We start from the raw sequence: 54377 nt of genomic DNA, 5'->3' as shown, positions 1-54377 counted from the left end.
AAATAAGGGCTTGGGGTTTTTTCGTGATAGCAATTATGCAATCATCAAAAGGTCTAACATATGTCTCCTTTTCCGAAACAAATGCACGTCAAATCAATAATTTTATTCATCATTTAGTAATAAACTATGCAAAATATAGTTTTGCATGTGTAAGACATATTTTAGATCCCAGACCAATTGATACAAGGGTATTGTACTAAGATAATCGTTTTTTTAAACAAAACATATACAAAATGGTGTTATTTTGGTTTTCTTAAAAGTTATTCCAAACTCTTATAGCTTATAGCTTAATGAAACTTGGGAAATCTTAATTATATACACTTTGAGAATAATTGTGTGCAATTTTTTTAATTGTCCTTTTTAAAAAAAAATGTCCATCTCTTAAAACATAACACACTTTCAAGGGGAAACTACAAGATATATAGATATGGTATGCAGTATATTGTAACCTAACAACAAAACTAAATAAACTAAATAATTGTTAAGAATGTAATTTTTCCCTCGTCAACCTCCCTAACGTATAGAGCAATATACCATCATCACCTGCTTATGGGTTTATGTATCTCAGCTTATTAGTTATGCAAAATCATGCTTTATATATGAACAATTTCGTAAAGAAGGCAAGCGTCTTAAAAAAAGTTGTTGGAACAAGAATATCAAGAACGTTTTTTAAACTTGTTAGACCATTATTTTTACACCAGAATGATCACGGTTTCTTCTGTTTTACATTATCTTAACAATAAGCACACGGCTGGTGCGACCGATCCGCAGGGGATGCTTACTCCTCCTAGACACCTGATCCCACCTCAGTCTTTTTAGAGGTCCGTGTTGCTCTGCTTTGAATTTCTATTTGAACTAAGAATAAATGAAATAACCTTTTAATACCATTGAATAAAGAAAAATTCTAAATAGTTTAACTCTAAAATGTCATTATTTATCCTAAATCTTCATACAGAGCTATTGAAATAGAAAGATTAAAATAGTATACAAATGGCAACGAACATTGATCCTTTATGAAACAGTATGCTTTTTGCATTAGGCAGTGGTTCTAAAGTCGCGTAATTTAATTATAAAATGCAAAATGCATATAATGCACTATAGATGCAGTATATAGGAGAAGCGTGATCTAGATGTCATTTCCAAGCTTGTTCAAAAATTTTTTTAAACAGAATCCTGTCAAGGTCATTTCCTTTTAGGGACCAGACAAAATTATCACTTTGATGGGACCGGTACAAAAAAAATATTCATTAAAAAAATTGATATGTCCCATGGCTTTCACATTAAAAAAAATATGTGACCCATGCCTGTAGGCTTAAAAAAGATTACTGTCCCCATGGATATGCATCTTCATATTCATGAGATTGTAGCAACAAAAAGTACAATGTAAACACTATTAGTACAGTGAATGTACATGTCCCTGTTAAATGCATATAGAATGGCCACCACTTGAGTAAACTGACATAGAAAGTAGGAATTTCCTATCCTGATGACAATTAATAGGCATAAGTTAATTACTGAGATAAGAATAAATACTTTGAAACAGTTAAAGTTCTTAATCAATTTAATCATTAAATCTATAAATTTGCCGCAATTTTGCTGTCTGATTTTATGAAATGATATAAAGCAATCTGACTTGCATAACCCGATTTTTTGGAAAAGAATATTCTCTTTCAAATGTAGTTTACAATATATAGACAAATGCAGTTACGATAGTATAAAAAATCTCTAAATATCCAAGTTTATGCCCCCTCCTGTCTTAAAGTTATATTTTAGATGTATTTACATACATGTAGTTGAAAAATATCCCCTTTCCAATTGTCTTCATTAACACTAATTACATGTAGGATATGTAAATGTACATTTGACCTTTAAATAACATCTGCTATGATTACTAATTTTGAAATGAACAAGAATGTTTATTGTATGCTAGAATATACATTAAAAATTTAGAAACACATGTAAATTTCTCATGGAATTCTCATCCATCCAGCTACCCGGGTGTGTTTGAAAATTATTTTATGTTAAGGTACATGTAGGCATCACAGCATAGTTTGATAAAAGGAGACTAGAAACCAGAATACTGGTAGATAAGATATTCACTAAACATGATTGTTATTTTCCTTTTTCATGGAAACAACAAACCACATGCAGGACAGCGTGTCTATTTAATGTTAATTACAAAATGCTACAAATCATCTACATGAAATTGCCACAAGTTTCATAATAAAAATTTTCATATAAAATATTTCAAACTAATGCTTTTTATGAAAATCTGAAGATCGTGGGAGGGTATAAATGTAAGGGTATTTCTAAGTGATGTGATGCTTTTATCGTGTAGATGGACGTATGTAGTACTGAATAAGGTTTCCTATCAAAGGAGGTTGAACAACAATTGATATCAAAAAGATTTATTAGTGAATTTGTTTTACTGAAGGAGAGCCCTATGAATCTATGTTAAGGTCTTTCGATTGCCGTATGACGTCATAGGGAGCATTCCGGAATATTTTACCGTTATCGGTTATAATATTAGTGTTATGTGATGCATGGTTTTGCCAGTATTTCTTAACTTAACTCTGAAAAGTGAAATAACACCAATGTTATAGAGGGTAGTATGAGTTGAAATCGCTGAATTAAATGAAAAACTGATAAACCCGTATATATGAAAAGTTGACAGAGACTACAATTCATTATTTTTCACCTGGCAAGGTAAACATTTCTTTGCAGAATTCGATTGGGTAGGATATAGAAAGAGTTACAAATGTACTAATTTTAAGTGAGTTTGCGCCATTGGGTTAAAAGTTATAGACGTTTTATGTTGCTTAACTGTACTTATTCATGGTTGAAAAATTGTATCAAAATTACCTCTAAATGTGATGGCTTTCATACTGGCAAGTTTAGATGGCCTTTAATACATAAAATAAAGGATAGCAATTAATTTCTTTAAAAATTGCTTTATTATATAGAAATCAGTAAAAAAAAGTGTGAGGTTTGATTTGAGATCAGTCGTCACTATAATTGCCTTGATAGTGTTCCTGTGTTAGGTCCTACAGCATGAACAGAATATTTGCGACATACCAATATGTAAGTTCAATTTGAATGTTTACATATTTATCTTCAAATTTAAACAAATATAAAAACATCAAGGATGGAGAAACCTTAAATAGAGAAAATTGCAAATGGTGGGTTCACTTAAATGGCCATATTTTTCCCAAACCTCAATGGAATTGGCAATATGAGGTATACTTTTTCTCGGAATTGCATAAGCTTTCTAATTATAAGACAAGATATCGCTTTAGAGAATGTGAGTGTGAGTTAAAGGTAAGTTATAGGTAACAAGTGACAGTTTCGGATAACAAGGGGAGTAAATACCTCTTGAATAAGTTTTTAAAAAGATGTGTTGTCTTAAAAAAATAAATATGTTTAAATTAATATTTTTTTCTTTAGTTGAGAACTGCAACTCAATTTAAAAAAGTGTTTGTCCCATGGGTACTTAATGCTAAAAAAGGTTATGTCCCATGCTTTTCCTTTATCAAAAAAACCCCATTGTCTCATTCCAGTTTGTACCTGTTTGTACCGGTCCCATCATACTGGTCCGTTATACAATATTCATGATAACTGCGCCCTATGCACCATTTGGAATTTATAGGAAAAGCGTGCTCTAGATGGCATTTCCATCTATATTTTTCCTTTATAAAAAGGATAGTCAACGATTTTTAAAACGATTTTTGAATACATGTAAATATTGTAAAATGAGAAAATTCTAAACCGGTGAAAGAATTTTAATTATAATGTACTTTAATTCATATCAAAATCGACAGATGTCGCAGACCACCTTAAGGTGAAATTCCCGTATCATAATTAAAGAACTCTACAAATTTATGTAATGAGATTATCATTCTTTCCTTGATGCTTAATAACCATTGATAACCGTTGAAAAATGTGAATCCTAGCTTCTATTCTAAGTAAACAAGGTAAAACAAGTTTGTTTATCCAGAATGCAAATTATTTCTGTCAAGAGTATAGCGTATTTAAGTACAGTATCAGCACAGGAGTAAGTAACATGTTGTCATTTCATGTCTCGTGTTGAATTATTTATAGGTCACAACGTAATAGTTTCATTCATTTGTAAGACTGAAGACTACGTGAAAAGGCTTAGAGCTATTATCAAGTAAATTGTAACCATTATAAGGTATCATGTAATAATATTCAACAAAGTTTCCATCTATTATATTCTGTGTAGGTATGAAATTTATTTAAATTAGCTAGGACAGTTTCACATTATTCTAAATAAGGGATTAGTATATAACAGTCAATTAATCTTTTTAGTACGTCCAATACATTGCATTTGCAAAGATCACTATCGGGCGAATTCGATAAAACCACATCGAAAAAGTATCTAAGTTTACATCCAACGATTGTTGAAAATGTATTCAAAGAATCGTTAATTTCCTTCATAAAATTGGTCCGTGAAATTCAAGCTTCTCTTTTTATTCAAGCTACTAATTATGGCAGTATCAAATCAAAAGACGAGAACTAATAAAATGTTCTTTTACATTTGTTTGTCTTCCTTTTATTTAGACATGATAAAACTAGGCTGAACAACGTGTGTCATTCATTCGGTTGAGATGTTACTTAATCGACCTCGAAACAATTCACGTGTATCCGGCGCACGCGGGTCTGGTTTGTGTCGAATACAAAAACAAACAAATTGGCAGAAGAAACTATAAATATATATCAACAACCTTAATAATACAGTTTTTCTTTCTTGTATAAAAATTGCTGTATTGATGTTTTAAATATACTTTCATTTTGAAAAAAACAAAACTTCATTTATAAACTGTTTTGTAATATGACCGAATTACTGTGTTTCGTAACTTTTTTCAGAGATATTTCTGTTATAGTAATGTAAATCTGCAATGTCAGGTCTTTCTATTTGATGAAATGTTCTTTCCATATCATTTGGTATTCAATTTCTCAAAATTAATTCAAAGACGTGCAATTATGTCAGTATTCAGAAATAAAATGGATTATTAATTCTTTCTTACAGGTACATTTACTAGCTACTCAAGATCAATATTTAAAATTAAAAACTTTGAGCATTATTAAAATTAAGTTATTAACAGTGTGTAACAGTTACGTTTACTTGCTGACAAGACCCATTTTTTTTTTAAAGTGAAGCAACTGATGGTCTATATTAAAAAATCATTTTCAAGGAGATTTTGAATCACCAGGTGAGAACCCTTATGACCTTAATTTTTACGCCACGTACTGAAGCTTTTATCATCATTCTACATTGTACTCCTAGTTTGAACAGTTTTTAAAAATATTTTCATAGAGAGAAATTTTCAAGGTCAAAAAAGTCTAATGGATAAGTTTCCATGACCAACCAATCTTTCTGGTTATATATATATATATATATATATATATATATATATATATATATATATATATATATATATATATATATATATATAACAAGCACAAACATTGCAATAACTCTCATATTGTTGACAATGTTTGTTATTGCAATGTTTCTGCTTGTTATATATGTTTGTATCTATGCAATGTGTATCGTTCCGATCCTCTCAGATTGTCGTTTAACTGTATTTCACCTGTATCTCAAGCGACTGTGTAGTGCGCGGCCAGCGCGCTAGGTTCCGTTCGTTATCGAAAGCAAGTTTTTTTGTCTTGCCTAGATAGCCGAGTGGGGAGCGCGGTGGCCGCTCACTGCTAGGAGAATGGTGGAGCTCCAACAAAAGTGAATTTCTCTGTGCTTTATATATATATATATATATATATATATATATATATATATATATATATATTATATATATATATATATATATATATATATATATATATATATATATATATATATTATATATATATATATATATATATATCAGCACCCTCGAGGACGTTAAATGGTCAACAAATTAGCTGTCAGATTTGCCTTAAAATATTAAAACTTTCATTCAGAGAAAAAATCCTAAATTTCAGTTTAATTTCAAATTTGAATATTTTCCTATATCCCTACAGAAAGCTCTTTGTCTTAAGTAGTTCAATATAGTTGAAAAATAGCTACGACCATCATCAATAAAACATAAGTGTCCCATACAAACTGACAGGTCTCTTAGATGATAGCTTGGATGGCGTTAATATTAATCTAATTTAATATTTATATCATTTTCAAGAATAGAAACAAAAATGTTTTTAATTCTTTTTGTAGCAGTGTTCTTTTGTTATTTAATGAATCCGAATTTAGTGAATAAAAAATCATTTTTAAAAGAAAAACAAGTGAAAAGCTGTCAATGTGACAGCAAACCGGGTTTTCATATATGTGAACTGTATCCATAATCCATGTCAACCCGTATCCAGTGAAATGGAGTACCCTATATGCAATATTTTGCCAAAAAATGACGAAGTTCAAAAGCTGTGTTTATTTCATAAATTATCGGAAATCAAAATCCTAGCAATATGCACACCTCTTATATAAGTACAATTGATTTGCAAAAGAACAACTTCTTATCTTGAAAACTGTAGGAGGAGTTATCCGTACAATGAGGGTACCTAAATGTAATATTTTGCCAATAAATGACTATTAAGTTCAAAAGCTGGTATTTTTTTCATAAATTAACAGAAATCAAAATCCTAGCAATATGCACACCTCTGACATATGTTCAATTGATCTGAAAAAGAACAACTGCCTTTCTTGAGAACTGTTGGAGGAATTATCCGTACAATGAGGGTACCCTATATGATTGTAATATTTTGCCAAAAATGACTAAGTTCAAAAGGTAGTATTTTTTTCATAAATTATCGGAAATCAAAATCCTAGCAATATGCACACCTCTGATATATGTACAATTGATCTGCAAAAGAACAACTTCACTATCTTGAAAACTGTAGGAGGAGTTATCCGTACAATGAGGGTACCATTTTGACAGCCACCCGCCCGCCATTTTCATCATTTTAATAACCGGATTTTTCCGTTGGAAAACCCGGTTAAAAACCGTTCGTCACAACCACTATTTTGTATATAACTGCGTTCTTAAAATGATGATTCATAATCGATAAATAATTTTTGGGGACAAAAATAAACCAAATGCGAAATATAACTGGCCTTACATGCTAATCCCAGATAAATTATGGCGTTTGAATTAGTGACAAAACGGATAACAAGATATTTTATCCGAAAAAAAGAGATGTATGATTGTATAAAATTTGTAGGGACGCAAACTGATTAAAATAGCCCAGCCGGGCGGGAATTGCTCACGACCAACCAGTAGGAGGAGGCCTGGAAACTCACGTGGCGGTTAACCTCACGTGTAGGGATCATTACACATTTACATGTGTTGGTATCTCTTTTAAAACACCCAGAGAGAAAATTTTCATCGCACTTTCTTTTTTTCAAATCCCAGCTAAAATGAAAATAAAAAATAAAATGGTTTCATTTTTAGCTCACTTGAACCAAAGAGTCTCTCTGTAAACTTTTTGAATCACTTTCTTTACTTCTTAATCTTTTGAACCACTGGGCTTAATTTAAAACAAGGTACAAAAAAATCCTTATGGCACGAAGATTCTTAATCGTTAAAATAAAGGACAATACCTTTTTTTTTTTACAAACGGAGACTAATGAAACAAAGAAAATATGTAACGTGTCTTAAAAACCACTTCTTTTCAAGAACCACTACACCAGAAATGACAATATTTACATTAAGGTTTGTATCCATATAAAGATTCTAAATTGTTAAAACCGTGACCCCAGAACCAATATTGGGGCCCCAAGAGGGGCTCAAATCTTCTAAAATACTACAATGGCGATTCTAAATTGTTAAAATTGTGAACCACGCATCAGAACTTTGTCCCTAAGAAGATTCAAATAAATTTTAACATATAAATTTCTTTTCAATAATTTAAGAATGCTGCAATTTCTGGGTTACAATGCAAGTAACCTCAATTACAGTGGAAATTCTAAATTATACAAACCGTGACCCCCAGACCAGGTACTGGGACCTGAGAGGTGTTCAAAGTTTATCATAGAGGTATATAGGTAAAATGATTAAAAATCCTATTCTCAAGAACTACAATGCTTTATTTAGTTATTTTGCTAGGTATTAAAGCATCCTTTTAACTTCATATCCTCATATTAAGATCACAGCGACCTACCTCTATTTTGATAATTATTGATAGCTCATTTTACAATTTTGTTATATCTTATACGTTGAAGCATAGAATAATAAGTTTGGTTAGTTGATATATCTTAGATAATAGGATATGGAGTCATGAAAGTAGGCTTCTTTTTATGTAGTGTTTAATGTATTGAAAAATCTTGGAAATATGATGGGAGTTTTATAATGATTATAGAATGTAATATTTAAAATAGAAAGATACATGAATTGTCCTTCAAGTCAACGATGTGGCCCATGGGCCTCTTGTTCACGATATGATATACTCTAATAAGTCCAATTTTGACCAAAAATCATATGTGATAATAATCATAATATCACATCAAATGGGAGTCCAAGGGATAATTATGGTTTTTTTTTTTTGGGGGGGGGGGGGGGGGTAAGAGGTTCTGTGGCTATTTTCATTAAATTCACTATCAATGTGAATTCAATGAGTTTAAACTTTCCAAGTGGGGGAGGGGATCCAGATCTCCCTTTCTAGATCCGGGTTTAGGCAGAGATCTATGCGATCAAGTGATTAAAGGATGGGCACCTATCATATCACTTGACACCCAAACAGACTATCACGACAGAGCCAATACAAGCTCATTAAGTAGATAACTCTTTTTCATGTTGAATAAAGCTATATCAAAAAATTATGTTTATCTTTTTCATATATAAATTAATAGTTAACAGATTTTTTCCTATTGTAAGTTTAGTGAAGGTAGTTATAACTTTGATATGGTAATCAAAGGACATCTGCTAAAAAATCTTTTAACTGGTCAAACAACATTAACCTCCTCCTGCATCTAAAAATCTATGGCTAAAATTCAGAAGCCAAGCATGTCAAGCACATAAGTATCTTAAATAACCTCATCCATGCAATTTTAGTGAAGTTAGGATAAAAAAATAACTTAGATAATGCCATCAAAGGGCACCTGAGGCACCTGCTCTAAAAATTTTAACCTACTCCAAAAACCTAACTCTCCCTCAACAACTGAAATTTATGACACATATTCGAAATTTATGGCATCATATTCAGCATCCAAGTCTGTTAAGTATACCAAGATGCATCATCCATGCAGGTTTAGTAAAGATAGGACCAGTAATAATTTAGATACAGCAACTGCATGAAAACTTTAACAAGGTTTGAACATTGACAGTCTATATAGCCTAAGCTCTCCCCAGCTTCCTCTTGGTAAGCCAATTATGTAGTTGCTGTCAGCTAGTAAACTTGTCAAAAGTTTACTGTTAACCTCTGTCTCATTAATTAGACCAAAAGTGTTGGCACAACACCAATAAATATCCAAGACTGAAGTCGTTAATGTCATTTCTGAGAGTTAGTATGCATTACCAAGAATGTTGGCTGAACCCCTTTAATTATCCCAAATTAAGTCTCATTTCTTAGGCTAAATTATGCATCGCCAAGCAATTTTTTTTCCCCATTTTCCAGGACTGTCTGTCATTTACCGGAGGTACATGTACTACTAATATTAATTGCATTTTTGTGAGAAAAAAAATCATTCAGTTGTTAATACTCAGTTTTATTTAGAAATATTTGCGTTTTGCCCATGATCAAGGGAGCAGACTCATGCACAGTCAATTTGATCATTTATCTACTAATCAGCTTCCTTAGGATGTTGTACAGAAAACACGCTTTTTTGAACATGTTAGGACCATAAAAACTTCAACAATCTAATGATTCAAGATGGAGACAGTAAAACGAAATTAAAAAATCACTAGTTGGGACTTCAAACTTACATCAACATCACAATATAAGTGCTTGAAACAAAAAACATTCTAGTGTAACAGCTGTAACAAAATGAATGTAGCAGTATACATAATACAATTGCCAAAAGCAAGATCTTGTGAAATGAAAGTTATTTACATTGTCAGTAATACCTGTGTTAGAATCTGCATATAATATGTAATCAAAGAATAGGCCTTAAACCTAAACACTGCATTAACTGTATACCAAGTGATGTCTTTCATTGCATCATTTCAAAATCCTATGAAGCTGAGACTGAAACTCCACAACTTTCTTATCAACTTCTGTTTCTAGCTGTGCAATCTTTTCTGCAGTCAGAAGCTCTTTCTCCATACAGGTGTGCTCGAAATCTTGAACCTTCTGGAGAAGGTCCTCCAAATGATTTTGTACTTCCTCAGATATTGTCATTTGGTCTCCCCTGTTAATGTGGTTCAAGGCAAGATAAGCACTGAAAATAAGTAAATCAATATCAATTTTGTATTCAACAATATGCAAGAAAATCAAGCTTTCATATTCAGTCATGCATATCATTTTATGAGAAAATATATGAAAGTTGCAACATATTTATACATTGTAGTTGGAATACATTTATCATAGGGTGCAATAGATTTATGTCTTCAGATAACTTGCAAGCTACAGTGCATACATTTAATCCTACATACATGTATATTGCATTTCAACACATCAGAATCATTTGAACTCATTTTTTTTATCTGTTTGTCTGACTTTGCTGTAAATATATGACTTCATATGTTATAGGAAACATTTTCAGTTTTCTTGTCGTTTAACAGATTGGACAAAGGACAAAGTCTTGAACAAGTAGGATATTTTATGGAATAATAAGTAAGGAAAGTTTAAAATTATAATATGTAATAAATTATTTAGAGGCTGCAATCCATGATTATGAAATATGCTAGAATATTAAGAATTTTTGCAACATTGGAATGTACAAGCTATTTTAATGCATTTGTTCCCCATCATTATCAAATTGTAAACCACAAATGACGTTTGTAATTACAAGTATTTCTGTACACGTTAAAATTAAAATTTTCAATTGAGTAATATGCCATTTTAAAACATTATCTCATCGGCATTTTGACCTAAGAAACGTGTCTCAAATTGTAATCGCATATCTGTTTTTTACACAGTTTAATTTTAACGAAAAACTTTTTTTTACTGGGACAAACACGATTGATTGCAAAAAACTTGTGCATCTGAGATTTCGTTCCTCATATTTGTTAATCATACTTTAAAACAATAAACAGTTAGCTTAGGTTCGTGCAGTATCCATAGCAACTGATCAATACTAGCAGAGATTCAAATTTTCCAAAGGTTTATGAATAACTCTTTACTATAGTATTGTAATAAAATGTCACAATCACTGTATCAAACTGATTATAATTTTTTCAATTTTTTTAAGACAATTTGAAGTCAGCAAATGAAAGAACAGTAATTCTTTGCTTTTCTTCTTTGTACGTGGTACGAAATATCAATCACATAAATTTCAGGAATTCTATAGTTATTTAATTGTAATCTTAGAAATCTTCATTCATGAATTCCAAAAAATACATTAACTGAAATTCATATAATGTTTTTTGGGAATGGTTATCATGAACCTTTTCTTTTTCCAAAAAAGATCTCACAATGACACAATCTGGGATTTATATGCTGGGGCATTGTCATGAAGAAGTTGAATGTTGCGAATCCCCCACTTTGGTCTCTTCCTTTCATAATGTTTCTTAACTTTCTTCAGCATATTATTTTTGTATACACATCCAGTGATTGATCAGCCTTTTGGAATAGCAACTTGAACTACAGGACCTTTACTATTACAGAAAGTATTTGTACTTTGGCTTCGTTTAGCTATAAGAGGGCATTTTGCCTCTTTAGCAAACCACATTTCCTCTGAGGTTCAAAACAATGTATCCATGTTTCATAACCTGTATCATTATCCAATAAACTGCTGTTCATTGCAATTTTTGTAGATTTTTTAAAGTAGTTTTCTATACATCTCAGCCCGCAATGGATTTTGTTTTTCTGTTAAGATATGATGTATCCATTTTGCACTAACCTTTCGGACGCAAAAGTGTTTCTTTAAAATTGTAATACTGTCCCCGATGAAATGTCACTAAATTTGCTATTTGTTAAATAGCTAATCAACCATCATTAGTAATGATTTCGGTTATTTGTGCAAGATTTGCATCCTTTGAAGCTGTATGAGGTGCTCCAGGACGTTGCTTATCCTTACGGTCTGTTTGGCCAATTTTGTAATTTGCTAACCCACCTGCAAACTTGTCTCAATGACTTGTTTCCATACACATCACACAGTTCTTTTAAAAACTTTACCTATTCTGACACATGTTTTTATGTAGTCTTTAATTTCAGCCTTATTGGATGGCGACTTACAAGTCATATTTTCATACAGCGTGTAGAGTAGGTTTTATCAGCTTCTCAAAAGAGTATTCGATGACGAAATGTGATTAGACATATGACCATAAATAGAATATAAACGAAATCCTGCATGAAAAGAAATTAAAAGTCAATTGAACCCTGCATTTTATGGAATCTGATTAGTGACATTATTTATTGAATGCCCCTTATAGATATGTGTACTCCTTCTTGTGTTCAACAGTTTGTGAATACCAGACTTTGAGAAGATCTATGTTTGTTTTATTCACAAGACATATATTAAACAATAGAAGTTTGTAAAACACTTCTGCCCCCCTCGCTTGGAAACATCTGCGAAGAAAATGAACCAAAACTGCAAATAATTGGAAACTGCAAGTATTTGAAATTTTTCTAAGTCAAAGGCACATAACTCTGTCAAAAAATGCTTGATTATACCCAAAATTATTCTTGACCTAGATATTATTACTAATAATTTGTATATTAAATTTCATTTCAATAAGTACAACCTCTGCGAAGAAAATGAATGGAAACTGCCAATAACTGGAATTTTTCCAAGTCCAAAGGGCATAACTTTGTCAAAAATTTCTCAATAGTACCCAAATCAAACTTAACCAAAACATTATTGTGATAAGCCTGTATACCAAATTTCATTTCAATATGTGCATCCCCTGCGATGAAAATGAACGGAAACTGTTGGTGGACCAACCGACAGACAGCAGCAAATATGTCCTCCCTTCTTCGAATGGGGGTATAAATATATACTGTCATAAATTAAAACAGTTGACAACAAAGAAAAAAGCATTGAAAAACACTAAAGTCTCCAATTTTTTCCAATTAAAAAAAAATTTGATGACCGAACAAAAATGTTTGAAGAGGGTGATATAAAAAAATATAAATAAAAAAATTGAAAAAATTACTTTTAGTCTGAGGTATGCTGGTCCATTTAACTTGAAAAATAAGCCACTTTTCCTATCTTTGTCACTCCACTAATACCATGTAATGGCCAGATAATGGCCACAGAGCACCTTAAGCATGTACATTAACATATACCATATCTGTCCTCTGACTATGGAGACTTTCTTCAGCAAGGCGACGGAACCACTGAATGCTTCATTGAACCCGGTCTGTAGCTCCCTCTCCTGTCCAACAGAGAGACCTGTCCGGAAACCCTCCTGTAATGTAAATACCAGATACACATATACTAAAGGAGGCTGGACGGTCATCAAACTATCCATCAGATATGTCTGTAACATTTTTATTCATAATTCTGCTAAGACCTTAACCTTAGACCTAGAAACATGGTTCAAGGTCATTGCATACCCTTTACCCAAAGGCACTCTGTGAGACGATATCAGAAGTAAATTACATGAAAAATTTAATGGTACTATTTGTTTTCACAGAATTTGTGTATAAAAAAGGTTAATCTGTCGAAAGTAGCTCACATTATTGTGAGCAATAAATACACAATTTTTTCAATGGGTGGCACTGTAGGCAAAGTTGCTCCCATGTCATCCATCCAAATATTTTCAGAGTGGGAGCTACAGACCTGCAGCTAGGAAAAGCATGCTCTCAATTAAAAAATTCACGATCAATGCAAGACTACTTACAATTTCGACGAGTTCATAACAATCCTATTTTCGTTTGCAGCAGTGGAGGACTGTTTAATGTTTTGAGTCACGAAAGTCAGTTTTGTAAAGTACTTTTGCACCACACTGCATGTTTTATTATACATGTACAGTGAAGTCACCAATTCCGGGTCGTCTCTAATTCCGGGTCACTCGTGTGCATTTCATGTCACCTTGTTTAAATTGAAGCATAAAAAACTTAATAAATACATTGATCACAAACTGTAGGCCATTCTGTCTTTGATCATTAAACGATATATCTAAAAATTAACATTTACAGACCCTCCGAGAAACGAATTAAGAAATCAAACGCTTTCGAGATGGAGATTTTCACACATCTTTTACTTGCTATTTTCATTATTTACGCTGCAGCGTCATTGATGTGGAAATTGTGGGAGGGCGTTAATGGATGAAAAATATTGCACATGCATTCAGTTATATGTCAACAATTATTCAGAATATATAAATTAACACCAATTAATTAATCAATCTGAAGGAATTTCCCCAATTGCGGGTCACTATACCTGAAACATATTTTTCTACGGATTTACAATAACGTGAAAGAGAGAAAAAAGAGATTCAGGTGAATAAAATGATCCATCCAGCTCAGGTGTCATTTTATTCACCTTGTTTGTCATTTTTCTTATGGTTTATTTTTCTTTTTGTCACAATGATGATATAATGATGATCATTTCATTCTGAATCACGACTGTCATTTACATTTAGAAATTGATCTCTGTTACTTGAGTATCAGTAGTTGGAAATAAATTTTCTGATCGGCATTATTTTTTATATGCTGCAAATTTATAAAAATTGCGTTTTGAGATGATTACATGACATTATTGACACTTTGAAGTCACATGACCCGAAAATGGAGAAAATGATTTGAAAGTGGGGAAACCATGCCTTGTTGAAATGCCTCTGTAAATATTGTTTCCGGGAATTTATTTTCAAAAACAAAATAAATGCTTAATAACTCACAAAATGTACTTTCAATATACATATAGTATAAAATCTAAATAGAACAGCTTTGCAAAATATCAAAGAAACAGTCCGACGTGACCCGGAATTGGCGACTTCACTGTAGTGGTATTTTTTATTTATTAGGCATTCATCTAGAAAATTCCGCATTTGCAGGAGTATTTTGCTCCTGAAAAGAGGGATACTTCCCGTTTAGTGTAATCATTCCTCTATAAATTAACTTGCCCAACCTGGACATTGCATGTATCTATCAGTGCCCATACAATCAGCTGACAATATATATATCAAACAACTGTTAAATACGAGCAGGCCAACAGAGATAAATCGGAACTAATGGCTCTGTGTAAAATTACTTTTCTGACCTTTTGTAAGTTTGTTTTCAATTTCTCCAATTCTTTTGAACCGACACCAATATCAGAGACACTTTCGTCAAATACATCCTCAACTTTACTCGTGGCCATGGGACAACATGTTTTGCAATCGGAACACCTCGGACGTCTCCGTGATACTTTCACTTTCACGAGACCTTGATAATATACGCAATAGCGAACCCGACTATGAATGTCACATGACGTCTTGAAATAATTATGTGTAACGTTTTGAGTTTAAGTGTTCGAGATTTGTTTAAATCAAAATTATATTAAAATATCAATTTGCCAATTTATTTTTCTGACTAGATCATGTTATTTATGTCTCTGGTAGGTCCATTCATTATTTCATGTTCGAAAATAGCCTACAGAATTCTTATATTTATACTGTTAATGTAGCATGATATTGCAAATGCTTTAAAAATATCTCAAAATAGCAAGTACTTTTCCACATGCAAACAAAAATGAGAAATTTGAAAAAAATAATTAAAAACCAATGTGAAGTTTATACTAGTCAGAGTATCAATGCATCGTTCACCTTTACGCACGTGTATATCTGCTTAGAATGGCCTTGGGAAGGAAACGAGTCTTGTGATTTCCTTTCAAGATATAAGATATCATTTGATGAACACGACCTTTGTGCAGTAGTCAAAATGTAAGAAGAAAAACTACATGGCACCCAGACCGCCTTGCTTATATAACCGAGTCTGAAACAGAGTAGGATTTTTGACATAATTCTGTTGAAGCCCATAGACTCGGTCAAAAATTTTCGTCAACAACTGTGAAGTAAAAAAAAAGAAGTGAAATGACGAAATTGACGCGGTTCTGTAGTGTAGTGGTTGTTTTATTGGGCCTTTGCAGCCCAACTTTTGGTGGGTTCAATCACCGAGTGATCCCAGCTTGCGATGAGAGCGAGGATGTATGTAAGTTCGAGTTTGACATTAGATACAAGTTTTCTATGGTGTATTACTTCAATGGATACTCGACGCCCATCGTGATTCGCAATGGGACGATGATGAAGAGATCCGTGTACAATAGCGAAGAATTTACTCCCGTTACCCCACGAGGTGAGTCAATCTGGCTTTTCTCTCTCTCTCTCTCTCTCTCTCTCTTTCTCTCTCTCTCTCTCAAGAAACCATCTTTGACAGCAAGTACAATGTTTCATTAGGACACATGCTGACAGACGTTTTCAAACTTGTAAGACCATTACTTATACTTATACACTGGACTGACTTCGGTTTCTTCCGTTTTTCATGATCTTGACAATGAGCAAACGGCGGCTGTGACCGGTCAGCAGAGGATGCTCACTCCTCCTAGGCACCTGATCCCACCTCTATCTTTTTAGAGGTCCGTGTTGCTCTGTTTAAAATTCGTATTTCGCTTTATGGATTTTCGAGATAGTTGACAGTTTGTTACAGTCTTTTTTCATCAACCTAAAGAAACATATTTACCACTTTTCTGTATTCATTTTAATAGCTGTGATCTACCAATCATTAAGATATCGATTACGATCGATTCGACGACGAACTGACTGTTTGGTTTTTGGAAGAGAGCTCCTGTTGATAAGCAAGTCTTTATTAGCGATTAAAAACCACAAATATCCATTGACATAAAAGCGACGATCCATATAACAAATGTAGAACGAATTTTCATTTGAATTTAAAAAAAAGAATTGCCAATCGAAAACGTTTCTTGTTTGTATTTTTATATATTTATTCATAAGAGTGGTTATCATGCAATTAGACGCATCTTATTAATTATGTCGCGTTCATAATCAAATAATACCAGAAAAATATTTTTGAAATGAAACCGAAAATCACAGGGAGCAATTTTTTATTTTTACCGTGTTCCAAGTATTGTATTCATGAATCAATATGAACATTTTCAATGTTTTTTGATGTAAATTTCTTAGTTTGCTTTTTGAAGTCCGTGAGAGCAGTGTCCATGTAGATCTTTCCACAGCTCTCGAACTAGACAGAAACATTCTTACACCAAAAATCAATATTTTACATTTTTTTTTTTGGGGGGGGGGGGGGGTCAAACCACTGATCTGAACCTATTAAGTATTTGGTTTTGTGGTCATGTCCTATATATACAGGTCTTTCAATGCATGGGGTATTAAAAATGCACTAGGTAAATTGCACACGTCTTGAACTCCTTTATAGGGCTGGCATTGTAATTGTTAAATTGTTAATACCTATTAATAAGGCAACATTAACCACAATTGTATGTTTAAGCTTGGTCATGCGATCGAAACCAGCCGAGTTTTACGTTGCATGGCACCAACAGGCTATATGTATTCTTATGTATTCTACCCCCCCCCCCCCGTTCCGAAGCCTATGAGACAAAATGCACAGAGACTGTCAGATGGTCAACAAATTAACCATCATATCTGTCTAAAATTTTTAGATATGACATTTTCAGCTGTAAACTATTATCTAGTAAAGAAAATATCCATATATCTCTCCTTTTGAATTTGGGTACTTTCCTATATTTTTATTTAGATGCCCCCTTCTAAAGGAGATCTATACGGTCTGAAAAAAAAAATTGCCACGACCATTGAGTTCTCTAAAATACAGTCGTGTAATCTCTCAATTACTCAATTACACTTTAACGAACTAAACACCATTGACACGTGACCGTCTTTAATAACTGCGCACTTTTCTTGCAGCTAGATCCCATGACAACAAATGTGCAGTAGTTCAGGTTTTTTGTAGAATTTTCTAGATGTAATTTATAAATTTGAATAAAATTGAATTAATAAGAAAGTCTTTCTTCGAAAAAGACATTCTGTCCTAGTTATTTAAGTCTCTGGAGTTGATCATAATCTAAGTACTGCGCCAATCAAATACATGCATTATCTCTCTTTTGTTCACGGTTCTGGAAGGTGTCAATCGAAAACGTGACGTTGCTGTAACTTATAGAACTTCTTCAGGTCAAGATCTAGTAATTGACAGGTGCTTACAGGTTTATAAAATTCAAGATAAACATTCTAAATGATGCTTTTTAACAATAGCTTTGCTTGATAGGATGTACCGGGGCTATAATTTTTGATAAAAATGAAATAATACCGTTTTAAACTGCATTTTCTATGAAATATGAAGGAAATCAGTAACAAGTCTCAGAGTTTTGTCCATTTTTAACGAATGAAATATATTTAGAATGCCTCCAGTATCTCCAAAAACGACATTAAACAAATTTTTTACTTCCTCTTTAAAATGATGTCAAATTGAATATACATGTACATGTAGGTATCGGGAGTGCTTTTCCCATGATTTGATATAGAATGTCAAGAAACTGTTTTATTTTCTACATAATTTCTTAACATCCTACATCACCCAATAGAATATCTAGCGACTGCTGATTAGATGAAAAAGTCGGTTATGTTCTAATCTTAAGATGGTATATACAATAGGATCGGGCACAAGTTCCGTGAACTTAAAACGCTCTCTCATGTGAAATTGCTGATACAAAATTTACATTGGTTCGAAAAAATGACAATATCAAATGTCATAGTAGAAGATAGACATCGACAAAAAGAAAAAAAAAAACATATGATAAGTTTATAAAATTTTGACAATATTAAAACCATTCAGATATCTTTTTGAAATAGCAGAACTTTGAAGAATAAATTTTCATTTTTCTGTTATATTGATGGAGCTACATGTATCTCCCTGTAACAAATAGTGCCGATACTGTGTACATTTTCTACACTGAATATATATTTTACATTGAATAAATCATTTTGTAGAATATTATATTTTACACAAGAAAAAAAGTAATGATATGCATCTTCTACTTTTCCACATGGACATAAAGGACTATCAATAATTTTATATCTACTACATACAGCTCTCTTAATCGTTTTTTTTAATGTACTATCGTGTTGAAGCCCAGTGATAAATACATTCCAGTAACGTTTTCCGTATGAAAAATAGGAGGTTGGGATATAAAATGTAGAAAACTATTCTTAAAAGATTTTAACTGACATGTGTGTGGATTTTGTTTTATTCCTCTCTTACACTCCATTCTACTAGATGTAAAGAAAATAATAATCATGTTTGAATTATTTTTATTGTGATTTTTTAAGCTACACGTACACTTTTTAACTTTAAAATTTTCTATTATGCAGAGCTAAGCGAGATTTTGACAGTTGACGGGGTCTACAAACTTCTATTTGCCATTAATGGAGAACTTCCAGGCCCGCCAATTGTAGTTTACGAAGGACAGACGGTAAGTTCCCGTAAATTACAAAAGCATCAATCTACATATCAAAGAGTTATTTTATTCTATTTTTTTTTTAGTAAATTTCATATTTTTTTTCTACCAGTATTGTTTTTTTTTTATTTTTTGAGTTAAATATCCATATTGGTGGATGAGTTGGTGATGAGGGGTGATAGGGGCAGCAAGTAATACTCTTTGATTAAACTGAATATATATTTTAAAACAATTTTGTATTTGACATATATATAAAGAAATTAAGATAAATTTTTGGCTATGTGTGTTTTATACCAACAAACGTTTTTTTTTTGTTTCACGTTTATTTTGGTACGAGGGAGGGAGCGTTAGGGGATGGGAGTGGCAGATTTAAAATTTCTTTTGCATTTGCACCAACAGCAAACCGTGGAATCATCATTGTCCGTGGGGTACCAATGTTCTTGGCTTTCGTGGGTAACCCTTGCCCACATATACATCCCCATGATCCTAGACACGATCATTTGTTTAATATTTATCAAAATTATCCTGATTACACTGCCAATGCAATAACGTCCCCACGAACCAAGAAAACTTTGGCTAATCAGTACTCACGAACATTGACCCCACGAATAAAAATGATTTCACAGCATTTTTTACGCAGATTGAAGTCAGTGTGAAGAACGGGCTATCGAACGAAGCCTTCACCATTCACTGGCATGGCATGATACAGAAAAATACCCCATGGATGGATGGAGCCTCCATGGTCACTCAATGTCCCATAAACCCTGGTGATACCTTTTTATACAGGTAATTAAGAGGGCTCCATTGTTGTGGACATTTTTTGACTGTATTGATCTCTTTTAGAAGAGATCTGTATAAAAATACACAAATATGTAAAAATGCGCAAATTTTAAAGGCAAAAAAAGTTCTCCCATCTTGATTATGAATATTTTTTGGATAATATTTCTATAAAGATCAGAAAAAAAGGTTCCACTGTAGAAAAAAAAAAAATAATTTTGTTCTTCCCTCTTGATTTCGTCAACCGACAGGTATAAAGCTGAACCCCGCGGAACCCATTGGTACCACTCCCACCAAGGAACCATGCGGACGGACGGGGTGGCGGGGCCGATCATCGTCCTCCCCCGGAACAAGAGGACCGACATACCAGAAGTTGAAGAGGAATTCATTCTGATGATCCAAGACTGGAACCGGAACTCTTCGTCACTCGAGAGTCACGTGATTCAACACTTCAACATGCACCTGTAAATATCTTTTTTATTAAATCAATCAAATAGACATTAAATTTTTATTACAAACGAAAGCGGAGGGAAAATTTTAATTTTACGCAATGAAAAAACCCCCCAGATAATTATAGAATCTTTTGATCTTTGATATTTATAGTTTAGAAATTAACAATTAATGGTCAAGGTGTCATATGGAAACATTTTAATTTATTTTTACTGATAATTCATTATCACCTCTATTAAGTCAAAACGCAGTGCCATCAATGAGTCGAACACGTTAAAGTCAAATCATTCAAGCATTTTTTGCATCTACTTTATTGCATACATGTACATATGCTAATATAATTTTATAAAACCGATACAAGTCTATGATGTTTTTTGCCTGCATGATATAATAATTTCCTAGAAACAATTAAGAAATTCGTACTTTAAGTGCACTAATATTTCCCTAAAATTATAAAATTGATTCATGGCTAATCCTTTAAACTGTGATATTTTACAGCTATTCTAATAACTTCAACTGTACGACCGACTGTTACAAACCAACTCATTCTGTAGACGGTACCAATATGGGAGTAGTACCATTTCACTCTGGGCTGATCAACGGAAAAGGTATAATTAAAACTCCTCTTTTCATATATCTACTATCATGCATTATAAATATTGCATTTTCAGGACCCTACATTCAATGTTCACTCATAGCAGTTTACTTTTTTGTGTTGCTTAGAGTGATGCGTCATCTGATATGAAATACACCCCCTCCCCGTAAAAAATGATAATCAGTTACAGCCTATGTCAAAAATTGTAATCAATCCAAATATTCTGAGTTACGTTAAACCACGAAAAGTGTTAAATAAAACACGTGCATGCATTTTCTCCAATCAGGTAAGTACAGGCAAATTGATATTAAAAAAAAAAAAGTTCTTGGAATTTCATCATGCTTTCATTCATCATATCATTCGTCGAGCATTAGTTTATTCTTAAATCAAATTGAAATATCAAAATAATTTTTTCGTTGCAATTTTTGTAATAATACATTATATGCAATTAGTAATATTTCGAAACGAAAATTTTCAGCTCATAATGCGTTTAATATATAAACTAGCATAGACACTGAACTGTATTGTACAGCTTGCTATTATATACGGTTCCCTCTATGCATCGTTGTATACACTGTGTATTATAATTCTGCTTTTGGCTATAATTCCTGCTTATCGTTCAGGAAAATATTTTCTGTTTTTCTTCTTCGTCTATTTTTTGCACAGATTACGTGTAAATATCTCCTTTGAAGTGGTTTTTATAAAATTAATGCTTACATGAGGTTATTTTTATGAAAATAAACTACATATATATTATCAACTTGTCTTGCTTCAAGTCTATAGTTTTGGCATACTACATTTTGGCATCACATTACGTAAACACTCATGTGCCAAAAGTGTGTCAACATTTTCTATTTTCCCTATATATATTTTATTGATAACAAGGCTTACGTTTAGACGGTTTTCTGTCGTTATTCTTTGCCTGATTTTGCAGAAAATTATAGTAACTAAAAGAAGATTTAATTTGCCTTGTTTAACATGCATTGAAATTATTTTCTGACAACTCATTTGAAAAATTTGTATTTCAAGCACAACAGGAAGATTTTTTTAAGAGTTCTGCTATTTTATATATCCTTTGCAAAACGTGAGTCGAAAAATCTTACTTTAAGTTGTTAATATCAAATTTCCGGAACTAAAGGTTGGAAAAATATCTAAATGTCTAAGAATGTAATTTTCAATTTCACGTGTGTATGACTTGGTTCATGTTACATTTCATAAGCATGAACATTACACATGTTACATTTCATAAGCATGAACATTACACATGTTATATTTCATAAGCATGAACATTACACATGTTACATTTCATAAGCATGAACATTACCCTAAAAGCTATTCGTCCTCACATCAAAATCGTGATTGGTAGTTTAAGTTCAAGGTAATGAGGTTCATAGTCCTCCAACGCCTGAGCGACATGAACAGACTAGCGCCATTTTTTTTAGTGGACTTATAAATCTTTCTGGCATTCATTTAAGTGTATGAGGTCGCGGCCTTTTGCAAGTACGCATGTACTCATCCGGGTTTTTACAGGTGAACTGTCGTCAAACGAGGTTCAATGACATTAATTTTTTTTGCTGAGCCTATAAAAAAACCAAAAAAAAAACAAAACAATTGTAGACAAGCTTGTAACAGGTGTAGAGATAGGACGTTGCCCTTTATAATCCCTATGTAAACACCCGTAATGTTGGTTTTCATTTGTGTCATGAATCTATGAATGGATGTCGCCAGACATTAATTTTTCTTGCTGACACTATCATGCTATAAAAAAAACCAAACAATTGAGACAAGGTTGTAATAGGAGTAGAGATAGGACGTTGTCCTTTAAAATCTCTATGTAAAAAACCTTAAAGTTGATTTTCATTTATGTCATGAATCAATTAAAATAGGATTAGTCTATCGTTTGCTTTTTGCATTGGGAGACCTATTAAATGCTTGATATAAAAAAGATACGAATAACTTGAATTTTAAAAAGGACGATTCATTTACTCTATCATTAAATACATCTGTTCATTCACTGTTACCGTTCGTTTTGCTTCCGGTAAATAGCAAATGATGAATAATAAGTTCATCTGATGTTTGTACACATGTGGTGTTGGTTTTTTGTTAAATTGTTTTGAGTGCGATTGGACGGTTTCTCATTATTTAAAAAACAAAGAAATTGTAACTAGCTGATATCAAAAACGTTCATAATACATGTATTACGAATCAAAATAAATAAAATTCACATTTATGGTAATTTTAATAAAAAAAATGCTCAGGAAAGTGTTATAAAATGAAGGAGCATGAATCTCATTCCTTTCGTTTTCTTTTTCACATCCACATGTTGGGAAAAAAAAATCAAGCCAACTTTTATTGGTCGCTACTGGTATATAATTAATACAGGATGGTGTAAGTTTTTGAATATGAATTGATCAGTATTAATTTTAAAGAAGGTCATAAGATTAATATTTTATAATCAAATTTCTACAGGCCATTATTACCCAGATAAAGGAGAGGACCCATTAATTCCGGAACTGCCGTTAGAGACGTTTAACGTGAAACCAGACAAATACTACCGCTTCCGGATCATCAATGCCGCCATGTTGTTTTCCTTCCGGTTTTCAATTGATGAGGTATTCATTATCTGCATAAATTTTTTGCATCTACCAAAAGGGTAACCCTATTGTACAGATAACTCCTCCTACAGTTTTCAAGATAAGAAGTTATTGTTTTCCAGATCAGCATGTAATAAATGGAAGTGAAAATAAAGATACTATTGAGCAGCTAAAAAGCTAAAGGCATACTACGCACTCCCCATTCCTCACCCGGATTAGAATTTTCCTGATTTTGAGAATGTTTTCTTTCTTTTTGCTTGTGAAGATTTTTTAAATTATATTGCCACACCCCTTTTAAAAAAAACGTTCCTGGAAATTACCGTAAATTTAGTAAATAAAATAAAAGTGGACATTCATCCAAATGAGAGCAATTTACAACTGTTTTCTATCGCTGAAGAAATGTCCCCATTTATTAGCTCTGCAAAATTTTGAGGAGATTTTGGTAATTTATATTTCAACCGATTTACAATAACTACTTAGAGTTATTTCCCCAAGTGTGACGTCAAAGTTCTCGTCAGTCAAGTGTCGTCTGTCTCTTTGAAAACACCCCGAAAAAAAACTACCTGAAATATAATGTTTTGTTTACTTAAAAAGCATGATGTTTTTGAAATTACACAAGTTATCTGTTTCTCAAAAGTTTTACTTTGATTCTCGCGAGAAGGTATCCAGTCTAGTGAGATCGAACGCCATTGATGAATTGCATTGTGGTTTACTGACGCCGAAAAATTATGTCGTATCAATGTGTAAGAAATCCATTGTAATGCACTCGAAAGGATGATAACTCCGTTAGTCTTATGTAATGGAATTGCATTGTGTCAGCAGTATATTTACAATGCAATTACATAGTCTTTGATCTTGTTCTCGTGAGAGTGTGAAATGGGAAACCATATTTACAGGGAACTGCTGGTCCGATAAAAACAGGGCATTAATGGTCTGAGGCCAAAAAAAATCCGTTGAATCAATGTGCAACTAGTCTGCGCTCGCTATTACTTGAATTTTGATTATTAATGGAAAAATACCATATGTTACACCGGGTCATTTTCTTGCTGAATACTAGTATTGCATATGGGGTACCCTCATTGTTCGGATAACTCCTCCTACAGTTTTCAAGATAGGGAGTTGATGTTTCGCAGATTAATTGTACATATATCAGAGATGAACATGAACTACTTAATGGATTTTGATTTCCGATGATTTATGAAAAACTCCATTTCTCTGGATAGGTAGTGTTTTTCAATTCAAGGTTGGCAAATAGATAAAGTATAATGTTATATAAAAGAAAACCTGGTTTTCTGTCACATTGACAGCTTTTTGTTTGTCATTAAAAACTCATTTTGAATCTTCCAAACATTATGCAAAAAGAAAAAAAACATTCACCGTAAAAATCATTTAAAGCAATACTACTCGTACTGTAATTTACTTTGTAAAAATCAAGCCGCGCTTTCAAGGTGTGCAACGCAATTATTTAACTTCATCAATTGAATTGGTCTTTTTTCAGCATACAATTCACGTAGTTGCAACAGACGGAAATGACGTTGAGGCTGAGAGTGCGCAGTCAATCATAATGTCAAGCGGGGAAAGATTTGACATACTCGTGAAAACAGATGGAAATCCAAGAAAGAACTACTTTATTCGCGCAGAAACAATCGAGGTTAAAAATAGACATAATGTGAGTGTCATAGAATAGAATACTTTTTTTTTTTTTTTTTTAGAAATATTTGCAAGCTTTCCCATTACCTATTAATATAATTTATCGACTGATATCAGAACAAAAATTTAGTTTCAACACTTTCGTTAATAAAAGTATTTGAAAAAAAAGTTTAAAGTTTCCAGAATTTTTTTTTCAAGAAATTTTGTAAAGTATTCCAATAAATGCTATCAGTAATTATAGGTAGAATAATTACTTACTAATCACGAAACACTGCTTAAAGAAGGAACAGTTCAAATAAAGCTTTGTTGCTGTAAGTTGCAATAAGAGAAAGAATCAGTATTTCATATGGACACACCCAATTTTCTGAAATCAGGAACCAAACAGACCAGGGCGAGTGACGGCGATATTGAGGTACGAGGACGCCCCTGAAGAACTTCCAAAGACAGAACGAGAAACCTGTACCCGCCAAAACGTCTGTAAAGTCCTCAACTGCCCGTACAAGTAGGTGTCAGTCTATATCCACATGCTATACAGTAAAAGGCGTATGTCATCGCTAAGTGTATTCATATGTGGACTATATATATATCCGGAACAAGAGCCAATTATAGAAACGTGTGACTAACGTTGACTGGTTTTAGTGTTTTGAGATTCAAATCTAATTGTGCAGGGTTTCAGTTATCCCCAGACTTAATTAATTAGAGTTTAATGTTTTTAGTCAGTGTTATCTTTCTTTTTTTTAAATCTTTAAAGACATTGAATTAAATTTTGTTTGTGAACTTAAAGATGTGGTCACATGTAATGGTTTTCCTGTTGACGCATTAATACAAATTATGATGAAGCACTTAGTCATTTCATAAATCGAAAACTACATTGATTGAACTATCCGCGACTTTACACATTGATAATATTGATGTGATAAACATTTTGAATTTCACACAATTTGAATATACAGACTCTATCCATCGGAGGCTCACATTAGATGTTTGTCAACTGCTCACTTCCGGTCTACGCAGGAGATGATTAAAAGACAACCGGTTCCTCTTCCTCCGCGAGGCGAGGACATTCGGGAGGATTTTCTGAACTTCCACTACGCTGGTATCTATACATTCAAGTCTGTGCATGAATATACCAGGAAATGTACGATCATGTTTGTGTGACTTCGTTGATGTAAGAAATATTTATACCAATGAGATTGATAGTCATTGTGATTTTCTTTTCTTTTAAGGATTCAAAGGAAGTCCTTTTATGGCGGCCATTAACGGATATAAATTTGAATTCCCAACATGCCCTCCTCAGGTAATTTATTTTTTGCTAGTTATCGCTCAACTATATTCCTTACATGGCTTCCCACGAGAAGTAAGAAATACCAATTTCTAAATATGGTTACCAAACTGAACACAGATGCTGGTAATAAAGAAATATTATCAAATCTTAACAAGGTTGATTGTGGCAGGTAATGTCCTCCTTCTCTCTCGATGTTTGTTCAGATTTCTCAAAATTTAAACTTAGACGAACTATTTGAATTAAAGAGAATTTAAAAGTGAAAGCCTAACCGATAAGCATCTATTGTTGAAGAGATCTAAACACACGTGTCTTTCGTACACTGAATATCGAGCCCACATGCAAAAACTTTACCAACTATCCGTGTAATTCTGTTGGAATATTGTCAACTTGAATTTTTTCGTAGAATAAAAGTATCATTTTTACAATTCTTGCCTGATTTAAAAACTTCTACCCACAGATTACCTATGACGTCCCGGCGCGCACCTGCTTCAATGACTGCCAAGATCACGACTGTGGAGAGTACTGTGAATGTACCCACACCCTGAAGTACGACCAGATGCCCCTCAACGCCGGCGTACAGATGGTTCTCGTCAATAATGGTATCAGCACCGATTTCACACTATGCCAACGAAAGATATTAATATAAGTTGTTTATCAATCGTTGTAAAAAATAAGTTCATATTTATTTATTTATTTCATGCTTAGTATTTACTTTTGTTGTTTTTGCAAATCAGAAATTATGGTCAAAAACACTCACGTAGAGCATAATTGCTACTCATTAATGAAGGTACTGTCTTGCTGTTTTGCAAATCAAAAACTATATCGGCAACATTCTACAGGCATGTAGCTTCTCTCGTTAAAGCGGAGGGACAAAAAAAAGACACGAAACATCCCGTCATTAAAGGGTCATTGTTGACGTGGTACACATGAACTATGGACAGATATCTCTCCAAACCCCAATGGAAAAGTATATAAGAAAAAGATTTCCCTTAAAAAATGGACGGCGAAGCCGCTCTCTCGTGATTTACGCACCGGTGTAGCGATATCAACCCGATCATGAAAACAAGAGATTAAAAAAGTCGTAATATTTCAAAAACCAGTGTGGATAAAAAAAGTAACGCACATTGAGAAATAGTCACTGTGTTCGATAGAATGCTAAAGTAGCAGTTAGCTTGATTTGCGCGAAAAGCAAGGTCTTTTCTTATCTCACATTCATTGTATTAGAATCCAAATCAACATTTAACATTCATTATACGTAAATAGCTGTTGATTAAAAGTAAAAAAAAAGGATTGAATTAAATACTTTGTCGGTAGGGCATCATTGTAAAAATATACACCAAAAGTTTGAAATCAATTCGTCGAATCATAACGGAAAAAGTATGAAAACGAAGTGGGGCCACAATGACAAACAAACTGCGATAATAGCCCACCCACTCCCTTTGGTTTTACTGTAGTGGGGAACAAAAAACCGATAGATTGACCTTGTCCTCATCTTATTATGAATGCCATGGTTTTACATGTTTATTGTATAAAAATACTACTCCATCATTTTTTCAAAGCGTGATGCGGTTTTTTGATGATTTGTCATTCATTTTAATTATTTTTATCAAATCAGATGAGTTTGCTGGAGCCACAAACCATCCGATTCACATTCACGGACACCACGTGCATATTCTCAAAGTCTCTTACCCGGAAGTAGATGAAGAAACCGGAATAATTGTCAAGGCGACGCCCGACATTAGATGCGCCGGAAAAGATTGTAAATATCCAAGCTGGGAAAAGGAGGAATGGGTAGGGGGAAACGTCCCGGACCTAAATCTACGAAACCCGCCTCTGAAAGACACCGTTGTGGTGCCAAGAATGGGTTACGTTGTTCTCCGATTTCCTCTGGACAATCCAGGTATCTGAAAAATTGTAAAACCGCAGTTGAAATTGTTTTTTCTCGTTTGCGACTTTTGTGTTTGGTGATAAACGTGATAAGATCCTAAATGTCGTCAGAATAATTTACTATGCTGAAATTCTGTCATGTTTTGCAACCTTTTGCAAAGTACTCGTGGCCATTTTATGGGTATATCTATCTCCTTTGGAAGAAAAGCTCTCAGTCTGTATAAATCTATATAAGAAGTCTAAATAAATGTAATTTTAACTAAATAAAAGTTTATACCTAACAATTCTTTTTGTTTAAGAGTGATGTTATAGCCAAGCCTCCTTGAACGTTTTTATACTTTTGATTTTGTTAAAGATTTTTGACTTAGTTTAATGGTTTAGAATTTGCTTTTAAACATTCTGAAATTATATGGCCATCGAATATTGAAGAACCCGCTGCATTAATCTTTCCTGGGATAACCATTTTGTTTGTTCTGAAGTTGATTTATAACCCCCTCACCCAACAAAAAAAAAATTACCGCAAAATTATGAAACTATAAAGTTATATCTTATGAACCATCGGATTTTTGGACTGAGTTGAATGTTTTGTTTGCTAGGCTACTGGTACATGCACTGTCACATGGAGGCGCATCAGTTAGAGGGAATGACCCTGATCATCAAGGAGGGGCTTCACTCTGCCCAGAAGAAACCCCCGAAAAATTTTCCGACTTGCGGGGACTTCACGTGGTCGTATGAGGACTACAAGGAAATTGTTAATGGTCCCATGGTTGCTGGGTTAGGCGCCGTGCAACAAGATGATGGTAAAGTGTTTATTCTGAGCAAAATTCAATATATGGCGAGAGAGAGAGAGAGAGAGAGAGAGAGAGAGAGAGAGAGAGAGAGAGAGAGAGAGAGAGAGGTAGGTTGCTGGGTTAGGCGCCGTGCAACAAGATGATGGTAAGGTGTTTATTCTGAGCAAAATTCAATATATGGCGAGAGAGAGAGAGAGAGAGAGAGAGAGAGAGAGAGAGAGAATGGTTGCTGGGTTAGGCGCCGTACAACAAGATGTTGATAAAGTGTTTATTCTGAGCAAAATTCAATATATGGAGAGAGAGAGAGAGAGAGAGAGAGAGAGAGAGAGAGAGAGAGAGAAAATAAATATTACAGAGAGACGACAGACAAACACTTGTATCTTAAAGACTTACTGGATCCGTCCCTGATAATTAGTTTCTTTAGTTTCAGAGAGAGAGAGAGAGAGAGAGAGAGAGAGAGAGAGAGAGAGAGAGAGAGAGAGAATCGAATATTCCAGAAAGACGGACAGAGAAACACTCAGATCAGATTATATGAAAGTTTCACAATTGCCTTAATCATTTTCAGAATACGACAACAAACAACAGCAGACGGCCACTAAGACCAAGAACTCGGGACCAAGCCTATCACAAACATCGGAGACGGTTCTCATTGTCGCCCTTTGTGGAACTCTTCTATGTATCGTTATCGGTGTAGTCAAAGTAGTCCGCAGCAGGTCCAAACATTACGTTCTATGCCAAAAGTCCAATAGCAGTGGTACCAAGAGTATCGCCTCAAGATTGTGTGGAACCGACCGTCAGCCGCTCCTGACCTCCAAAATATCAGAATCATCTACATAAATACATACAGAATTATATTTTTCGTCCATTTTAACCTTCTAACCTCCTAACCTTTTTGATTTTTTTAAATTAAATTTCTAACTTCACATCCGTTATTTGATCAAAAGAACACATTATGAGGTTGTTTTAAGTTTCGGAAATAAAGATGTTCATTTTCATTTACTGCACATATATTTTCGAGGGAGATAACCACCATGCTCTTCTTGATATATGCCCAACAAATGATAAGTACTTGTTTAATCAACTTTGCTGATTCGTGAAATTGAAGAATTTAACCAATGATCTATGAAGAAAGTTCGGTGGTGCACAATTTGACCATCATACCTGCCTTACACATTAAGATTGGATTTGCTAAGCTTTAAACAATTATATTAATCGATAAGTTTTGGCTTTTGAATTTTGATATTTTATTTAATTTTTTTAATACCTTCTTCGGAACTCTTCTTGTAAGAAGATCAATGCAGCGTTAGAATGGACAAGACCATTTAGAACTGTAATTCGAAAAGTAAAATTCTATTTACAACATGCTGCCAAAAAAAAACAGTCCAGGTAAAGGACACGAAAGGTCAAAAGTCAACACAGGTATGCTTAAGAGGGCTCGATCGTCGTTGTCATTTCTAGACTGTATTAATCTTCTTTAGAAGAAGAGTTTTTTTTTATTAAAATCCATGCATAGGAAACTACTCGTATTGAAAAGGTAAAGTATATAGATTTTTTTCTAGCTTTACTCAATAATATTTCATAGCAAAAAAAAAATCATATTCAAAAATTTAAGGTAGATCTGATGGTCAATTTCTTGACCATCCATCCTCCTTGAAATAACACGAGACGAAATTTTGCCTTTCATTTAACTTTAATGTGACTGAAAATAAATCTTATATGCCTGAACTGTATAGCTTGGCCGTTCAGTCATCTTTACAGACCTTTAAGTTGATATAAAGTTGACTGGATGGCAGAACTTCATCTGTGATGGACATCTGTAACACAAATGTATCATGTGTGAGAAAGTTTGTCTTTAAATAACTAGTGTTTGAATAATCAGTTGTGATATTTCTGAAGTTTTCATGAAATCCAGGTTTCTGATTGTGGTAGTGAATGGAAAAGCGCATGATTTTTTTTTTATAAAGATATATACTTAAAAGGGTGTAAACAATTTATACATTGTAATTGGACTTTCACGATAATAAGTGAGAAAATAATACCGATTTTCCGTATAACGCAAAATGAGCGAACGAAACATATGCAACCTACTGCTAAACCTAATTCAAATAATAAAGTATCATATAAATATGATTTAAGAAAACATATGTGCACGCTATTTGCAACTCGTAAATCTTGTGCAAGATCTTAGAGAAAGACAAATTGGAATTTAGTTCAAATTCAGAAAATGTGTTTCAAAAGAAAACAAAACAGAATATTAAATGTTTGATGAATAATATGTAGCCGTTTGTGTGTTTATGATATGCAATATATTTCCAACTAACTGTGTGTTTCATTGCTTACATTCTAACTTTATTATAAAAATCGAATTACTGTAATTTTTAGTTTCCCTGCCGTCATATTATTAAAGAAAACATATAAGTCAATATTGTTTGTTAATTATTGTCGGTTGAATAATAGGTACGTGTACTTAAAACTCGAAACAAACGCTATGCGGATGATTTTTATGGCTAGATAAAATGTCTATTAAATAATAACAAGTTCTTAAAATCGATCCCCATATGTTATTCTTTGGGAAAGCTCAGTTTGTTATTTCACTCAAGTACATAAGTACCTCAAGAAAAGAATTGATCATGTTGTTCATGTATTTAAATATTGCCAACATAACGCTCATTGAAATTCCATTTTCTCGAGAGGAAGCTTATCAAGATAAAAGGCTGCTCATGGAGAATTGGAATCTTGCTGACTCCCTAAGGGGCATTAATGCTCTAATTGTTTACTAACATAACCATTGTTAATGAAAAATCATAAGATTCTGTAGTTATGTAAGGTGATATAGCTCTAAGATTTCAAGCACCTGTTTGCCTCAGTACGCGGTTAATATCACCCATGAATCATTTGTGATGATAAACAGAGAAGACAAAGTTACAGCTATTCTGGCCAAATAGTTTTTGAGTAGAAGATTTTCAAAGTTTAATTATATATCTCTATGTAAAACTTTGACCCCCCCCCAATTGTTTGAACGATTTGAACAAACTTAAATCTACACTTTCTGAAGATGCTTCCACACAAGTTTCAGCTTTTCTGGCCGAATGGTATTTGACTAGAAGATTTTAAAAGATTAACACATGAGTCATTTTTGATAATAAATAGAGATGTCAAATCAATTCGATAATGTTAGTTAGATTCAGGTGTGAAGGTGACCAGTGGTCAACAAAATTAAGCATCAGATTTTCCATAAATGTTCAGATATGACTTGTTTTGCTATAGACTATCATTTAGTAGAGAAATGACCCATATAATTTTGGCTTTGAATTTGAATGTTTGCTATATTTTTTATACAGGGCTTTCTTCGTCTAAAAAGGTACTAGTAAATAGAGCCTAAAAAAAGCCTCGACCATCCAACCCTCATAATGAAATATTGATAAACAATTTTCATTTTATATTTTAAAAAAATATAACTTCATGAAGTATCCATGAGATGATTTTCTATCAACAGTCATTTTAAAAGGTTGTACGCTTTCGTGCCTTGTACCTTTAAATTGCTAAAATCTTCATTTAGGAACAAAAATGAAAATTAAAATTTAATTTTCGTTTTTTTCGTGTGTGCCATCCTATCTTCAGGACCATCGATTCGGTAATTCAATACTGAATTATACAAATAGCAAAAAAGTCTTAATTATTGATAAAGAAAGTGTCACGTGGAGATAAGAGAAATGTACTAGAAGAGATAAAACAGACATTCGGAGATGATCTAAATATTTTATTGGTTTATATGTGCAAACAACTGAAGCTGTCAATTTAATCCTGAATATAAATAGGTGATTTAATGGATCAATGGTTTTAATGATTGTTTTATTTATCGTAAATTATTGTAAATTTGATGGCTTTGATATTTTTCACAAAAAAAAAATGAGAAAGATAATAATAGGTATATAAAATATATATAACTCCTGATAATATAAATATGTAAAGATACATGAATACGTAGTAAGGTATACAAATCAATACTCAAGGTTGTTAATATAATCTTCAATCTCAAAAATTTTAATTATTATGTTTGAAAAAATAGCCATGACTACATTTATCCCAATTTTTTTTATTATTTAAGGGGACAGTTATGGGGTACGTGCCATATTCGGCCTCATTTTGGACTATGTTTATACAATCCATTATTTCTTCGTTGAAAGTTTGACCTTCTGCAATTTCTATCTGATTGAAAATAAATTAATTCTACTTAATGTTTAAAGCATTGTCTAGAATTACCAGAAAATGAACGAGCTCTAAATAATTCAAAAATTATATCAAGAAATGTAAAATAATATCTTGCTGTTATATTAAGTCATGATAAGAAAGCTTAAACTTAATCTTTGTGTATTGAAATCGAAATTGAAAACATTTTCCATACAATCAGTTTGATTGCCACTTTATATCATTGTATGATATCTATTTATACCAAGACTTTGTATGAAGGGATAAAAAGAAACCTTACAATACACATAAGTAATCCGTGGAAATGTTAAACAAAGCTAACAGTGTCCTAATCAACCTCTTGTTGGTTCAGGTTTTATTTATTGTGTAGTATTTCTTTTAATGTAATCCATGGTATTGAATGGGTAAAAAATTCTCAAAGCTCTGATCTGAAATGAACTGAACTGGGAGGTTGAAACACAATTAACGGAGACTCTAATCTAAATTGATTTACTTAGGTAGTAAAGCCACCCATCCATTGCAACTAATTACACAGTTATTGATCTCGGGGTTCGCAGTCATCATTGTTGTTGTCTGCCTACTTTACAACAGAAATATAATGCAAAAAATAAAAAAAAATAAAAAAAATAAAGGACATTAATTTGCAATAACATTTCAGTTTCTTTTTATTATAGTTAATTTTTCAATTAATTCATCATTGAGAATTAAAAATACATAATGGTTTCTCCCAAAGCCAACCTTCAAAAAACAAGACATCATAAATAATCTAAATAATGTCAATCGAGTTTTTCTTTGATGAAATGTAATAGATCAAGCGAAGCAATTATCGTCATGCTATTTCAACAATTATTTTGAGTTGGAATGGATGATAAATAAGTACTAATGGTTATGGTGTAATTATTAATTGTAGTTTTTTTTTCATTCATTCATTTATTTATTTATTCTCATATTGTATAAAGCAACATAGAGAAAATACACAATACAGACAATATTAATATACAAAAGCAAGAGTGTTTACTGTGCACGTCAGCCTGGAGAGTTGACTCTTTTATTTATGATATTGATAAATTTACGTAAGTTGTTTATAACAGATATTTTTTTTCATGAAAATAATTTCAAAAATTTGAAAGCATTTAGTCATCTAAAATACATTAATGGTAAATAGGCTTTTCAATTTTCTTTTAAATCTGGACATATCATAATATGGTGATATTCATCGCCAATGTTATTTTTACATAAATTATAAATTGTTTATTTATATGTGTATTGTTCCATTTGCCTGTTTCATTTAGCAGTTTATGATTACTTGTGCTAAATCTAAGTAATGTAGTAATATTATTCACTGAAGCACCAGAGTTTATTTAATTTCTAGGTACAGAAATATTATTGGTAAACAAATTATAGATCAATCTTTTACAAGATGCGATACAATCAGACCTATTTTTGTTTGAATTGATCGAAGTTTGCTTAACAACATTTCAAATCTACTAGTATTTTTCATGTTCTACATTATGCGTCAAACGGACTTAGCTTAGACCACATTCATGTAAATTATTCTGTATACATTCAACCCATTTTAAATTATAATTGTTGTGTTTTGTTAGGCTATATAAAAATGATACAATATATAATGACAATTTTGATTCTTTATCTTTCAACAATCTTATAAAAACACTCAACATTCTAATTTTTACTTTCACACACAATGGATATCCAGCAAATTCACCATAGATCATAAATTTGGTGTTGATATTTTAAGACTTTAAGAGTTTACAAAGTTAAAGATGTAATTTTTCAATTATAGATAAATTTTCAAAACCTCACAATACAGAACCATAGAGTAAAATTGAAACAATAATTTAATCGAACATACCTAGTTGACAATCAATCTATAGATTTGATTCTCTTGGCTTTTTAATTATTGCGTATATAGCCCTGGTCGCTCTTGTTACTATATTTTTTCTAGTACTATAGAAAGAACCTGATCTTGAAAATATAACTCCTAAATATCTAAATTCCTTTACAATATCTATTTCGTTACCAGTGTATATAAATGATACATTAGAAGTTTGTCTGCCTTTACCAAAAATTATAATTCTAGTTTTTTCAACATGTTCTTGTAATTTCCATTTTTCACAGTACATTTGAAGACAATGAAGCTAATATTGTAGATTATCTTCAGTTTTGGACATCAGGACAGTGTCTTCCACTTAAAGCATAATCATGATTCTTAGAAGACAATTTAGATTTTGTCAATTTCTTCCGACAGGCTTTTCAGTCCTGTGCCATTTTCATGTGATAACATTTTTTCAAGACCCTTGGGATAAAATGCAAAGAGAAACGAATATACGTTTTTCCCTGACAGACATCATTATGACAAAGGAAAAAAAGATAATTATTAGATATGTTTGAGCTACAACCATTATACATATTAACAGCCACCTATAAGCACTTCCCTATAATTTTATATCTGCAAAGTTTTTTCCATAATCCTACTCTCCACACTTTGCCGACTGCAGCTTTAAAATCAATAAAGGCACAGAAGAGTTTCATTCTTTTTTTAAGGGGGATGTGCGGCCATCTTGTACATTTGAGAATAAAAATGGAAACATTTCTTGAACTAGCTTGTCTCTTCACAAAACTGGCCAAAACTGTTGTCTTAAGATGAAAAAGCAATGAATATGAGGTTATACATGTTGTTTTGTATGAAAACTATGCAACAAAGAACGGGACAATGCGTTTTTATCACTAAGAACAGCTGTAGAACTGCGCATCTGCAGACCTTTAAAAATCTGAAAAAGTGACAGAGGGGTTATAATTTATTGGTGTCCTCTCTAGAACCATTTGTTGAGAAAAACGTTGAATTTTACACTTTAAGTAGAAACTTTGCCTCAAAATACGGTAACCTTAATTTATCAGTCGACATGGGATCAATTTTCTTGAAGCTTCCGTGTCTATGGAGGCACACTGACGTTACATGTATATTTTCATCGATAAAAATAAATGTCAATTTAAAACAATCTGGACTGAATGTGACAGACATCTCGATACCACTTTCAGTTGTTTTTTTAGTTTTATGAGTATAAATTAAACTGAATTCTGTTTAGAAATAGGGTAGGGGTCTAAACATGTACTGCTTCGAATAATAAATATGCTCGTGCAAATTGGTGGTTTTTGAGACTCATTTAAAGAGAAGAGTAACCTCTTTGAGACAATGTTACAACTTAAGTTAGCAAGCTTTGACCTTTTTCTCCACGAATGGTTGTAGAGTGGACACTAATGACATCCTTTTATATTGTTCAGATTTTTTAATTTTAAATTTACATCTGCAGCTGCGCAATTCTAAGTGATTTAAAATGCACTGTTCTGCCTTTGTATGGGTAATTTGATTACAAAATAACATGTTGAGCGTCATAATTTTTTTTTTATCTTTTGACAACTGTTTCAGTAAACTTTGGACAGGAACAAGCCAGTTCAAGAAATGTTTACATTTTTCTTCACAATTGTAAAAGATGACCGCACATTTACCTTAAGTGAAGACAGTTCAATCAGGGAGTAAAGAAGAAACATATTGTCAATTGTAGAATAGTTTTCCCTAAAACCACCATGATTTTCCCTAATAAGATTAACCTTAACAGCAAAAGTAGTTAATCTTTTACACAATCCAGAAGTAGAATCCTTTCCATGACAGCTCAAAATATCGCCTCCATTGTAAATCAATAATTGTTCAAAAAAGTAATTGCTTAAAATGACAAGGTGAAAATTGAAAGAAAAAAATTTAAACCCAGAGTTATAATTAAAACAATTAAGTTTTATTTTTCTAAACATCACACATTTCACAGATAAGCTGTACTGAAATGTAAAAAAATGATTATATATGTGTCGGGAATTCCACACATCAAATCTTCACGCAGTTCTCTAGTGCAGATTAAAAAAAAATATATTGATTTTCCATATCTTCATAAATTAAGTAAATTATGTATAATGCACATTTCCTAAGGGGATTTTAAAATTTATTAAAAAAGAGCAATAAAAATGGTGTAGATGATACAAGGTTCCCGTTAAATCGCGATCACTATTTTCATTCTATCTATATCCTAAGCGCCAAACGGAATTCGAACTATTATTACAAATTCTAAATGATAATCCGCGTAAGTGCAGTAGTAAATTTTGCACATTTACAATGTATTTATTTTTTGTAAATATTTGTATATGCTGTTCGAATGTTTCTTTATCTTTTAAAACCTATTTTAAAAAAATGAATCATCGGGCAACTGGGTAGATATTTAGAGGATTGGGTGGAAATAAAAATGTAAACTGAAATTAATGATATGTGGTTTAAATACTTTTGTTGCAGTTGACTGTTAATTTTTTTTTTGGTTTTTGACTGTTTGTTCCATATGCAGTTAATTGTGTTAATTAGACATTTTTTCCTCATTAATATTTTTTTGCATTATCTGTTGTATGAAGTGTCAAAGCCCGGAAGCATATGCATACCCAATACATTTTTTTTCTAACGGAGATGAAGATTTAGTGATCTTATTTCTGTTCTAATTTTTATTTGTTACCTTTTTTACACCGTCCAGAATAAGTTTTCTTAATGTAAATTTGAAGATAAAAGCCTGTTTTTAAACGAAGTAAAGGAAGGAACCCCCCCCCCCCCCCCCCCCCCGCAATTCTGAAGTCCCTGTTTTTGATTACATCATCTTGTATATAACTATGGTGGAGTTGTTAAAACTATCTGTTCATAAATATATATCATAACAACATATCGGCAAAAAAATTAATATCTGTCCCCTCAAAAGAAGAATAAAAATGATGATGTTCTACAATGTCTATAATGCAATATTAAAATTTGACAATATTTGACATCTATACTTTTGATCTCGAGAGGTTTTTCCAATAAGAAGTAATTCAACATAAGGAAGCTTCATCTATTATTCAATAATTAAGGAAGTCTAAACTATAAAATAAGAATGTACTGAAGTACGGATGCATTTGTTACTCAAGATAAGGTTAATGACTAAATTACATTGAGATTTATTGAAATGGCGAGACAATGGTTAACATAAATTTTTATTACGGCCTAAAGGTCTTAGTAATATTTAATTTGAGTATTCTTCCTGAACTTAATTGAAACGATTGCACAAATTTACTCCAAATCTTAATCAAAATCAACTGACATAAACCAGTATGCTTTTATTTCAAATAAAGAATCACTCTACACAATGTATTGATAACAACAAAAAAACAAAACTATAATGCAATTAGCAATTATAAGTACTAATGCCATATTGAACATATCTTATTATTTTAAGTAACACCATTATTTCGCCTGTTTTTCTTAAAATAACGGAGGTTAATTTAGTTTTCCACATATTTGAAAAATCATTGAAAAGTCCCTATCGAAAATACAAGTGTTTTACTTGAGAAATAATAATGAGCCTTTTACTGATTGAAATAACAACTGTATGAAAATGCTTTTCGAAAATGTAATTAATTTGAAACACTATCTTTACTGATTTGGGTACTCTTTTAAAGATTTGAAGTAGCATAATTTCAAAGGGGCTCGGGAAGCTTAAATTTTCTGAAAAAAAACCTGTTTAGAGTTAGTAAGAAAACTCTTGTTCCGAGAAGCATATTCAAACTACAACAAACAGGAACGATCAAATAAAACAAAGATCTATTTGTTTGTTAGCAATAATGTTTCAGATTGTTAGACTTCTTTGGCCCTTTCATTCAGAAAAAACCTCCAAAACAAATGAATGATGTTTTAGGTACTTTTTATGATATTGTGACAATTTTAACATTCATAAAAATTAGTAATGAGTATTGATAATAAATAGAGAAACATTTTTTGGTTGAACAATGTAAAAAAAATTGCATTGACTCGTAGAATTTGATTCCATGGCATATGTGCGTTGCGTTGTTGTTATTGTTAAGTTATATGAAAGTTGATACTGAAACGTTATGCTTGATTCGGATGTATGTCAATTAGTGCAACAAAAGGAATATTTTTAACATATCAAAAGCTACAAATAAATCAATTCCTTCACAAATACAATGTAACACTTTTCATACAATCATACTTATGCATGTATCGATTGAGAATAACTCTTCACTAAAATAAAATCATACAATATAATATGTCGCTACTTAATTTAGAAAACGTATAACAAATCTAAAATTATTATAACATGTATAAATATTTTAATTGCAATAGCGAATAAATCATAGTTAATATAAGAAATCCATGTAGAGTGTATTTACATATTTTGACAGGCCTCTTTGGTAAGAACCCATCATAACTATAAATATAGAAACAAAATCACAAACTATCGTAATGTTCCTGCAAATGTATTGTGACGTCTTCATATGTATAATTTTTCTTACAAACGTTTGAAATATTTTTATTCTTACATTTGTAGTGCTGAGTATAAAATGCATCAACTATAATATGCAGTGCTCTACCCATAAAAGTCTAGCCGACACGACAACATAGAGTCGCTTTCAAAAAAGAAGTACGAAAACATATATTATCGGTGTAAGTACATATTTGATATTATTCTGAAGACGAACCTGTGATGAAATTTTGTTATAAATGTTTAAAAATATTCTCTAAACCTAAAGAAATAAACATATTTACTTGGCAATGTCTAAAGTGTACTAAAATAGATAAATATTCGCACATAAAGAGTCATACTTATGATAGACGCCTTACATAAGTATTCAAAAATAAAAACAAAAGCTAAAATAAAAGATTTGAAAATAACAATGGTACTGTAAAAAAAATGTACAGTTTCAATCACCGTTGATTAAAGATGCTTAATAACGCATTTTTCTGTAAGAGCGGAAAATAAATTCAAGACAAGAGTATAGCCGATGATCAAAATCAAGCACTTTTTTCGACTAGCACTCTCCATATACATCTAGCTATAACGGTTACCTTGAAATTTCTTAAAATTGGTTAACTTATAAACTCTATTGCATACGGGTTTTTTTTTTTTAAGAAATCTGAATTTGCCTTGGAGACCTAGGAAAAAAACCCCACAAAAAATATCAGTTATAACGATTTACCGGGGAACTATGTTTTAAGTACGCTATCATAATTGCTTTTTTCTGTATTACAAGTTGAAAAAAAAATGTTTTGGCGTATTTTCTTTATATAACATTTACTTCTACTGTACATTAGAACATTTTTTGATCGAATGATTCTAAATCTGCGTTAGAAAACGGAAGATTGATTATTATATACAAAGTCATCCCATGATTAATGTCAGATTTTTGAAGTCTTAAAGCTAGTGATGGATGATAAAAATATCAATATCCCTATCTTCCATCTGATCTAGATTAATTTTTCATATCCATTTAATAATTGTTATTGACGAGTCAGGTTGATACTGAAACGTAATGCTTGATTTGGATATATATTTAGATCACACACGTTGTTTAAATAGGGAAACTCTGGTAGAACAATGTGTTAGTCGAATGGAAATTGATTAGATATCAGATCAGAAACGCGCACTAAGATTCTTCACACAAATCCATGCTTTCAGACTGGAATCAAGTCTTGGCAATGTCGGTTTACAGTATGCACATTTTTTTTCTATTTGCTCTTTGTATAAGGACATCGTTTTCAGATATTTCTGTATTTTTCCGAAAGGAAACACGATTTCATTTCGACCGAGAGACAAGCATACAACCTATGATTGTACAAAGTTTAACGAAATGTGCAATGCAATGTGCTTGCATAACTAAATGTGTTTCGTTCTTTTACAACGATTTTGATTCCCTCTGTCAATTGGAAGGAAAAATATACATGTCTTTTGATGAAAACAACAACGATCCATGGATATATTACGGTAAGGGATTGTGTTTAACTTTTTATTAGCTTTTACTTTGTTAAATACGAAGATCTTAATATTATTTTGTCTAAAATCCTTACAAAGTTTTTGAGTTAATGTTGTGTATTGCTAATTGTGTATGATGAATAATAAACAAAAGAATAATTAAAACACAATCATTATAGATAGGTGATATATAGTACATGTACTTTATTCATCAAAACACTTAAATTGGAACAATCAATAATGATAAGCAACAAATCAACTGGTTCAAGAACATTATAAAATAAAATGCAATGCATCAGTTTTGATTCAATTAAAACATATGTTCATATTTGATTAAATTATAATGTTTATATTCAATGTATTGATAAACTGCATCAATTGTTCAAGAACAAGCCAGTATAAATAGATCAAGCTAATGCTTTGAAATTGTATTCATAAACTGTTATACAATGTATATACATTTTGTTATTGATAAACAATGAAAGACTGATATCAATTTAGATAAACATTTTTATAAATATACATTGTGTCTAAAATACTTTGATGTGCATCTTGTTTGTTTTCACTTCTTTACAACAACTAAATTCATATTAAATAGTATTACCATTTATCATTGAAAATTTATACAAAATAACTACGATTAAAATTCGTCACTAATAGGTAAACCCCAGAGAAAAGACTTAATGAATTAATTGCATGACAGGTACTGTGAAATCTACCTATAACGTTATATATATTTCATAAGGTTGTACCGGTATCAGTAATAAATCAGGTAAAAAAAAATGAACAATTTAGAGATTAAAAGGTTACATATTAACAAAAGGTTAAACATAGATTGGCGGATTTTTCATATAATTATAATATGTGAAACGCAAATGGTTCTAAAATTACAATCACTTCACTTCCGCACCGACCAGGGTTTGACCTTCAATACCATTCTCAAAGCAATGCGCCTACCTGCGCAGTCAAAAGAATTGCTTTTATTATTACTTGTGTAATTATTACACATGCAGCTTAGAAATGGTTACGCGTAATTAATAGTCACGACAATCAATGTGAACCGCGTAATCCATTCCCGCTGTTACGCTTTACGTTGCATTTAAAATAAGATAAAATACAGTAAAACATAGTTATTGCGAACAAGCTTATAAAGAATTGATGATTACCTTTCAATTTGATAGGGCATGAACAAACATTATGCACATTAAGTTCTTTTATACAACATTCCTGAAAATAATTTCTCAAATACTGTGCATTCGGTGGATACCAGATTTTGTGGATTTCGTTTTTTTGGTTGATCTTGAAAATTAAAAATTCATTTAAATACATTTAATAGCATTGTCTTGGTAGGATCATTGGCCACGCACTTTCTATCCCTTGAAATAAGATTTTTCATAAAATCAACTACAATTAATCGAAATAAGCTTTTAAAAAGATTCTTAATTTATTAAAAAAATTATTTATAACATGGAATAACAAACAATACAGTTGATTCATATCTTTTTGTAAGATGTTGAGCAAATGTTTTTTAAACATTTTCATCTATTTGGATGGTATGCGTGAAAGTTGCAAGAATAGTTATGATTGAGGAAGTTGTTTATATTGCCTGCCTAACAATGCCACTGTAGTGATGCCCTTACTTTGAAGAACCGAAATTAAGTGAAACGAGATGTGGTAAAAGGACCTAGAAGATACTGATTAAAATGTTGTCTTTTTACAGAAATGAGAATGACGAATGTCGCAGCCTTCAAGCCAGTGACAATGAGTTCTGAACACAACCCACCTTCCCATTCCCCACATTATGCAGTGGATGGTCAAGTGAAAAACACAATATTTGGGAAACAGTGCGCACACACATCGAATGATCCTAACCCGTGGCTGACCATTGACTTGGAAAACACCTTTGACGTTCATTACATCACGCTGTTTAACAGAATCGAGACTTTGGGTAAGGAAGGAAATGTACTTTAGAAGTAAAATATCATTTAGATGACAATATACATATTTTAACCCATGTAAAAACATCCATTAAAAACAAATTTATTGCGAAAGAAAGAAGTGAAATTGTGTGATTCTAAAATATGTTTTATAGCTACCACGTCAGTGCTACAAAATACATTTTGCTGAATGATGAATGATTGTTCTCAGATAATAGAGATATTTTTTATGTTGTTCACTAATGATCTTTCGATAAAATCTTTAGGAGCTACATTTAACAAATTAAGTGAATATTTTAAGCTAAAAGGAATTAAAATACTTGTAGATAGTAAAACTGTTTTAACAAAAATTTATTTTTAAGAATCGCTTTCTAAAATTGAAATACGGAGTTGACTGTTGTCACTTTTTAAAGCTTTTGTTCGCAATTTAAACCTGTTTGTTTTTTCCTAGGTGAGCGCCTTCGTGATATTTCTGTCTATTTGGGTGACGATTATGTGAATGGGCCATTTCCGGTCACATGTGGCAACTTTGATGGTCCGGGTGAAAATGCAGAAGTTGTTCATATTGTGTGTGATAAACCTGCGCATGGCCGGTTTGTTAGAATTCAAATGAACAATTTTCAACAAGATAATTATTTAACTTTGTGTGAAGTCAGAGTTTTGGTTTAGATTCTTTTTTAAATGACGCTAGCAAGGTATAGGTGATTTTTTAAGCATTATCAAATGAACATTGCAATGTTTTAGTATGCAGTTGTAACCAATCGATTTATTCCTGCAACATTGGTGTAAAGAAATACCGTATATGTAAAGAAGTCATTAAGTTTGTATAATTAAAGGAATTTCTGGTTTTGAGGAATTTCAGATCTTAGTGTCCTATTTCGAGTTTGTTTAGCCTAAGGACTCCCCATTTCAAATTGATGTGCATTTTTGTGTAAATGAATAACGTACTACTTATTATATAGAGTTTGAATTCCCAACTGATGAAACCTTTAATTTTTTCACAGCACTGTAACATGAAAATATATGTTGGGTAAACCATACAAGATGATTTAATTTCTCTCTCTTTTTCATTAATTTTTCATTTTCAGCTCCCACTTTTCTTGGCACCAATAATGATCTTCAATCATGCATATAAAAAGCCTTGCTTAAATTCACGTCATTTTGTCCACATTAATGGTGGATATAATTAACAAAAAGCGCTAATTAGACACGTATCTTCACTGAAACACAAAACACTCTTTAGAATTATAATATTTTGCATTAATTAAATATGGCAGCTAACCATATCATTTTGTTACTGTTATATTCCTTTCCTGACTGACTTCAGCCACTAGAAAATTAACAACACCAAATTAATATTAATTCACATATTCATTAATGCAAAGCATATAGTCATACATTAAATACAATTTTGGATAGAAATGGCAGCGAATGTTGTAGGAGTCAAGGGAGACAACTAAGATACCATAACAAAATTAGTGGCTTCGCTTATGTAAGTGCCGTGAAGCCCCATGCCCGACACGCATAGTGGCTAGGCATACAAGCTGCAAATTCGGTGCTAACTGGTATTAACCGATAGGCTGATTTAATGTCCGACTTGGCAAGATATACCCCTCCCCCTCCCCTCCTTATTTGGCAATCATTGCGACAGCGTTACCTGAATAGGTCACAGAGATCTGTTCAGAATCGATAATTATTTATTTTTAGAATCAGCTTCTGGATAAGATAAATGGTGAATCAGACAAAAATCGCCATTTTCAATTGGGCACATGACCTAAAGGAGAAACTTGCAACTTGGAAAAAGGTGAATGCAGAAAAAGGGCCTGCAACTCTGTCCAATAAAAATCTCTCTATAATTTTCTAAATACTATTTGAATTAACTTGATAAATGTTTTGAAAAACAGGGTAATCTAGGGCAAATAGTGTAGTTTGAAACAGTGCATAAATCCCTGCCTGAAAAAAAAAAGAAAAGTTGGGTAATTTTGGGTAAAGTAAATAATTCTATCTAATTTGATGGGGGTCTTGACCATCTTATACAGCTGACTTGTTGGTTGAACACTTAGAAGCTGGGTGTTTGCTTCCGCTTTTTCTACAAATGTGCTTGAATCTGCATCTGGAAAAAAAATTCATATTTTACATTCATTAAAATGATAGTAATACTGAAATACAGCAGGTATGATGTTTTCTCCTAAAAATTGCTTAGTATTGTTCACTTGAGTTTACTTTCTGAATAAGCCTGACAAGTCACAAACAATGGCCAAGGTTCCTGGCTTATTATACCTCAAGATGATTCTGGGTTGCTAGATTTGCGGAGACGATAGTGCTCATCAGATTTAAACCAGCCTTAAGATCTAGCCGCAGCTAGCCAGATAACATGCATATATATAAAAAATCTTGTGCCCTGGTTCTTTAGTTTTCCAGCATGTTACATTCATGTAAATCATAAAAGCATCAGTCCATTGTCAGGAATGGACCAATGCAGACAATGCAGAATTTTCTGTCTCTAATTTTAATCTTGATAAACTATCCATCCCAAAATTTTTGCTTTAATTTCAAAGCACGTGCTGGCTTAAATTATCAAAGCAACTAAATTCAGGTACTGGAGTGAAGTAAAAAAGATTGAACCTTTTATTTGTTATGATTTTCTTATAGCTAGATGATAAATAGGAAGAGGAAATTGCTATTTTAGATAACTCTTACTGATGCTGACTACCTCAAATTGGATATCATGTACCTAGTACAGTCACACACGTGCACCGTGATATAATTTCTAGTCAATCAATTAAATGAAATTATCTCATATTCATTACAATAACCTGTTTCGTTTCTGGAGGTTTTTTTTTTTACTTTATTTGATATATCGCATTAAAGCGCTAAGATCCCGTACGTCTTTTTAAGCTTAAAGCTGACATGAATTCGCATTATTTCCCTTTTATATCCGACTACCGCCATATTTGTTGTCGAATTCTATTGTTCTGCTCATCGCTACACACCCCCTATATAAGCTGAGAGCACTATTCATGCTTCACCGCATTCAGGTATTTCATGCACCCGAACACGTTGCCTTGGACGAAAAGACGTGTAGAAACGCGTTTTGAAGAAAAATAAAATGACAACCACTGCACTGGCAAGATATATCCAATACACGATGAAACAAGACAGGCTGAAATCCAGGCGTAGATACTTATAAAATTCCTCGATAATTGTGGACCGTTTTCCTGTGTATGTTAATAACATCGCACATGCGCAAACAACACACTGCGGCAGATCGAGCAATGTCAATGATCGTATTGATTTTAGAAACGGTGGAACGGATGGAAACGATGTTACATTGTCATTTTCTTGGATTTACTATCATTTATCTACTGTGTTCGATGTAGTGCCGCCGGGGTTTATTAAAAAGACGCAGACGTTATTCACTCTGTATGAAAGACACACGTGTTCGATGTGAATGCGTTGTGAGGCAGCACTGTATGTGCAAAATGATAAAGTTATCTGGAAAATCCTTTCACAGAATGAACATATTTTGTATTTCATTGATTGTTGTTTTCTTTATTCTTTACTACAAACATTTTACTACAATGTGTAGTTCATGCATTTAGAAGTCCGTGCAACCTGAATGCCTCGATCGGAAAGCAACCGACCGTAACTTTCTCAACCGATATATATACCCCAGTGGCAGTAGAGGAGCGATCGAAACTAATATGGCGACCAAATGCTTTTATGAATTCATGTCAGCTTTAAATTAACCTTGATTTCCATGGGTAAGTTTATTTAGTATTTCGCGGAGAGAAAATCAAAAGTTACGAAAACCAATACTATTATGCTATAGGCATAAACCAGACAATAGTTTAATGTGATTGGTACGGTGTTGCAGAGACTCAATAATTGTGTTATTACGTGCATTGGAATCGTGCTTCCTTTAATGTATGAATAGTCAATAATGCCCAAAAATGTTACAAGAAATGACAAAAAAATCAAATATTACAGTGAGGTTAGCTATTAAAAAGCTTGATTTTTAAAATCGAAAGAAATAGAAAATTAATTTCATTATTTTAAATCAATTCTTAATTGCCTCTTTTCATTTTATTGTAAAGTCCAATCAATTGTATTTTTAAAAGTGTACAAAACATAAAACAACCTTCAACTGCATTAAACTGAAGAGAATCTACAATTTATTAAATGTTTTTGAGAAAATCCATTTAGAGACTTATCTGAGGCGAAATTCAATTATTTATGTCCTGTAGAAAAATCAGGTTGCTATACACATTCCATTATGTAAATTATTTTCATTCTTAAAAAAATTACAAATTGTTTCCCCCTTGTTCATCATAAATAGTAGTTACATGTACATGTAGAATTTTCACAATAGCACTTTTACAATAAAATGAAATACTGAAAAATACCGACCGGTTTTCAAGATGAATATATACCAGGTAAATACTGGGCATTGTTCAGGAATGAGCCTGCATTAAAATGTACATGCATCATGCCTTAAACCTTTAACAATTCTGATAGAACTATATTTACAAACTTTGGAAAAAAAAAGATTGCTATTGGACTGCTCTTTGTTATAATTAGACACTGATAACATAATTACATCGCATAAGGGTATGCTATTAGCCTTTTGTCATATTGTTAATTAACTGAGTGGGTGAAAACAAAAAATACAAATTGTAGTTTTAGCGGCAGATTAACTGAGTAGGGGTACTTACAAAATCAAGAACATTACAGTGTTAATATACTGAGTGAGTGCAAAATGGATAATCATAATATTTCATATTGTAAAATTTGTACTTACATACGCCCACATAATATATACATGTAAATTACGATGTGACATTTTCAATTTATATGATGAGGTTCAAAATAAAATCTAACGATATGATTACTTTGAAACAAGCAAGTATAAAATTTTCATAACCTGGAGTTATCGTTCGTAACACGAGTTGTCTCTCCATTAGAGCAGGTATACGATATTTAACCAGTTATAATAAACGTTTTTTGTCTTGTTTAATCGGCTATTGATGTAAATTGTCAATGTTAAAAGACAATTGTGCAGTTAAAGGATGCTGTAATAGTGCGAAAACAGTACGGAGATTTGACTAGTGCGCTTAATTGTAACATCGTTTTTGAAAGTGCGGGGGTTGGGGGGGGGGGGGGGGGTTAACCAAGAAATCTTGACAAACCATGAAAATCCAAATCCGTGTGTGTGTGTGTTTGGGGGGGGGGGTGTAGCGTACTGTACTGCGTACCTTTAATCATATCATCGATTCACTTCCTTCTTTTCACAGATTCACTTCAATTCTTTCGCATGGATGATGCTCCCAAAAAATTGGTTGGGCTGTCTTCATGTTTATTCACGTTTTAGTATGTAAACTTATGAAAACTAGCTATCTGCTGCAACAAGAAGAGGGAAGCGGGGCTCCCTGCCTGCCCCCTCCCCCTCCTTTATGCTATCCGTCGGTCATCTACCAATAATTAATGCAGTTGCTTGCGGCGAAGTGCGTACGTGGTTTCAGGAGAGCGCAGCTAATACATGTGCATTATATTTTCCAGTGTTCAAAGTAGACATGCCAAAAAATCATGAAGACATGTCTGTCATTTCTTTTTGAAGACCGTATAAAGCGTTCTATGTCAGTAAAAATCAATAATCATTAAAAGTTACTTTGAGTTATTTAGATAGCTAGTAAACGTTTTGTAAACCAGAATTGCTTGATAATCAGCAGATCTACTGATGGGCCGAGTGGTTAGGCGCTGCAAAAAGAATGGGTTCCTCAATTGGTTTCCCAATGGTTTTTCAGTGGTTTCCCAATGGTTTCCCAATGGTTTCCCAATGGTTTCTCAATGGTTCTTCGATGGTTCCTCAGATTGAGAGTCTACTTCCAGGATGGGCGGATTGAAAAAAAAATTCACTAAAAACACCGTGCCGGATAATTATGCCAGTGCCAAGGTGGCATTTTTGCACCCGCTTACGATGCATATATCGAAAAATTCAAATATGCCCTATGATAGACCATAAATGATTGCTTAAAGAGTTAACAACCACCTTTGTTATCAGTGTATCTCACCTGTCAGGTAAGATATTTACTTTCAAAAATAAATTCCTATCGGAAAATTATTTTCCCCATATAAAAATCAATATTCCTATAGGTAATTTGAAATTTCCTATCGGAATACAAGAAATTCCTATAGGAATTTCAATTCCGATAGGATTTTATAAAATCCGATAGGAAAACTTAATATCCTATAGGAAAACTACATGTCTGAATCAAATTCCTACAGGAATTACCATTCTCCTATAGGAAATATAATTCCTATAGGACTTTTAAAAAATCCTATAGGATTGTCAATATTTCCTGTAGGAGAATCAATTCTCCTATGGAAATTATCATTTTCCGATGGGATATTAATTTTTAAAGGTAAATATCTCACATGTCAGGTAAAACACTCTAAAAACAAAAGTGGTTATAAACTCTCTAGACAATGGTGAATCATTTGGTATACATGGATTTTTCCGAAACTGCATCTTAAGCGGGTGCAAATATGCCACCTTGGCACTGGCATAATTATCCGGCACAGTGTTTAAAGCAAATGGCATCTTGCTTTGTATTTTTTTGGTCGTTTCCTACGGACAGGCAATTTTTAATTTTAGATTTAAACTGATTATTAAAGAAGGGGATTTTCTCGTTTTATCAGTGTAAAATGAAAGGTGAACTCAATGCAATAAAAGCACTTAAAATAGAGAAAGTGGGCGCTTAATTAAGATGTAGATTGGGCAGAAATCTGGACGCACAGGTAATGTAAAAATTTCATCGATTATCTTGCGCATTTTTCGAATTAAAACCGTTATATGGTTTTTATGAGATGTAGAATAAGTAGAAAAATGTTCGAAATGCAGAAGGTTTTATCATAATATCAGTCTAACGATCGCAACATGACGTAATCGATGCAAAATCCTACTTGTTTAGAGCTGTTTTAATACTACTTTGTAACACATATTTTTAAGTCTCAAATGGCTCACTGGTTTCATCTTGAATTAGCAAATATAGATATGCAGAGTTTTGGGTTCAACTCCTGCTGGTGTTTTCTTTTTAATGTATTAAAAACTTTCTCGTTTTTTAAATGTATGTAAATATAATATTATGTTGAACTACAGAATATATTTTAATTGCTCGTTATTGATTTCTGCCATATGACATTTAAATACCAAATTATTCGTGCTGATGATTCCTGCAAATTTACAATCTTGTGCACGCACTTTCTTTAAATAATTTTTTATGGTGAACAGAACATGAGTATGTGAACGTACCATTATTTCAATTCATGTGCCTTTCAATTATAACACAGTGCATTGTATTTGTATATCTTGTTTGTTCCCTTTGATTATGTTAAAGTTCAAGTTTTGCTAAGGTCACGTCAAGAATTCCAAGTCAAGAATTCCAAATGCGCTCTTGTTGATGAATTTATCATGACTCTTGTTAATGAATTTATCATGAGTCTTGTTGATGAATCTACCATGACTCTTGTTGATAAATTTATCATGACTCTTGTTGATGAATCAATCATGACTCTTGTTGATGAATCTACCATGACTCTTGTTGATAAATTTATCATGACTCTTGTTGATAAATATATCATGACTCTTGTTGATGAATTTATCATGACTGTTGTTGATAAGTTTATCATGACTCTTGTTAATGTATTTATCATGACTCTTGTTAATGTATTTATCATGACTCCTGTTGATGAATCTATCATGACTCTTGTTGATGAATTTATCATGATTCTTGTTGATGAATTTATCATGACTCTTGTTGATGAACTTATCATGACTCTTGTTGATGATCCTTTCATGATGTCTTAGTATTTTGATTTATCTTTTTGCAGGACTTTGTTACTATGAGGAAATCCTGTAAAAATCATAACCTGTTCTTGACATTCTATTCAAAATTCCATAAAATGTATGTTCTATCTGGAAGCATTTGGAATATGATTCATTCAACAAAAGCGGAAAATACTTCAAAGATTTGTAGCTGGTTATCTTCATATTTCTTTGAAAAAAACCCCCACTTTTCACAAGTTAAAATCAAACCCCGGTTCATCTTATAAAACCAAGCTATGGTTTTGAAGCATCGTTGAAATAATGTGTATCGCAGATTTTCCAATTACGCAGGCTCCTTTCATGTACTAGATCTTGACCTTGAAAAGAGTCGTGTTGATTGAGAATTTAAAGTGTATTATTTACAATGACTCACTGAAGATAAAGTGGTAGAGACACGTGCTGAGCACTGTCAAAAGGCCTAGATTATAACCTTGTTTATGACGAATGTAAAAATATTCAAAGTTTGAAATATCTATGGGCTTTATGGTGTATTTTGGAGCTGGATTAAAAAATCTCTTAAAATAGATCATTACCACTACATGTACATATGTTCAAGTATTTATGTTTGAACGGAAAAAATAATCAATTAAGAGCATGCGTAATTCAAGAAAAATATTATACAGCCACGTTTGTGTGTAATACAATGAACTATAATTACGAGATGTATCATAAGTAGTAACGAAGTAATAAGCTCCGTATTTTAAGGTAGTATGTGACAACTGTCGATATAAATGTAAATAAAAATACACTAGATGATAGCCCGCGCAAGCGCGGGAATTACCAGATTACACATTACTATGATATAATGCGTAATATGTTGAATCATTTTTTTGGGGTTCATTTTTGTCTATACTATGTCCGAATTTTCCTTGTCTTGTTCTTTAAAATCGAAATAAAAAACAAACTGCATGGCTGGATATTTTGAGGAGAAGGCAGGGATGGAAAGGCTAAACTGAAATGGATAATATATTAACATGTACGTGGCCTTAATCCTGTTTGTTGCAGCTGACTGAAAAAAAAACCCTTTTTTTAATTGTATTCATTTCAAACCAGTGAATCGGTATTTAGTGTCTTTCTCTCTCTAAGGTTGGTTCTTTAGGTTAATTTAAATATAATCTCTATTACTGTCCCAAATAAGAATATCAGATAAAAGACCGTTTTGAAAAATAATCTGGAGGGGAGGGGGGTACATGTATTCCCATTAAACTTCCCCGTTTTATGCATATATCATTTAAACATATAGACGTAAAATACAATAATCTGTTCATAAATCATTAATGTTTACAAATTAATGTCTAAGGTTTACAACCAACCTGTCGCAGTATAAAAAGGAATGAAATTAAAACATGGTAGGTTATGCATTACTATCCATTTCCATGCATATTTAAAACCAAAGTTGTCAGATTCAAATTATCTGCCCGATGGTAACTTGCCCTACACTTTCCGCCATGATGTCAATTAGTTAACCCGTTTCTGGACACCCATTTCTAGAAAGTTCTTTACATTAATATTAAAATTAGCTGCAGGTCTGTAGCTCCCGGTCTGAAAAAATTCGGATGGACGACCTGGGAGCTACAGTGCTTCCCATAGTAAAAATCTGCAATTTACGGCGCACAAAAAATTACGCTAGATTTGGACTGATTTTCGTCCATCCGAATTTTTTCAGACCGGGAGCTACAGATCTGCAGCTATATTAAATTCACATTAATTGTTCCAATTTATTTATTAACTTTTTGTATTAATCGAACTCCGATCCAAGGTATCTGCCCGCGATGCATGATGAACTCGTCCTACACTTTTCGTTAATTAGTGAATCCGCGGTCTTGGTTACCCCATTCTGGAAATTTCTATCCCAATTTCTCACCAGAGATCGTGCTTTGCAAGCGAATGAGTATTAAAACTAGAGCCGAGCTCGTTGCAAAGCAACGAGTAGGTCTTCCGTCGCAACTTCGTGTCGCGAAAGGATTGTCCATCAGTCTGATTTAAACACCTTCTTCTCCTGACACTTGTCAGAGCCAGAACCTGTATTGATAAAATGTCATCTTTACACGACCATTTCTTCTTACCAATAAGAGCTTTAGAAAATTGATTGAAACTCTTCAAATGGAGACAAAAAAATTAATTCATGCCTGTTTTCTATGTAACCTCTAGATTGAGTATTGCACCACTCATTAAACAGATAAAGGCATATCTTTGCTAAGTAAGTGTTTATTTAGATTGTATGCAAATGTGGAGGTCAAGTGGAGATAGTCTGTTATTGATACAGGTCTATCAGAACCTGGCGAGTGTAAGGAGAAGGGAAATGGTTTTTAATGATACTGGATTATCAATGTGATAATAGTAAGTTCAAGAAATCGAAAACGAGACTCAATTTCAAAGTATTATTTTCATACCAGGCAAGTTCTTCGTTTAACTTACTTCAAGTTTAGGATAACTTTAAAAAAGACATCATTTATGTACATGTATATAATTAATTTAATTATAATAAAAGTGTGGATGTGGCGGTGGGGGAAATGACCCAAAAATCAATTTTCTAAGCGTTAACTTAAGGGAAATTTTGGTTGAGAGAAAGGGGGGCATTGCTCCCACTGGACCATCTAAAAGGTACTGTTAGCAAGCTCACAAATGATATCCCCGCTAAGAAAGAAGTCATTACTCACGTATTTCTCTATTAGAGAATAATGGATGGTTCTTTTTCTTTAGTGAGTCAGACAAGGCAGGGTATATTTACAGGTCACAAGTAATCTTTATGTCAAACTCTAGCTTTTACTCATTTCCATTAATACAAGATATGACACATGTTTGACTTTGAACTTGCGCAACTGACCCTGGGTCAAGTTCATGACACATCATCGGTCATCAGGAATCTTTACATGAAATAGAAACTCCCAATGTTTCTCCTTAAATGACATAGGGACAAATCATTACAC

The 54377-nt window shown here is 32.5% G+C and overlaps 2 protein-coding genes, 1 long non-coding RNA gene and 1 other non-coding gene across 4 annotated transcripts; 2 read left to right on the top strand and 2 right to left on the bottom strand.

Moving 5' to 3' along the window:
- Nucleotides 1-9691: 9691 nt before the first annotated feature.
- On the bottom strand, nt 9692-15473 carry LOC105332530 (uncharacterized). The gene is made up of 3 exons (XM_011435159.4): nt 15314-15473; nt 13396-13517; nt 9692-10384 (listed from the first exon to the last, which is right to left on the bottom strand). The coding sequence occupies exons 1-3, from the start codon at nt 15410-15412 to the stop codon at nt 10165-10167; spliced, it is 441 nt and encodes a 146-aa protein (XP_011433461.3). The 5' UTR covers nt 15413-15473; the 3' UTR covers nt 9692-10164.
- Nucleotides 15474-15859: 386 nt separating this feature from the next.
- On the top strand, nt 15860-31860 carry LOC105332545 (uncharacterized). The gene is made up of 14 exons (XM_066073119.1): nt 15860-16386; nt 19452-19552; nt 20178-20323; nt 20566-20778; nt 21263-21372; nt 23829-23971; nt 25452-25622; nt 25978-26105; nt 26557-26699; nt 26830-26900; nt 27346-27487; nt 28504-28788; nt 29372-29575; nt 30132-31860. The coding sequence occupies exons 1-14, from the start codon at nt 16125-16127 to the stop codon at nt 30401-30403; spliced, it is 2391 nt and encodes a 796-aa protein (XP_065929191.1). The 5' UTR covers nt 15860-16124; the 3' UTR covers nt 30404-31860.
- LOC136272122 (uncharacterized) lies at nt 20562-23026 on the bottom strand. The gene is made up of 2 exons (XR_010710034.1): nt 22684-23026; nt 20562-20776 (listed from the first exon to the last, which is right to left on the bottom strand). It is a non-coding gene; the product is annotated as an uncharacterized lncRNA (long non-coding RNA).
- Nucleotides 31861-41274: 9414 nt separating the features above from the next.
- Nucleotides 41275-44536, top strand: LOC105332533 (uncharacterized). The gene is made up of 3 exons (XR_010710475.1): nt 41275-41637; nt 43346-43573; nt 44014-44536. It is a non-coding gene; the product is annotated as an uncharacterized protein (transcript).
- The last annotated feature ends 9841 nt before the right edge of the window (nt 44537-54377 follow it).

Source organism: Magallana gigas, chromosome 10 (assembly GCF_963853765.1).
Source record: "Magallana gigas chromosome 10, xbMagGiga1.1, whole genome shotgun sequence".
In the NCBI taxonomy this organism is placed as follows: Eukaryota; Metazoa; Mollusca; class Bivalvia; order Ostreida; family Ostreidae; genus Magallana; species Magallana gigas.
Note: the sequence above shows the minus strand (reverse complement) of the source record. Positions and strands in the feature narration are given on the sequence as shown.

Coding starts and splice junctions, on each gene's coding strand:
- LOC105332530 (XM_011435159.4), bottom strand. CDS start 15,412: ATGGCCACGAGTAAAGTTGAGGATGTATTTGACGAAAGTGTCTCTGAT. Junction 13,518..15,313: donor TGAAAACAAACTTACAAAAG/GTCAGAAAAGTA, acceptor TTTACATTACAG/GAGGGTTTCCGGACAGGTCT. Junction 10,385..13,395: donor ATAGTCAGAGGACAGATATG/GTATATGTTAAT, acceptor ACTTATTTTCAG/TGCTTATCTTGCCTTGAACC.
- LOC105332545 (XM_066073119.1), top strand. CDS start 16,125: ATGACGAAATTGACGCGGTTCTGTAGTGTAGTGGTTGTTTTATTGGGC. Junction 20,324..20,565: donor GGTGATACCTTTTTATACAG/GTAATTAAGAGG, acceptor GTCAACCGACAG/GTATAAAGCTGAACCCCGCG. Junction 29,576..30,131: donor CGCCGTGCAACAAGATGATG/GTAAAGTGTTTA, acceptor AATCATTTTCAG/AATACGACAACAAACAACAG.